At 25.6% G+C, this 72,089-nt stretch overlaps 4 protein-coding genes across 4 annotated transcripts in view; all 4 read left to right on the forward strand.

Moving 5' to 3' along the window:
• Window positions 1–10,518: 10,518 nt before the first annotated feature.
• LOC145836399 (transcription initiation factor IIA subunit 2-like) lies at window positions 10,519–11,606 on the forward strand. Its single transcript, XM_082944201.1, has 3 exons — window positions 10,519–10,656; window positions 11,254–11,296; window positions 11,473–11,606. Exons 1-3 carry the CDS (start codon window positions 10,519–10,521, stop codon window positions 11,604–11,606), a joined length of 315 nt encoding a protein of 104 aa, XP_082800327.1.
• Window positions 11,607–18,812: 7,206 nt separating this feature from the next.
• Window positions 18,813–23,479, forward strand: LOC145835987 (ras-related protein Rap-2c-like). Its single transcript, XM_082943763.1, has 4 exons — window positions 18,813–19,055; window positions 20,884–21,006; window positions 21,285–21,331; window positions 21,670–23,479. The coding sequence occupies exons 1-4, from the start codon at window positions 18,828–18,830 to the stop codon at window positions 21,815–21,817; spliced, it is 546 nt and encodes a 181-aa protein (XP_082799889.1). The 5' UTR covers window positions 18,813–18,827; the 3' UTR covers window positions 21,818–23,479.
• A 25-nt stretch (window positions 23,480–23,504) lies between these two features.
• LOC145835988 (E3 ubiquitin-protein ligase FANCL-like) lies at window positions 23,505–45,318 on the forward strand. The gene is made up of 7 exons (XM_082943764.1): window positions 23,505–23,630; window positions 26,009–26,198; window positions 28,545–28,745; window positions 32,274–32,409; window positions 36,473–36,654; window positions 39,399–39,551; window positions 45,143–45,318. Exons 1-7 carry the CDS (start codon window positions 23,512–23,514, stop codon window positions 45,293–45,295), a joined length of 1,134 nt encoding a protein of 377 aa, XP_082799890.1. The 5' UTR covers window positions 23,505–23,511; the 3' UTR covers window positions 45,296–45,318.
• Window positions 45,319–66,705: 21,387 nt separating this feature from the next.
• Window positions 66,706–72,089, forward strand: part of LOC145836401 (retinoic acid receptor alpha-A-like) — a 6,641-nt gene continuing 1,257 nt past the window's right edge. The window contains exons 1-6 of the mRNA XM_082944202.1: window positions 66,706–66,792; window positions 67,101–67,308; window positions 67,404–67,678; window positions 69,999–70,140; window positions 70,626–70,861; window positions 71,910–72,089. The exon at window positions 71,910–72,089 is cut by the window's right edge and continues 3 nt beyond it. Of these exons, the coding sequence (XP_082800328.1) occupies window positions 66,745–66,792; window positions 67,101–67,308; window positions 67,404–67,678; window positions 69,999–70,140; window positions 70,626–70,861; window positions 71,910–72,089 (1,089 nt within the window). The 5' untranslated portion in view covers window positions 66,706–66,744. The remainder of the gene's footprint in view (window positions 66,793–67,100; window positions 67,309–67,403; window positions 67,679–69,998; window positions 70,141–70,625; window positions 70,862–71,909) is intronic.

The raw sequence follows: 72,089 nt of genomic DNA on the forward strand, positions 1-72,089 counted from the left end.
TCTTCTGATGTTTTTCTACCTTTAAAAAAAGAAAAAAAAAACTAGCCTCAGTGTTTTGCAACCCTGAAATATGTGATTGTATTAAAAAAAAAATAACAATTTTATACTTTTTCTTTATAAAAATCTAACTGTATTTCACAAAGATATTTTTCACAGAAGTCTGTAATTGGTTCAATATAATTTCCTTCAATGTATATTTATTGTAATGTTTTTCTCATGTATTTTTGGGTTTATTTAATAAATTCCTTTGTTAGTGTGGGAATTATTTTAAAAATTCAACGTTCAAAATATATTTTTGTAACAAGTTTCACTGTATATAAAATTACTTTGTTCAAAAAGTAATCAATAACCTCAATTTTGGTTCTTATTTCTAAACGTGCTTAGACTAGTTTAGCTATTTAAAAAAATAGTTTTTTTTAATTAAAAAAAAAATTTAAATTATAGTTTTATTAACAAAATATAGTAGTATATCGAGTAAATCTTAAAACGATGTAATAAAACTAATGACTTTGATCCTTTATCTAAACAAATTTAATTCTAATTCATTAAGACTACAATATCTTAGAAAACTAAAGCAAATTTTTTTCTTTGTTTAAAACAAATAAGTTTTATAAATTAATTTCATTTTTAAGATTAAAAAATGTTGGTATTAATAAATAATTTAAAATCATATAAGCTACTCTTTTATCCTAGTACTTAAAAGTATTTTAACCTTTTGAAAATTTTATTATGTGCTTACTATTTTGTTAGTTATTGAGTTTTAAAAAAGTAAAATCAAAAGTTTTAAATTATTATTTACTCATATATTTCTAGTTTTTAAAAAAATAAAATCTGAATATTTGAATAGTTTATATTTCAGTTTTGTATTTTACTATTTTAGTGCATTTTAGTAGGACTTTAATCAAACACAGTATCAAAAAAAAAACTTGAAGTTTGTTACAAAAATGTTTGTTGAACGTATCTAACGCATTAATAAATTTTCATGCTGTTTAATTTACTTTTATCTTTTACAAGCTCTGTAGCTGTCGTATTCAATAAGCGGTGAAATAGTTTTTTGTATTTTTGAAATAGTTTTGCAAAAATCATAAACAATTGCTGTAATTACAATTTACTTTTCAAAGTTTTTATGATCGTAGTTTAAATAAAGTTCTTTGAAAACTTGTTACTAAGAAATTTTCGTTTGTTTTATTTTTAATTTAATAGTTGCGTTTTGTAAATTAATGAAAAAAATTTTACAAAAGGTTATTTTAGTTATTATTAAAAGACTACATTTATTCTAATTTATTGAGACAATAAATTTAGGTAAATAATGATGTTTTAATAAACAAAGTTGCTTATTAGTGCGTTAAGTATGTATTAAGTTAATAAAAAAGCATCTTTTTATCAGAAATATAAAACAACTAAGTCATAAGTGTATAACTTTTATACTTGCAATGAATCTGTTAAAATATTTTCTAATGCGTTCTTTTTTTGTCAACAAAAAAGTTGGAAAAATAATTATTTTGAAATGACAACTTTACTTTTTTCTTAACGTTTTTAGATATTGAAAAATTTATTGTAAAATTATAAATTATTTAACGATAAATTTAAAATGTTGCGTACAAATCGGTACGATTACTTTAATTATAAAACTTATCATCGTAAAAGCTTATATAAAAACGTTTTGTTTATAACTTAAAATTATTTCTTAATTAAAATAACATGTTCTCACAAACATTGCTAATATAAACAAGCTGATGTAACTCAAAATGTATACTTGAGAATCTTAAGTTGAGATCGTAACGCTTATTTTGATTAAACAATTTAGTAGTTTTTAAATGTTTTCTATATTTAAAAAATTAAGATAACATACGTTCATGGCATATTATAATACTTTTTAAAGTTTGAAAACGGACAGAGGGTTCGTCACTCAAATTTTTCTTTACCCCCTATGGTAACTCAACCTTCCATTTCGAGAACCAAATATCAGTAAAACACCCGGTTGTCTTTTTATGGGTCTCTTTTATTGGTTGCAGGAAGAAAAAAAAAACTGCTTGGTTGTTTGATTTGTATTGTGGTGTCATCGTAATTCTTTGTAAGTTTTTCATTCTCTTAATCAAAACAAAGTGATTACTACACCAACAAACCTTCTAACTCGTGAAGCGAGTACCAGTAAAGGACCTCAAAACTTATGATGCTCTACGTCAGACAAACGATGATTATAGATTTTTACTGCCTCAAGTACAATTATGACGTCAGTTGGAATTGAAGTGTGAAAATGCGACGTCACAAGTATTGTTCTGACTTTTGACTGTTGCGATTAGTTGGAAGGTGTATTGAGGTGACTTGCCGGTTGCCAGTAGCAACGTCGTATAACTTATGTACCTAGTTTATGCGGAAGAAATTAAAAATAAGTTAGATACAATTAACATTGTACAAAGAAGACGAGTTTTGTTATAAATAAAATTGAATTTATAATATTAATAATAAAATACAAAACACTTTTACATATGTAGAAACAAGTTAATATATCAATAAGTAAAACTTAATAAAATTAGTTTTAGTTTTACTTAATTATTCTTTACCTTAATCTAAAAGCGTTATTTTACATACATACTTTATTTATATCTATTTGATAAAACTAAAAATGTTATCTTGTCAAATTAAACTTGTTATGATTCTAGTTTAAAACTTTAATATCTATATCCATAAATAATTTAATAACAAAATAAAACTAGGTGCTTAATAATCTAAAATTAACTGTTTTTGGTTTTTAACTTCTCCTAATTGTCTAAATTTAGATTTAAATTACTTAAATCAAAAGTAAACAAATTATTACTTTCAATTTATTTTTGTAGCTTTTGCTAAAACTACAATAAAAAGTGTAACACTTTATTTTTAAATTAAAAATGATTAAACTTGAAGTGCTAAGATAACTGTTGAAACAAAATTTATTTAAACTAATTTACCATGTTCTAATGTTTTTTAAATTAATAATGTATATCTAATTAATATAATTTAACTAAATTAGGGACATCTTACATAAAAGTAGGCACAAAAAACTATATAAAACTTTAAAGAAAAAAACATTATATTCTTGAAACTAAACGAATAAATGTAAAATTGCATGAACTTGAGTATATAAAATTTTATTTTAAAGTTTAGTTTTGTTTTTCATCGGATGAAAAACGCCGTATTCTTCTAACCACCTTATTTTTTAAACAAGTGGGAATTTTAACGACCTCTAGTAATAAATGCAATGTATACAAATTTTCAACACCAAACTTGTGAAAATCACAATTTCAAAATGCTTCCTGTCAATAAATAATTTACATGAATAATTACACACGGTTGTAATTCACTAAGACTGCACTTAAACAGAAAAATGATGATTTTACTACAGCCAAAAAAATTATTGAGTCAATAAACGTTTAATTTTTAAAAACGTTCAAAACATTTGTTAATTTTTGTATTTTTTATTTTCTAAACTGGGACTTTTCTTAAAAGAACAGCTTAGTAAAGCAAGTTTTTTGCATTTAACTTCCTGTACAAATGTGTGGGCTGTGTATCTTGAAAACACAACAGTAGAACATTTTTTTAAAACTTTATTTTGAAACTTTAAAAGTTTGTTTCCAAATACAAGAGCTTTACTTTTTTGAATGACGGCCAATTTAAAAACTATGAAAAATATGTACAACATTTTCAAAAGTGAGCCTAACTTTCGAGCTAAAGGTTTTGAAACATTAAGATTTATTTTTCTGAATTTCCAATAATGACTATTTACAAAATATAGTTATTTAAAAAATCAGTGACTACAAAATTATCAGTAAACAGTCTGAATTACTTTATTTATTAGGTGATAATAAGTTTTAACATATGAAACTACTTATAAAATAAAAAATGTCGGTTTGATAATTTTATACCACATTTAAAAACTTAGAGCTAGCGAAAATTGTATTTTTGAATACATGAAACTTATATTTTACAAACTTGGTGTTTGACAGAAAATGTCTTTACTTAAAAGTAAAAAAACGTTTTTATGAACTAAAACTATAGCTGTAGTTATAACATTTAGTTTACAAAGTTTAAAAATTTGTGAATTTTTCAGTAACAAAGTTAGTTGTTTCGTATAAACAAATTATAAACATCTCTGTTATAAAGAAATGTTAATAAGTGAATCACATTTAAAGTTTTTGAGATTATAAAGCAGCATTGAACTAAAACTAAACTGAAAATTTATATGAAGTTGGTAGTCTTCAACTAAACTTTCAAAAGTTTAATAAAGAACATTTTTAGTTTTTTTTTATTATATACTTATCTTTTAGATCTTTTAATACAGTAATCTTCTTAACTAGTATGCACTTTTTTGGTACGCTTTACTGGTGAGTACGCACTTCTGAGTCAAAACTTTCAGTTCGAAAATAAAATTATCTGGCGCTTCTTAAGTACGAACTTTTTGTTTAATACGCAGGTTTTTGAGTTTTTGGTTTATAAAGTTCAAATTTCAATTTTCTTTACATTTTGATATCTTCTTTGAGTTTTAAGAAAGATTTAATGCTATTAATGATTGTATGATTAAATACTTTGGATGAAAAAATCTATGATGTAGTTCTTTATTTTAAAGTTATGTTGTCTACAAAATGATTCTAAATATTTTGATTAATAATTTGAAACCAAAGTTTGCAATATATAAAAGCACACTTATTTGTTGAGCTACTTAACAAAATGACAGTCAACACACAGTTTTGATTTAGATAAACAACTACATACGGTCGTATTTCATTAAGTCTGCGCTTTTATCAATACAAACAAGTTCATACTAAATTTTCTAGAAATAAAATCAGTTTAATCGATATGAAGTTTTTTAAAACGTTTAAAAACACTATAGATTTTCGATTTTTTTTTCAGAGTTGTTACTTTATTATAAAACAACAGCTGAGTAAAGCAAATGTTTTCATCTAACTTCCTTTACTAATATGTGGGCTGTTTCTTTGCGGAACACAAAAGTAAAGGTTTTATAAAACTTTATTTTTAAACTGCCAAATCTTTTAATTTTCAGAACGACAAAAAGAAACTAAACTTAAAGATTTTTGTAGAGCGATGATAACTAATTTAACTTCTGAACTAACAATAAAAAACACAAATAAAATATTATTTTGCTTCAAAATTTATTAAAAAAAAAACGTCCAACCATAAGTTACTTAATATTTTGATACAACTTTGCTTAAATTTCATAGTATTTATTCTTTTGTTTCTACTTAAATTACTTAACAATTTACAAAATAAGTAATTGATAGACGAAGCTAAATATTTATTTTAGTAGTTATTCTTATATGCAACATTCTTATACTTACTTAAAAGACTATTAAAAAAGTATATAGTTTTCCTGCAAAGTTAAAAATAGTATACATGTGTACGTTAAGAGATAAATCCTTTGAATTACAAAGACTAAGAAATTAAATGTCTGTTTTGCTAGTTTTTCTAAACTTCAGAGGCACAAGCTGGATCTGTATACTATTTTGTTAGTATATTTTTTGACTAGTAAAGTTGTGTTATAAAATAACTCTTTTTGTATTGTTTTTAAGGCTGTCTTTACATATAGTTTAATAAAAATGTATACTAATAGCAATAAATTCGAAAAAGTTTACAGTAAATAATTTGTTTAATGAAGATTACATTAATCAGGGTAAATATCTAAAATACATATGCAAGTAAAATGTCAAGGATTAAATACTGGTACTTAATTTTGTTTTTAAAACCTTATAAAAAACAAAGTAGTGTTAAACTAAATTTTAAAATCAGTTTAAATTATTTTCTATAACCTTCCATACATTGCATTTTTTACAACTTGAAATTAAAGAAAACAAAAATTAAATATGAGCAAAAACTTCAGAAGGTTTCAATCTCAGTAACAGTCAGTAGCTTCAGAAATTAATAATGTTTTTAACGGTGTGGACAATCACTTCAATAGATTTCAAGTAGTGTTTCACCTTGTGCAGTGTGCTCTTCATCTTTTCCATGTCGTTCAGCTTGCTTTCCAAGCTGCTTATCTTTTCTTCGGCGTGCCGCAAAAAGGCGTCCAGTTTGCCAACTTCCTCGGTGATTTTTTCCAGAGGCAAGGCTTTGGAGACCATATTAGAGAAAAAACTGTCGCTGAGCTGCTCCAAGTTCCCAAGGCCGTCCAGATCAACACCTGCAATAAAGATTTTTTTAACAGCAAGAGTATATTTTTAAATTAATTTTTTGTTTGTTAATTAAACATAAGTTGTTTTAAGGATAAGTTTTAAGAAGAACTAGCTTAAAATATGTTAAGGAAAAATTTATAGCGTTTCGTTTAGACGTGCTCTGTGGAAATGTATGTTGTAAACAGCACTGTTAGTTGATTTATTTTTAAATTATTTATTTACTTTGCAGAGTTATTATTTTTTTACCGGTCGCTACCAAAGTTTCAATATTTCTTTAATTTGATAAACTATCAACAAATTAAGTTTAGTTTAGTTTCCGCATAAAAACGCACTATTACACATGAGCAACAGAGTATTTCTTTAATAAACTGCAATTGTGTCAACTACATCTACATAAGTACATCACTTAAAATTATTTAAAACAAAAATTAATAACTTAGAATTTGAAATTAAAAACAAACCGTTTCCCTCCTCGAAACTAAAAGGTTCCGGTTGAGCCTTCGATAAAGAAGCGCAACAAACTAAAAGCACCAACGCAACTGTGACCCTCATGTTTCGTGAATATCAAACTGAAGCTGTGTAAATATCTATATGAAACTGACGGTGTTGAAGGTTCAACGGCAAAACTCAAATGTGTCGTTTAACTGAATGAGCTGCTGTTTTTTGAATAGAAGCTGCCCACTCCCTTGTAAAGGAAGTCGCTTGCAAAAAAAAAGTTGTTTGACACGAGGCATTGTGTAAAAAAAAAAATTTAAGCAAAAAAAATTAAACTACCTACTTTTATGCTTTTGGTTACACTGAGCAAAAAAGAAACAATGTTACTCCTGATTTTAGTGCTTAACTATTTAACGCAAAGTACTTGAAATACAACTGTTTAAGATCAAAAAATAGTTTAAATATTCATAACTGTTTTAAAATTATATGTTATACTATATTAACCCTTATACTTAAGTTTAATTACTTAATTGTTTTCTGTGCTTAAAAAAATAGCTTTTATATAAACTAAATATATAGAAGGGTTGGCAGGTTAATAAATAACAGTTCTGATTTTTCTTGAAAAAAAAAAACTTTTTTTTTCAATTAAAATGTTTAGGGCGATAGATTTTCTTTTAAAGAAAACATTAAATTCAAAAAATGTTTTTGAAAACTAAATTATATTAACTTAGTTGACACAAAATTTGGAATTTTGCCCGCGGGCCGCAGTTTACTGACCCCTGATATAATGCATGAAGAGCAAATATAAATGGCAAAAAAAGTAGCAGTAGCAAAAATAAAACTAATTAAAGATAAAGTACAAATAATATAACAACACCAAAAATGACTATTCAAACATTTTAAACAAATGAGGTATAACAAATTTTATGTAATCAAATATTGATTTTTTTCATTAAACAATTATTATTTTTTCTTTTTACCTTTAAAAAGTTTACTATATTGAAAATCAAAAGCAAATACTTTAAAAATAGAAATAATTACACTTATTAAATGAAATATTTTAAAAGCTTTTTCTACTTTTATAATAATTATTTCAAGTTAAAAAAATCTATTTTAATTTCTAATACAAATCAGAAAGGCTATAATATAGCACATAAATAACTGTCAAGTGAGAAATAAACCAAACTATTTATTTGACCTTTTCAATGTAAAAAACGGCATTAAAAATACAAAACAAAATTTAAAACAAAAGACAAAAAGTTTAAAAAAATATAGGCAAAACTACTAAATATACAAAAATTAGATAAATTAAGCTTTACTTATCAAGATGAACATAAAAATTACAAAAACGCTTAAAAAAATTAAGTTGCTATAATTGGCTTCTATGCATAATATTTTTTAAAACTGTAAGATTTTAGCTGTTTGTTATGATTGTATATTTAACATTTTTAAAAACTAGTTTGTACAAGTGTTATTCTTAAAATTATAACAGTATTTTACACTTTTATAAATAGTATTTATGAACTATTTTTAGTACTCTTTAATTTTTATGTTTTAACAATAATGATCAAAAGTTTAAAGCGAAAAATTTAACGATTACTATAGGAAGTTACAAAAAAAAATTCTTAACATTAAAATTTTCTTATCATTAATAAAAGATAAAAACCTATACTTGTGAAATTTTCAAAACACTAGCTTCCAAACATCTAATAAAAAGCTGGCTTAGTTTAGTTTCTAAATCTTGAATTTAATGCTATCATTTACTTAACGTACAAATGTTAAAAAAAAATTTAAAATTGTTTTTTGCTTACAAAAATTTAAGCATATATTTATAATTACTATATATCGAAGTTATATATATGTATATATTGAATTAACTTTTTTAACCTTTTTAATAACCAAGTTGATAAGAAACTTCGAAACAAGTTATCATAAAATACCTTTAAGTAAAGGTTGATTTCAATACACGCAATAAGGTTTGCTTTGAATTGTTCTAGTTTTTAAAACTCGTAGCCATTTATAGTATGTATTTTAATACAACGGTTTTGAAATATACTAACATTAATTTAACGTAAACGAATAATAGTGAAAAAGTTATAAAATAAACTTGAAACTACTAATGTATTAAAACAAAATTTAGTTTGATAACATCAAGCTAATTTTTTTAGTACTTTAATTACGTATCTTTATAAGTTGTTTGCAGAGCGTAAGACACTATTTTTCGGTATCGTAAAATTACTAATTTTTTTTTGTTAAATAAAGTTCTTACACTAAAGCATTGGCAACAAATTTTATGTTTTTTTACAAATCTTTGTTTCAAAACATTAGTCGACAGCCTATTATGAGGCCCAGGCCAGACTGACTGTAAACAGCTGTTTACGAGTCTCGTTGAAAATACATTTAACCCCGAGCCAAAATACTTTTGAAACTTTTATTTAAAAAAAAAGTTTTTGAAACCGTATTAGCGCTACGAAATACACAAAAGTAGACAAAAAGTATTGTATGTTTTAATTTAACTTAAATACATAAAAATATTTAATTATTTATGTTTCTAAATTAATAATTAGCTTTCTAGATAGTTTGAAATTTAACAAAATTTGTTGTTGTTATGCAAATAAAAAAGGAATAATGTAGCTTAATTATCTTTAAGCATTGCTGTGAATATTGCCTAAGAAAAACTCTGCAAATAGTTATGCTAGTAAATTATTTATGTATTAATGTTGTATATATAAAAATAGCAGTTTTATCTAAGGTATTATTTTACTTAATCATTACTATTTCGATGCACACATAAAATTAAAACAAATTTATTCCTGTTAGTATATAAACAACCTGCATAAAAATAAGAATATAGGAAAAGATATTTCACAAAAATAATTAAAGCTATAAACTAACATTGATTTTCTATACTTCAAAACTTATTCACTTTCATTTAGTTCAATATAGTTGAAGTATTAAAGTTTAAAAAATAAAAATCATTTAGGTTATATCGGGTTGGGGTCAAAAGGTTTAAAATTTAATTTTTAAAGCAAAACTGTTGTATACTTTTAAAATAGGAGGTGCGGTTTTTTGTTGTTTATACTTTTAGAACTAACCACGTTTTAAATTTAAAGAAATCATCTCATATATAAATATGTCAAATTTAGCAAATTAATTAGCTAGTTTTTAAAAATTGATTGTTATATTCTTAAACTATTTTATCTCAAACTTACGGTTTTATAGAATATCTAGTTGAAGTTACTGATTATGTAGAAGCACTTAATATTGATATATTAAACTTTATACTTAAATTAATTTTTTTGTACAACTTAATGGTAAATAGTTAGTAAAACCTTAGTTTTAGCTTCTTCTACATTGATACAGAAAAATATTAGCATAAGTTAGTAGTTGCAAAAAAAACTCATAATATTAATGTATAGAACTAAATATTTTGATAACTTGTTGTGAACAGCTAAGTTCTTATTTTCTTAATATACTTTAGTCTGAGTTTCAGTTAAACTTTTGCAACAAATATTTAGTTTGAGTTGCCAATTAAAATTTTAATGTTAATGATAATTCTAGCTTATTATTATAACCAGCTATTTTTTAAAACGTAACGCTTATTTACTTAAAAAGCTTTTGTCTAAATTTTGCTTACATCCTTTCAACACATAGTTAGCATGAGCTACCCGCTGTATAAAAAACTTAGTATTTTTATAAACTTTTGTGTACAGCTAAACAGTTAATTATTTGTAATTTTTCAACATATAGTTAGTAAGAGTCTCCAGATACATAAACACTTAATTTAGAGCTAGATAATTAAGTAAATAAAACTAAAGATTTTCTCTAAATTAAATACAAAATTCTTGTTTTGAACTTATATTTTTACAGCAAACTATCACTTATGTATGTAAAACAGCTTTTACAGCAAGTAGTTAGTATGAGTTACCAGATGTATAGAAACTCTACACTTGGTATCGGTTTGCAGGAAACTTTGGACGAAATGATTGTAAAGAAGCAAATAACACCGCAAACTGCCATCTCCATACTTCAGGAGTACGACAAAGCCATCTACAAGGTAAGAACTAAAAACTAGTAACGCCCTAGAATAGGTTTTATTTCTAAACGTTTTTTAGTTTTAACAGGCTTAAAGTAGTAGTTTTGCTAAAGTAGAGTTTGAGTTTTTAAAACTTAATACTAAAGATGTTTTTATCAATTATGAAAAATTTAAACTGCTGTTGACCATAATCGTTACTGGTGTTTTGATTATTTAAACAAATAAATCTAAAAGTATAAGCAAATCATATTAGAAAATTTAAAACTGTTAACGGGTAAAACTTGAGCTGAATCCATATAAGTTTTTGTTTAAGAAGTTTGTTTTTTTAAATATAATTAAATTGTTTCTAAGTTGTAACATGTTACTGTCAATCTAAATAAGAAATAAACATAATATTTCCTGTGATTTAGTTATTTTTATACGAAATTAAATTAAATATGAATATGTTATTTGTTTCTCAATAATCTTTAATCAAAACTTAACTTTAAGCTATTTCATTTTAAAAGTCTTTGTGTCTACACAAAATATAATTTATTAAATGATATACGTGTCCAAAATCATGAAAAGGTTTAACATTAATATATACGATAGTAATATTATATATATATACTCCTACAGACAGTAATAAGATCATCTTCAAGGGAGATCTTCACATTTACAGGTTAGTAGTAAAGTAAATAATAGTAAATTGAAATATGAAAGGTGTAATAACTTATACTTGCACACTTTGAGGTGGTTTCTTATGTTATGGCAGTTGAAAATAATTTTTTACCAACCTTTTACCTAAGTTGACCTAGGTAAACTAAAACTTAAAGTAGTTATAATATATAATGTTAGTTTACACCTGCACACCAACACACGTTTGGATCCTGTTCATAAAGAACGCAAAGTATTTAATAGGTTTTAGGGAGAGGGTTCACTGCAATAATGTATTGTTCGTTTGTTGCAACGGAAAGAATTCCAAAATATAATTGTTTAATCTCAAGGGTTTCGCATAAACTCGTTTTCATTTTTGCCTCTTTTTGCAAAAACATGTATAATAATCAACCCCTTTTATTTCATAATTTCACCCATTTACCGTTTTACCAATTTATTCTTCGACTTCTTACTAACTGTTACCCACTTTAGGCAACCCTTATTTTACTGATAAATGCACTGTCATTTACATTATAAGTTTTCGTTTCTTTTAAATTTCAATAAACGTGTGAAGAGAGAGAGCAATAGTTTTTATATGATTTTAATCGTAGTGCATTAGTTGGTGTTAAAACTTTAGCCTGAATTCCGCTTATATATTTACAGCAACTAGTGGATTTATTAGTAAGATAATTTATAATCGTTTGTCGTAAACTGATAATTCCGTATAGTTTTTTTAGGTAAATAATAGTATTGGATTGTAGGGAATAAAGTTTTGAAAACTAGTAAACCCATTGTTACTAAAGATTTAATTTATATATTGAAATTTTCTAATTACTTTTTTGGCAATGAATAGTAAAACTTAAACATATTAAAAACTATGGTATACTTTTGCATTTCACAATACAGAATTAGAGTCAAATCATAAGTTTCTAAAACTGTTTACAACACTAATAAATCAAAAAATATTGAAACTTTAAAAGCGAAAAAAATGCTAATTTCATGAAGAAGAACGGTAAGATAGCGTAAACAGGTCCTTATAACAAAAAAAGACAACAAATGTTTTAAGTTATAATATTGTAAACAGTACCCGACACATATTATAAGAAACCAAGATAAAATGCAAAAAAAAACTTGCACTTTGTTGTTAATCTACGTCTTGAAACAGGATTTGAACGCTTTCAATAGGTAACGAGTTACTAAACAAGGTTGGTAGCGGACAAGCAATGTTTATTGAACGACAAAAGTAAAAACTTTCAAAATTTTTGTCTTATTTAGTAAAAAAAAAGTATAAGTGCAACTTTTCAGTTAATTTGCATGAGTAGACAGCGCATTAATCTTAGTAGCGAAAAGCAGCATATTTGTTAGTTACTACCAAATAAATTTTTTAACTTGAATCTTCAGCAGTCAGCACTCAGCACCAGAGTTGGTAAAATGCTAATAGTTACTATGGTAATTCAGCAATGAAGCGTATAAACTTTGGTTTGTTTTAAGTTAGTAATTTCACGCTCGAGTAAACAAAGCAGAGCTTTTTAACATGTCTGCTCAGCACCATTTATAGTTTTTAAGCTAAAAAGCACGACGAAGGCTAATAAGTTTTCCTTAGCCGCAACTTACGAACCAACTTTTTTTTTATAATACTCTACTAAAATAGTAGTTTTATTGTTATACGCTAAAAAATCGCTTAAAAAAGTTTGATCTAGCTAGGACCTGGTGTACAAAAAAAAAGTTTCGACTCGCACACCAAATGGATACAGTTTAACGTTTAGCCATCACAAATTTACATATCATATACAAACTATAACATTTTAATAAAATAAACAATTTTTATAAACAAATCTTAGAAAAAATATAGTTGTTTAAAGAATCGTAAAACAAATTGATTTTTTATTATAAACAAGAAAACAAAATGAAATAATGAAAATTTATATGTTTTACATATAAAATAATGTTATTTTTAAAGGTACCTATGTACTGTGGATGTAATTAAGTTATCTTTAAAATAACTTTGGTAAATGAAATGTTGGTTTTGTACACCAAACCAAGTCCTTGTACCAAACTTTTTTAGCGCTTATTTTCTTGTTGTCCAAAAATTAATTTATCATTTTTAAAATAAATACACATAAAATACTTAGCATTAACAACAACAACAAAAAAAAAACTCATAAACAGTTATGATGGGATTAACGTTATACTATAAATACTTTTAAAAGAAATTTAAGTAAGACAAAGTTTAACTATTACTCTTTATAAAACAACAGTTTCAAAGTTTTTATAAAATAAATTTATTACAAATCTCAAAGTTAATTAAAACATGTTACTGATAAAATCAAACTTAATTTAGTTGCATTTTAGTAGTAAAATTTATTTAGTCGGTTTCTTGAAATATACAAACTCTAAAAACGCTGATTACTTAGAGTAGCTAATTTTTAGCCTTTTAAAAGTTTAGTTTTTCAACTAGTTTCTGATATAGATTATTATTTTGGTTTTTGAATTTTAGAATAACTAAAACTATTCAACCATTACAACATAAGTCTTCTTAATATCTATCCCCATATAAGCTAAGTAGAATCCTAAATTTAGAAATAGATAAACCAAAATCATACAAATTCATAAAATATTTGTAGTTGCAAAAACATAACTATCACATTTAAAAACAAATTTTACACCAATATTTGCCAAAAATAACTAAAATGTGGCATAGGAGCTTTAATGACTATACCAAAAAATGTAGTAGTTAGTGTTGTAAAACTGAAACTTACCAGACACTTTTACAAAAAAAAGTTAGCTTTGAAAAACATATTTATCTTTTCAGGAGTTTAACTGACTAAAAACTTGACCAGGTAAGCACTTGAAGTCAAACATAAACCTTTTTGATAATCTTCTTTTCAGAGTATATTTCTGGTTAGAAAACCAGAACTTTTAGTAATTACCTAAGATGATGTTGCACCAATATCAAACTGAAAATATGTTATATTCGATATCATTATCAACCTTATTTTTTGGCTAAAAACTTGTATTTTGTAAATACATTAATAAAATTAAACTCATTTACCATAAATTAAAAATCTTAATTTGATTGCTTTTATTTGACAATATAAAGCAATTATACCAATACAATAAATTACAATGATTACATTATTGATTGTAAAATAAAATAGATTAAATATTTTGGTTAATAATTATTACATTTCATTATTACTATGTATTTATATAGCTTGTTTAAAACAAAGTATCTTTTTAGATTAAACATATTAAGCTTAAAACATTGATTTTTAGTCTAAAATTATTGTTTAAAAAATCATCAAATGTAATATAGTTTTAGCTTGATATTGGTGCAACATCATCCTAGGTAATTACCTATTTTTTTTGAGCATTTTCTTAATGTTTTTAAAGAGTTTAAAAGTTCTGGTTTCATTTTAATTTACAATGGCTGATTGTGAGTTCATGCTGGTGACAGTGACCACACAATTAGATCGTTGGTGTTGCAATGTTTCAGTTAAAATAGTACTTTTTAATTTTTTGGTTAGTTTAATGTTAAGGAGGGGAAGGGTAAAATGCTTATTTTCAACTAAGTCTTATTTTTTATATCACTAGATAAGCTATTAGTTACTTTTTACTGCTAAAAAAGTTCAAAGTAATTTTTGAGATATAAGCCATCAAAGTAAGAGCATTCAATAGGTTCCTAATAGGAGACAAAAACTAAAAGGGCAAAAGTAGACTATTTCACTAAAAATCTAACTTCTCCTTCAGTTTTTGAGCAATAGTTTAAAAAAATTTTCAGAGTAATCTTTAATAAGTTTTAAACATTTTGTAGGAAACGTGTTTTATTTCAAAGTTTGTTTTAGTAAACAAAACTAATTTTTTTTAAAATTTTGATCATAGATTTTTATATGACATTTTTTCTTGATCAAACTGATCTTGATTTGCTTCCTACAACTTTTTGTAATATGGGAAAGTACAGCTCCTAAAAGTATAAATTAAATCTATAAAATTAAAGAGGAGATAAATTTTTAGTGACTTTTAAAAATTCCCAGAAAACTGCTATTGAAAATTTTCAATTCCATGCAATTGTATAGTAGTTTTTTTACAAAACTTGTTTTTATCTCAAAAGTTAATTGAATTTTTTTTCTATGAAAACTATTTTATAGTATTTACTCAAAGCTTTGTTTTAAGAGCCAATGTTGTTAAAAAAAAATGTTGGACCTCCCCCCCCCATTCCCTTAATTTTGAAGGGGCAGGTTAAATTAAAAGTGATGACTAAATGTGTGCTTGACCTTCATAAAACATTAATCATTGTCGAGGGAAGTGAAGTTATATATTTTTCTACCAAAAAAAAAATTAACTTATTTTCATACTTTGTCTTTTTATACTAATAATATTTTAATAAACTGCTATTAAAAAAGTTTGTTATAGGTTCTCACAAATTTATTTTAATTAAATTTTTTTGACTGTTTGTTTTTAAAAAATAGTATGCTTTGATAAGAATTTATAAAATTAATTATCTTATTTAAGAAATGATCTAGTAGTTTTTATTGATGTAATTGCAGTAGTGCTAGTTTTAAGCTTCAAAGTTTTTGAGATGTTTTAGTGCTCAGAATATGTTTGAGATAATTGTTTCTGTGATAAACAATCAAACTGTCTTTTTTTTATTTTAAAAATATGCTAAAATTAAGCAAGTAAGGTTTTTAATGTAAAACAGAGTTTCCCAAACTCATTTTCACAAAAGCCCCTTTTGCAGAAAATTTAAACAAAATCAATACAACATTTAATATGTTACTTACTTACCCATTTAATTTTCCATCACCTCTTTAATAAATGCCCTTTATGGCCAAAATGAACCCTGAATGAGCAATATTGCCAACTTTGAAAAACCCTGATTAAAACTTCACTTGCATCTTCAATGATTAATAATTAAGTGGTCAATAAAGTAGGGTTGCTAAAAAACCTGGAATCCTGGAAAACCTAGAATTTGACAATTTAGGCTAAAAAACCTGGAATTTGCTAAAATTTGAAAATAAAATTGAAAAAAAAATTACTAAAAACCTGGAGAAACCTGGAATTTTAAACAATTTTTACAAGTCAAGTAATACAATTACAATTTGGCACAAATATCTGTCACATAGATAATTAACATCAACAAAGAGTTATAAGAATTTGAACTGTTGCATTTCTAATAGTTGTATAGGCATTTTTGTAAATATCAGACAATTTTTTGACTTTAAGTATATTTTTCTTCAAAAGTTATAAATTTATTCAGTGCTTTATATATTATTTCAGTTTTTTTATGAATTTAGCATAATTAACATTAGTTTTTTGTTTTAGGCTCATGTTATTATTATTTTCAGTTTTCCCATAAAACTCAGACTGGCTTTTATGTCTCTAAGAGTGGTATCTTGTATGCTCTTTTTGAAAACTAAGGACTTATCTTTTAATAATTGTGGTTGTGTTACTCCCATATATTTGATACTAAAATATATGTATAAAATACTTATAGAAATGTCTAACAAAACCAGCATAAAATGACCAATAATATAATTCATAAAATAAAATTTAAGGTTAAAACAAAACAGTGCTAGCGTAATTGCAAGTTGAATAGCAAATTTTCATTCAAAAACATCAAGGTAAGTGTTTTGGTAAGGAATAGTGTTAGAGTTTCAAACTTGAAAAAAAAATTGTTACTATACTTGTCATCTTAACTGTTTGACTTAAAATGAAGCAAGAAAGAAGAAAAAGTTGTCCAAAATGAGAGAATTTAAGAAAAAATAATAGTTTTATACAGAATTAAAATTTATCATTTTGTTGTGTTGTTTTACCTACTTTTTTATTTTGAAACTAATTCTGATAATTGCTCAGGTTGTTTCAAATGTGTATACAATTTTTAAAGTTGAGTTGTTATTTGAAAGCTGTCCATTGTGTGTTATATAGAACTTGGCACTCCACAAATAAGACTAGGAAAATGATTTAGAAAATTTCGATACTCAAAATAAGGTTTAAAAAGCTAAACTTAAGTTCCTGACATAAAACAAAAGTAATACTTTTTGCTAGTTAATTGTTTATTTATCTAAAGTAAAAAGTTTTATTATTTTTGATTTTCAGATTTTCGTTTGTTTTTCCCATAAGTTTGGTGAACATTTATGCACACACATAAAACTTTTCTTTTAATTATTAAAAAGAAAAATGAACATGATGTTTAATTAATTAGCACCAGAGGCAAAAAAAAAAGAAGTATGGTTTTTTGAAAAAATACTTTTAACAAGTCCGAGTAGTTTAAGGTCACAAAGGGCAGTATTTGCAGCCCTGTTATACTAAGGGACTGATTCTATTTACTATAGCATGTTTGTTTAATAAATATCTATCTTTTTATTTATTAAACCAAATTTGATCATAGAAGAAATGTTAAAAATATAAAAAAAATTGAGTGTATAAACTATACTAATGTTTTACTTGATAAAGGTTCTACTTGGTCTTTTTACATCTCCTAGTTAGCTACTAGGTCAGTACTAGAAATTGTACTAGATGCTCTTAAAGCTTGTAAGAGATTGGATCATTTGTCAAGATATGTGGAATCCAAGCTAAATGTTTATAGATTTCTCATTTAAGATGCAAGCTAAAATATATCATTTTGAAAAATTTATTCATTCTCAGCTTTTAGGCATTGTTTTGAATATTTTCCTTAATCATTCTATTTTGAATTTAGATTGAATTTTTTATTTTGTCAAATATTTTGATTTTAACAAAATGTTTGTATATATTTTTAAATTCTAGTATATAAAAGCTTAAAGCTAAAGAAAATTTTGTAAAAGTATTAATTTTTAAATATGAAAAATATTGGTAGAAGTTATCATAAAATCTTCTAAAACATAATTCTAAATTCACAAAGCCACTGTAGTACTAATCTACTTTAAACTAAAGATAAACCAAAAGTTAGCAAAACTTATAATTACTAAGCTGCAAAATGATTAATTAATTTGAGCTATAAAGTATAAAGATTATAAAAAATTATACTTAAATAATGTAATTCATTGTTTATTGTTTTTACAAGTGTCATTGTTTTACACTATATAAAAGTTCATAGTTTACAACCAAAAATAAAAGTCTATTTTAGTAGATATATTTTGTTCTAGTTAGTTTAGAAATTTTGTTTCATTTTAAAAGAAACTCAAATATTGCATAAGAATTTGTATAGAATGACATGAAATAGTTAAAAAGTTTATCATTTCATGTACTAAAACAAATATAAAAAAAAAAGGCTGTTTATAAAAACAAAACTTAAAAAATGTATTTTAAATGAAAAAGTTTAAAAGTTCACTTTTTTTTCTGTAAACTAAAAAATATATTAATAACAATCAAAATAAAAATCACAGTAACAATATTAAAAGAAACTAATAATAAACTAACTACCGACCATTTAATATAACCAAAATATGAAAGAGTTCAAGATGGTTGTGCTTGACTTGGGTGGTGGGAGAAAATAAAGTAATAGAAAAAGAATAATTGAATAATCAAAGCATAAATTAAAGTAAGAAATTTATACAGAATATTTTGTTAAGTAAATAATGAAAGAGTTCAAGGTGGTGGTGTTAGGCAGTGGGGGCGTGGGAAAATCAGCGCTCACTGTCCAGTTTGTGACTGGAACGTTTGCAGAAAAGTACGACCCAACCATCGAGGACTTCTACAGGAAGGAGATTGAGGTTGACCAGGTGCCAAGCATTCTGGAGATACTGGACACTGCGGGAACCGAGCAGTTTGCATCAATGAGGGATCTTTATATAAAAAACGGGCAGGTTGTTAAAATTTTGTGATAAAAAATAGCTAATGAAGAAATTTGTAGTTTGTTGGTAGGAATATTTTTGTTATGAGATTGAAAAGTATTTAATAATAAATGATAAAATAAAACATAGGTACAGTGCTTCCTCGCTAATCCGGCCAAGTTGGGCAAGATTTTTTTGAAAATACGGCCGGATTTGCCTTTGGCCGGATAAGAACAACATATCTCTTTTTTTTACAAACTATCTACCTTGTCTAGCTTGTCAAAGACGCCTCCCTCTACTTTTTTTGCCGTTTTAGCAGCTCCAATTAGTCCCAGCTCCTCCTTTTCGGCTTTAAACTTTTTGAACTTTTCTTTGCCTCTCAAAATGTCATTTAAAGTTGACTTACCAATGTTAAACTGGCTCATTATAACAGCTTTAGGCACATTATTGTTTGCCATTTCGCAAACTTTTAATTTGTTTTCAATTGTTAGTTGAACGCGTATTCGTTTCTTTGCTGTCTTATCCATTTTTTAACCAGATATGTTGATTGTAGTATATTAAAGTGTAACTTGCTTAGCAAAGACAGAAAAATTGCAAATGAATAATAAACAAGTTTGTTACAACTGAGCGGGAAAAGTATGAAAAAAAACTTAAGATACATTATTATGACGTAACAATATATTGCTTGCATACTTATAAAACGTAAATTGAGTACTTTTTCGAAGTAAAATGAAATTAAACGCTAAAAACGCTAAAGTAAATAAGTCGACTTCTCGACTAAAACCGGCCGGATTAGCGAGGAACCGGATTAGCGAGGACCGGATTAGCAAGGAAGCACTGTACATATAAAAGGGCAGGATTGTTTATAAACTTGTAAGGAAAATTGTTTAAATAGCAAGAAATTAATATGTTTAAATTTACTTTCACGTTGATTATATTTATAGTATTTCGAACACTTTGATAAAAAACAAATATAGGTATGCATAAGAGTTGGGCAGCTATTCTAAAGAAAGTGGAATAGAAATATTTTGTGTCTTAAATACTTATATGTTCTTAGTTTAGGTTAAAAATAATATAATAAAATGTATAAGTATTGCCTATCTTTAATTATAGACTTGTATTAAATGTTAAATTTATTATATTATGTTTCTGAATTAATGTAATTCATTTGTTAATGAAATTTTAAAAGAAAAAACTTATTACAGTTTATGTACATTTAAAGGACACTAGTGTTTAGTAATGTAATATATAAAGTTTAAAAAAACTAAAACTTTAATTAAAAATGGTGCGCTTCTTCTTAACACTGTTAATTATGATTTTGATTAAGATTTTTTACAAAAAAACACTGGAAATAAAAAGCGGTTTAACTAATCAGATTTTTACAAAATACTTGAAAAAATTAAGTTGTGTTATAAGAAAGATTAAAAAAGTTTGATATAAGATTGATCTTTCAGAAAACTCAGATAAGTTTAAAATTTTATAAAACCTCACACAAGATCAGCTTATTCTAAACTAGTTTAAGTTTTTCAGATTTTGGCTTGTTTGAAGATTTTTTTTTTGAAATACTTGTGCTGATTTTAATTTTAATTCTTAATCTCACAGGTTGGTTTGTATGGCTTAATACTATTTTTTCTTATAAAACATGTTGATTGTATTATATAGTAATTTATTATGTTATCATTATTGTTTTATATGTATTCAAGCTTGAAGTAAAACTTTACATTTTTTTTTAGAGTTTTGATTTATACTACTCTCTTTTGTTTGTCTATATTTTTGTCACATCTATAAATATTGATCAAGTTCAAGTTTCTCTTAAACTTATATTGTCATATTGAGAAAAGCTAACAATTTTTCTACACAGGGCTTCATCCTGGTTTACTCATTGGTCAATCAGCAGTCGTTCCAAGACATACAGCCAATGAGAGAGCAGATATGCAGGTTGAAGGGAACTGATAAGGTTCCCATTGTACTGGTCGGAAACAAGGTAGTTTATTTGATTTTTTTAAATACTAGCTTCATAAAAATTTGCATACGATACTATTGCAGAAGTTATTTTTTTTTTTAAACTAACACCTTATTTTTAATAAAAATCAGTAGAATATTTATTAACTTTTTAACTACCTCTCAATAAATAGTAATTAGCATTTAGAAAAAGTAACAATCATAAAATTTGACTTTAATTTTTTGTTGTTTTATTTTATAACCATATATTATCAAGTAGTAAAATTATAAACTAAAAAGTATAAATAAACAAATAAACAGGTGGACTTGGATCAGGACAGGGAAGTGAGAAGGGAGGAAGGCTGCAGGTTGGATTTCAATTTGTTACTTATATTTGATTTTATTGATCATATTTTTTTTGTTTTATTGTTTGTTGCAGATTGACGTTTATTTAATCGGTTATTAGTATTTACCATACCTGTCAATTTATTTTCTTTTGTTATTAGTAATGTTTAACTATAATTATACAATTTTCTGCAGGTTCGATTTTAATTGATTACTAATTTTTGATTATGTTTTTAATTAATTAAATGGTTTCCGTTTATAGTTAATCATATTGCGTGTTGGAGTTTAATTTATTACTTGTATAATATTTACATAAAATTGTATTCTATTTGTTCGAGACTTATATTTAAACAAAATTAAGGTTGGCGCAGCAGTGGGGTTGCCCCTTTTTTGAAACTTCAGCCAAGCGGAAGACCAACGTCGACGAGTTGTTTGCTGAGATCGTGCGGGAAACCAACATCATGACCCTGCACCAGCACAAGAACAGCGGCTGCTGCACCGTGTTATGATTGGCTGGTGGTTGAAAATGGGGCTCTGCGATTGGTTCAAAGCTGTTTTGGAGCTTTTCGATTGGCTCTCATGCACTTGGATATCAAAACTGTTTATTCTGGGGTAGTAAAACTAGTTGTTTTTTTTGCCCCCTTTTTTACATGGAGCTCAGATTACTACAAATCTGAGCTTTTTGACTCGAACCTGCTTTGTATTTTTACACTGGATTAGAACTGTACTTTAATTTAAGAACTTTTACTTTGAAATTAATTAGTGCTGGTTCTTGAGAGATTCAACATAATTGTTACTACATGACAATTCTGAGATTAGAATTTTTTTAAAGGTTTATATTAAATCTGCACTAGTTTCATGCTAATATTAAATAGATTGAATTTGTATTATTTTAAGTCAATGCTTTAGACTAAATTTAAATATTATAATTTTTTGAAATGTTTTTTCTAATTTTCTACGGTAAAAAAACAAGTTTTTTTTTGTTTTTATGAATGTTTTTCACACATTAAAAATTAAGCCCCCTATACAGAAGTTGCACTTCAATTTTTTGCATTATTAGCAGCGTTGTATGAAAAACGTCCTCATAAAACTTTAATAAGTGCCTCTCTATTATATTATTATGGAATTTCATATGAATATTTATAAGGCTTCTTCCAAAAATTAGTGATCTTCTTGTTGTCAGCTTGCTACACACTTGTCTTCGTCGCAAACCACATTCAATTTATTTTTCATTTTAACTTTTTAAAATTGGTTTAATACCACACAAATACCACATTAAATAAAGTGAAACCTAATCAAATTTGACACAATTAGTTTCTTGGTACAGTTTTGCTGAGAAAAAAATATTGTAAGTTTTAACTATTTTGTTTTATGCTGTTTAGTTAAGTTTACATCATAGCTAAAGTGTACTAGAATTATTAAATATTATAACAACTTGAAATAGAAAAAAAATAACACATTTTCTTTTTTTCTATGGCAATTTTTTAAGTGGCTACTGAATTTTAATGCCTTTTCTTTTTACTTTTTTGCTTATCTAGTCCCTTTGATCATGTGTTGATTAAATTTAACATTATTAATTTATGCTTGGTTTAAATTTTCACAAACATTTCTGTTGATAATTTTAGTTTATCAAATAGTTTCTGAAGTTACATATAATGTTAAATGTTTTACAAAATCAAGCATAAAGTAACTTTTAAATTGAACGCTACAACACCACAAGTTATTCTTTTAATCAAAAATAACTTAGTGTTAATTTTTATTAAAATTTAAGTTCTTTTTAGATTATCTTAAGTTATAGAATAAACATTATTTAAATAAATTGAAGCACATTTTAATAATTAGTCGTTTTTGTGTAATTGCTTTGTTATTGTGTTTTTTTGTGGTGTATTAATCTTAAACTTGCCTATTACGTGGTCCGTTTGAAATTAGTTGAACATTTGACACAGCAGTACTGACTTAAAATATTGTTATTTTGAAAACTGTTGAAGTTATAACCACATGCATTTACTAAACATTGATTAGTATCTGTTGAACTTAGAGGCTTGTTATTAGTTGTAATTTTTCCAAGTCTTTTCAAGTTTAAAATTTTAATAAAAAATCTAAACATACAAAGTGCTTTCAAAGTGTTAATCTGATTATTAAATGTGCTTTTAACTTGATGTTAACGTATTGTGTTTATATAAAGGTAGTAGTATAGTAAATAATGGACATAAACATCATAACGGATCCGGACAAGGTCTCTTATGACGGGTTCGTAGGAGTCGGTTCCCAGGTATTCAGGCTGACCATGTACAAACCTGAAACACCAAGTTCCCTACCCAGGTGGGTTAGTGAAGTCTTCTGTTTAATTCTTTTGTGATATTAATTTCATATTTATATGTGCCTAAAGCTTTTATACAGTACATAACTTAGTAAAAAGTTGGTTATGTTTTGAGTTTTTAGTTGAAGTTAAGTAAATCCCTCACCAATAAAATTTTAAGGTTTAATATTTTTAGGTTCAGGATGTTTAGGTTTCTAAGGTAATGAAGTATTTATATTTTATACCTAATGTTAATTTATATATATTAAATGTGTATTTTGCTAAGTAAAAGTTTATAACAGAAAATATATTTACCAAGAAATTCAAATAAATTGTTTTAAGTAAATTCAAAAATTTCTTGTGTATTGGTAAGTTCTGTAAAAAGAAGTAACAGTAGTCTCTTACATAAAAATGTTAGTTAACCTCTGAATTTTTATTGTTTCTAAAAAAACTTATTGTTTGACAGTTACTGTCATTTTGTAACAAACCTTTTTGAAAACTACTCTAATTTGGTCTTAGTTATTGTTTTAAAATATTAGTTTAAACAACAGTGTTATTGTAGTATACTAAAAATCTCTCTATAAATAATTAGTTTGTAAAAAGTAATATAGAAATCAAATAAATTAATGTTTAAGATATAAATTAATTTTTTAGAAGTCACCTTATTTTGAAAAAAAAAAACTACACCTTGGGCAGTTGGAAAAGAAGTATACCACTATTCACATGTTTGAAAAATGTTTAACTCAAACAAACTACTCAAGAAAAAAACACGTATTTAAGTCTACTTTATGAATTTCTAAGCATAGTGACATAGTAAAAACCGCAAATCACAAGTTTATAAAAAATATTATGCTGAAAGGTTTAGACATAAATTTATTTTTATAAGTACCGATTTTTTGTAGATGGGTTTCATACACAGAAATTTAACACAAAATAAATAAACCTCAAGCCACAAGTTTAAATGATTATTTCTCATAAAACTTAATTCAAGAAACTCTGTTTTAGAGTTTACTAAACTTCTAAAAATTAGTCTATTGTGACGTATTTATAAGTTGCAGATCACGCCACTTTTACAATGTTCGAGTTTATACTGCATTTCTAAAACTTAAACCATTGTGACTTTTATAGAAAACATTATCTTAAATATAAACTCTAATAACCGCGAGTCACAAGTTTTAGAATAAACATACGCTTTTACAATTCTTTTTAAACTGAAAAAGTTCATTTTATGACGTAATAACCAGGTAGCTGACTTCTTTTGTACTATTGAAATTAATTCATAAACCGCAAGACACGAGTTTATTTTTTCATCTAGTTAACATTTTGAATACTTGTTTACGACGTATTGAAGTTGTAAGCATTGTTTTTGTTATCGTTGTCGAAAAAAACCACAAGTCACAAGCTCGAAAAGTACTGGGCTAAAAATTTACGTATTTTTACTTTTACTGGGTATTTAAGATTTCAGCAGGTGGGCTAAACCTTAAACTTTATATAAAAATATAAATAACAAATCGCAAGTCACAACTTAAGAAATAATCTCTCGTTTAAAGTTTAAAAAACTCTGTTTTAGAGTTTGTTAAACTTCTAAATATTTACTATTGTGACGTAATTATAAGTAGTAGATCACGCCACTTGAAAATGTGTACTGCTGGTTTTTAGAATTGTTCACTAATATTTTAATGAATACATTACTAATTTATCATTCAAAGAAAAAAAATATGACTAAATGAATGAATAAAACAGAGTTGAATTCAAATATCTTTATATTTAAGAGTAAATAATGTATGATACATAAAAATTAATATTTTAAGGTAAAAATATTGTTAATTCATTCTTTTATATCACAATTTATAAGAAAACCATTTTTATCAAAAAGTTTATTACAAAAAATAATATTTAGCCACATATTATATTTAGTTTAAACATAAATTCTCCATACAAAATATAGTGTTATTATATACTACCATAATTACTATAAAATGCAAATTACTTTGTAATAATTTTTATTATGTATATTAAATGTGATATAAAACGATAAATACAGGTCTTCATGTAGAAAATAGGTAAGTAGTACAACAATAATAAATGAATATTTCCGATTCCTAAATTCTAAGTTCTGATTATTCTGAGTGATTATAAGTTATCACTAATTTTATAACGGTTTGATCACATCAATTCGATCATCAGACCACAAGCTTTCTGAGACCTTGGTTTTGTACTTATTAAAACCTATCAGTCAGCCGCAACTGAAAAACCTGTTTTCACCGTATAAGAAAGTTCAGGCTTGGGCTCTGATTAATACATTTTTTCAAATTGAATATTTTTTAAGGTTCGGCATAATAACAATTTAAATTTTTATGTTACTAAATATTAGCAGCTCAACAATTAAACTTTTACATAGAATAGAGTGTGATTGGAAACTGCAGCAGCTGCTGAGACCCCACCTGGACTTTATAAGGAAGAGACTGCAGTCCAAACTGCCGGTGCAGAAGTTCGTGAGTGAGCTGAAAACTCTGCTGAAGAGCACGTCTGATTACAAGCGGGACAAGTACGATTATGACGTCACCAAAGTCGTTATGCAGCAGTTGAAGGTCAGTTAATTTTTATGTCTTTATTAAGTTGTAGCCTTAATTCAGGGTCTTCCAAACTAGTTTTTTAAATTTCACTCCTTGCAAAAGTTTTAAAAACAGTCGCCCCTTTTTCAGATAATTACTTACTTATTTTTTACTGGCTAAATAATTAATGTTTCAAAATCTCCCTGAGTGAGCGATATTGCTTATTTTCGGACCCTGCCTAGACCATTGTTTCTCATAATAAATGAATTGTTGTTGAGTATGTTAGCTTTGGAAATAACCTTATTATTCTTTCAATTTTATACTTGTCAGCTAAAATTTTAGTTGTTTGGCAGAAAAAGGTAATTCATTTGTACATGATAAATAAAAAATAAAATTAGTATAAGGTCTTGGTTTATTTTAAAGTTGGTGATATTGACCCAATAAAAGTTATTGACGTAGAAACTAAATTAGGTGAATCAAAGTTTGTGTTATTGTATTACATTAGATAAAACCTACCTTAAGAGTTACTTTAACAAATTGTTTTCTTGTTTATTTTTTATTGTTTTACTCAATAAAGTTTTGAATTTTATTCTTAAAAATTACTGGTACGACGCTTATGTAATTGAACACAGCCATCAGGCAGTTATTAAGTACGTTATCAAATTTCTTACTTTTATACCCTGCTAATATTTCGTATGGTCAAAATCTACCTCTGTTTTAGAAATATCACTTCATCTCAGTTATCCTTAAACTTTTGTTAAATTGTGATCATCAAAACTTTAATATAGTTTTTTTTGAGCAACACTGATACGGCTGAATTATTTTTCACTAGATTTAAAGTTTTATTTTTTAACAGAAATAAAGAATTAAAGTATAAAAAAAAGTATTAAGTATTAATAAGTCGTATAAATAAAACTTACTATTCCACAGAGTTCTGAAAAACACCGTTTTAATAAATTGATTCTATAAAAAGTTTCAAAAAAAAAAAAATCTTTAATGTTTGTACTAAAACCGAGAATTTAGAATAGGTGAGTAATATAGTTGAACTAGACATTATAAATACACACAACTAATTGACAACTAATTACACGTTTATTATAAGCTGCCAAGCATCATGATTTAAAATCTGGTGTTTATTTTGTTGCGGTTTACCGACATTAAAGTTACTAATAATAAATATAAAATATCGAAGTCAAAAATTTAAATGCCTTTAATTATAAAAAAATCTAACCCAAGTAGTTTGAAATTGAATTAAAAAAGGTAAACATTCCACATACTAAATAAATTTTTAAAATTTAACGTAACTTATTAAAATTTGCTTTTAAATACTTTTTCTTTTAAAAACAGAGTGAGCTTGTCAACATTGTTTTGATATTTTGATTTTAATTCGAGTTTGGTTGTTTACTCCATGCTTAAAACCCTAGAAAAAATACAGAAGAAAACTGTAAAAATATTAAAATAAGTTATACTTTTACATTCACTTGAAAGCTAGTTTTGAATCTTGTGATTTAAGCTAAACTTTTTATTAATCAAAAAGACGTTATATTTATATTTGTCAAATAGCTGTTAATTTTATTAAGTAGAAACCTAAGACATAATTGTAAAACAATGTTGTTTTAATCTTTTATGAATTCAATTAATAAAAAAAGTATTTTATTTGTTTACTACAAAATTAAGGACCGATAAAAAGTTTTCGATGAATTATTCTAAGAAAAGTTTAAAAATATTCAGACTATTACAGTCGAACTCAAGTATTCATAAACAGTTTATTTTGTCAGCATACGATAAGTGAAAGTGCTTGAGAAATATGAAAAGGCATAATAAGTATTTTCATATCTTCCTAAAACTATTCCTTTCATTATTTGAAGTGGTTAAGCTGTGTATGTAAATTTTAAGTTATTGTTTTATTAATTAGGATTCTTTGAACTAAAAATGTGCTTTTAATATATAAGTAAAACTTGATTTTAGTTTAAATTTTACTAATAAAAAGCCATCGAAAAAAGCAACTTACATTTTTTATAATAATTCTATAGAAAGCTTTTTGTGCTGTTGCAAAAACTTAACTTTTATTAATTTGAATTGAAACGTTTGATTGAAAATTATGTTTAGTAGTTTGGTTTGATTTTAAAATCGACTTACACCTATAATGTCCAATCACGTATTTTTTTAAATTTTGTCTAACTTAATTTTTTTCAAGGAACTTGGTTTTGACAATGTGTCTTATTTGAGTTCAAAGTACATAATCGCATATTGTTTTATACTTTGGTAAATATTTATACTTTTTTTTAAAGATATGTAACATATATTTTAGTTACTCAGCCCATATGAGTTGTTTTTTGTTGTGTAAATATTCCAATATATTATTTAATTATAACATTTCAGGAACTTGGGTTAGACAAGATTTCCAATATAAGTTCGGACTTCAGGGAGATCCAGCTCACGGCTCTCGACTCCCAGGGAAGACAGCATTTGATCAGCCTTCAAATACCCGACAATTTTCCAACCTGTCCTCCGATCACCAAGCTGTCCATACCGGCAGAAACGTTCGGGTTCAACTGGGCCGCGTCTTCGACAATAAGCAAGGTTAACAAGAGTTTGAAAGAATTGATTATTTATTATCAGTGCAGCTTTCAAAGATACGCGGTCACTTGTAGGATAATTAAAAAAATATTTTACATTTTTTTTTGTAGTTTACTCGGTAGGTGACGTCATGCTTTCATGCAAACATCAAATTATTTATATCTACGTTAAAGTTTCTATCCATAGTAGTAGAATAATAGACCTACAAATTGTTCCCATTAGTTTTAAAGGCACAGCCATTTGCATTAGCACCATTTTAAAGTTGCATAGTAAAAATGTCTTCATTCGAAATTTACTTATTTAGCTTCGTGATTATAAAGGGTTAAGTTAAATAACAAAAAGTTATATGCTTTTATGTGTCTGATTTTTTAAACTTTCTGAAGAAGTATTAAAATTTCACCTGGGCTACTTGTTGTTTCAATATTAGTAAAGTATATATAATGTTGTTTTATTAAACTTAGCTGTTGAAAAAGAAATACTTATGAACTATTTCTGCATAAAAAAGCACTATAAGCTATATGAATCTGTTGAGTTTTGTAAGAAAGTTGTATACATCAAATTAACACTATAATTTGACTCGAAAGTTAATTTAGTCGTCTCACTGAGACAGTGACGTAGCTTAGGGTTTTCAAGTAGTTTAAGTGAAAAAGTTTGCATAAAAACTATACCGAACATTTACAAGAATCGTTAGTGCAATATGGTAGCATATAATTTATAGTAGCTTTTCAACAGCTGCAATCATACTTTTAAATGTTTACAGACCTTTATATAGATACAGTTATATATTAAAGGTGTATTGACTGTTTAATGAAATGTTATAGTTACGTCTTATGATGAAGTAGTTCTGAATAAAAAGTATGAAGAAATATTAATCTACTTTTTATTTGTTTAATAGATAATGGTCTGTTTTAATAAAATTAGCTTGTATTCTACTTGATAAATTTCTCTTTCACATAGATTATTTTAATAATATTTTACTTGCTTTTTGTTCGAATAATACTAATAAAACATAGTATTAGTTTTAGAAAGACTTACATATTTTACCTTTTTAAATTCTAAATAAAAGGCATGGATAAATACCTTTTGTTAGTTTATTTAATAATTCTAATTTAAAAAGTGAGCATTGTAATTTTAGAAAGACTTTCAAACAACTTTATGCTTGTTTTTTGTTTTATTTAGTACATTGACAATAAAGTTGTTAACTTAAAATTTATTTGAATTTATACTTTTTTAGTAGTACCTTATAGATTTTAAACAATTAAAAATTTAAATGCAGGGTCGCCAAAAACCTGGAAATCTGAAAAAACCTGGAATTTGACAATTTAGGCTAAAAAACCTGGAATTTTTAACAATTATAACATGTTAAGTTGTAAAATTTCGATTTGACATAAATAAGCTATCATATATGTAAATTTTTTGTCAATATCAAACATTTTTTTAAACTGAAAACATATTTTAAAGTAGCTTTACAGTATCCTTTCAATGTTTTTATACTATTTTAACACAGTTTTTTGCCTTCAACTTAACTTTTAACTAAAAATAGACCCAAAAATGTGTACTTTTAAAAACCTGGAGCAAATTTTGAAAACCTGGAGAAAATTTCCAAAAATATTTGGCTACCCTGATAAATGTTGTACATTGTAAATTTAGTTTTTAAACGGTTAGCTTGTATGTTTTATATTTCGAATAGATATACTAATAGTTTTCTGAAAAACTACCGATATGTTTCTTAAAAAAAAGCAACCGTATACTGTATGCATCTGTTGAATTTCTTTACATCAAATTGTTTAGTATTATAAATTAACTCGAATATAATTTGTGCGTTTGACTGAAACAGTGACGCGACGTAGCTTTTTCAAGTAGTTCGAGAAGAATTTTTTATATTACATCATACGTTCAAAAATACTTAGATGGAGGCTCCCTTTTTTCTATTATTTCAAGTAGCCTTACAACGGCAGCATTATTACTTTTAATTAATTGACAAACCTGAATGGACTCATGAAGGTATCGTATGTATAAAATTAAAAAAAAACAATTTTGAATGAAGAGTTCTTAAAACTTAGTTTGCCAAATATACTTTTGAAAGTATGAAAAATGATAATTTTTAATATTTTCTGTTTTCAATAAATAAATGAAAATTTTGTTAGTAACTTTTGAAAACGTTTAATGATTTAAAATCTTTACACATTTAGTAAAGTTGTTAAGTTCTTTATCCTACTACAAGCTAGTGATCTCAAATTTATTTATTTTAATAAACATAACATACAAATGCTTTTTGATAAACATACATTTTTATACCATTTACTTATATACTAATTTTCTAACAAATGTAAACAAGCAGTGTTTTCAAATGTTTTTAACATAATCATTTAGTGAATTTTAGTATTTTAACTGACTATAATAAAATACTAATAATATATTAATTGTTTATTTTATTCATTATTTTTATAATTTTGTCTACCATTTAGATAGTAGTCAAATATATTTTTATATACTATTATTACTATAAGTTCATATCACACACGGATATACGGCCAGTTTGTCAAAATTATAAGTTAACTCGAAAAATGCGCACCTGACTGAGACAGTGACGTTACGTTGATTTTTCAAGTAGTTTTAGTAGAAATATTTTTTATGATATTGTACAATTTAAAATAACACTGTAAATGCTTACGTTCGATATTATTTTAGATTATTTTTTGAGCAGCTTTTCAAGAGCTGCAAAATATTCTCAGACGTTTGACCACTATTCTCGACACATGGAAATTTTGTTGTATACGAGAAATAAATATAATTTTATTAAAATAATTAACTAATTATACTATGTTCTGTTTCGTATTTGTTATTTATCTGCATGAATTATTGTGCTTGTCAAATGGCTAAGATTCTTATTAAACACATTTTTTATTTATTTCACTATTTTAGTTTTTAATTTTGTTAAAGATAACATAAAACTTATAAACATATTTACCAACTTAGTTTTACAAGGCCGACTTGTTAGCAAAAAGTCTTATTGAGCTGATAAATTAAAAAAAAACTCTTTAAAAAATTTAAAAAGCTTTTTAAAATAAAAATAATCATTGAATCATAAACCAAGTTAAGAGCACATTTAAAACGATTTTTAAAAAATTCAATTTGGTTTGATTTGACCAAGATATTTTTTTGTTGGTAAGTCACGAATGGGAGATTTTCGTGTGCAGTCCGTGCGTTGCCCACCTCTACATAAAACTAAAATATATTTAAAATATATCTGTTTTTAAATGTGGTGTTAAAATAGTATTTTATAAAAATTCCTTGTTATATAAATAGCATGAAATTATTAATTAAGTAGTCTGTTTGGTTTTTGTAAAATAAAGGTCTGCACAAATAAAAACAATTAGAACTATCACTACACAATTTATTTAAACTATTTAAGTAACTTAAATATTGCTTTTTGTATGAAGTGTACCATTTAAAAGTACTGTTGGTTTTTATGCAGCTTCAATATTTTATCATTATATTTTTTTTTACTAAATACAAATTACAACACAGATATACGAGCAGTTTTGCGAACAACTTGAAATGTACCAGGAGTATTGGAATGACGTGTCTGAAATAAAAGCGAACCTGTGCATCCTCGAACCCATGAATCCTGGCTACTCAACTACTAGTTTTACTATCGACCTCGGTTTGTTGTATTAATGTGAAATAAAATTGTAAACATATATATAATATAATTATTATATGTAATACAAATATTACAAATATGAAACATATGTAAAAAACTGTGATTTGTTGTATAGTTGGTTAAATATATATTTATATAATAGTTCCTATGAACCTTGGCTATTCAACTACAAGATTTACTGTTGACCTTACTTTGTTTTTTTTTTAATTTGTTACTGATTTCTATCTCATTATAAAAGGAAATGTAGCTAGTTTGTTAATTTTATTCTATTATTTGTCTTTATCATTTGTAGTTGATCTCTGTTGGTTGTATTTGTTCGTTAAATTTCTATTTCAGTGTACTTTTATTTTTGTTTTGTTATATTAATATTGTACTTAGTTTTATACTAGTATTATCTTGGAATTGATGTCAACTCAATGGATCATGTTCTATGTACATCAGAGTTTTAGCAAAAATGGCTTTGTGAAAAGATTTTTTTTTTCAATAACAAAAAACAGTTAGTTTAGATATATAGAGAATGAAATACTGAGTATTCATATAAGTGATAGTAATGTTTAATTAAAAATGTTATATTATAGACTGCATTGTTTACCAAAAGAATGTTTTGGTTTTGCTATTACAAAGTAATTTTGGTATCAGACATTATATAACATTTAAAAATTCACTTATAAACCTGTAAATAAATGATTTTTCATATAAATAAGTAGAAGTTCAACGTACAAACAATGCTAAAATCTAGTTTATACCATAAGTTGTTTTAAAACCTTTACTCTGTACAGTCTGTACTTAAAATGTCTAAAAATATTTTGTTTTTGTATCAGTTTGTTGTATAAGTTTGTTCGGACTCTGAACCAATACTATTTAATCTCAAAGTGAGGCTGAAAATAATTTTCATTGGCACTGTTGTACGAAGCACTCGAGTTTTATTGAGTTCAAATGAAGCAGTTTTATTGAGTTCAAATGAAGCGTTATAAAAATGTCTGTCAGCAAATTTCATAAGTGAAACAGATTCTGGTTTTATTGTTGTTTTTAATATAATTTTAAGTTAGTTTGGTTTTATTTTGAGCACAAAGTGACGGTTAACAGTTTCTTTTGATTGTTCTTTGAAATTACATAACATGCTTAACAAAATGATGTTCCCAAATAGTTATATTCAATAATATTTTGTTACAAACTTTCTATTAATGTTTCTTTTACTTGTGCTACATTAATCTGTAAATAGAACTCTGTAATAGGTGATTTGTTCAAGCTTTTATTATTTTTTTTTGAGGTACTATATGCAAGCAATTGTCTAAAGTATTAGCTCGTATTTTTTAGTTTAAGGAATCCATGACACAAACTATTTGATAAATTTTTGTTAACACCTAAAAATTGTGTTTAAACGCCGTTATTTTACTTAATACAAATTGACTGTGACACATTGAAAACTTTTTGATAGACTGTTATTAACTAGGTTTACTTTTTGTTTAAAAAATAGTATTAAGTAGTTAATAGTCTTAAAAAAAAGTTTTTTGAATTTTTGTTACAAAACTGTTTTTATATAGTTTTTTGTAATAGAACTTTTTGTAAATAACTTCTATTAAAGAATTTGGTTGACCATTTTAAAAACTCAAAAAAAATAAAAAATAAAATGTTTAACATGTGTTTAATTTCGTTTAATTCACAAACTCATGAAGTTTGTACTCAAACTTATAAAGTTATCTAATAAAAAGATTTTATAACATAAAGCGTTTGAAAAACCTTTTTAAGCGAAAAGACAAATATGCTTTGTAATATTACAAATTATTTTTTTTTTACAACTGTTGTTAAAAATAACAGTTTTGTCTGTGAGTAACGTTTGCAAAACAAATTAAATTGAGGTTACTTTATATTCAATTAGTAACATTGTTACGTCATCATAACAAGTTTCTGTAAACACAAACATGATGTCAATTACAACATTTATGCTATAAAGGGTCAGTTGTTTGTTTTATTAAAAAAATGTTAAGTTGTTTTGCAAAAAATATGAAATCGCTAAATAAAGATTTTAAGATTTAATTTTAAGTGTAGAACTATTTGCACTTAATTGAAAGAATTATTTGATGTTTATTAAAAGAAAAAAACAAACTTAAGCGCTAAAGTATATGAAAAACAATTACTCAATTTTACAAATTTATATTTCTTATATACTTAGAAGTTTCTGTAAACACAAACACGTTAATAAAAACATGCAAGCTGTCTAGGATCAAAAGTTTGTGTTTTGTTCTAAACTGTAAAGTGTTATTGCAAAAAATACAAATTTGATGAATAACAAATTTTTCAAGTTTTAGAAGTTGTTAAACTAACTGCGCTTAGAAATTGAATTTATTATTATTTTGTATAAAAATATTAGCATATGCTTCATAGTACATAAAAGTAAATTTTTGTATGTTTTCATACAAACAAATGCTACTGTTGTGTGCGCGGTCGGCAATTTGTTATTTTAACAAGAAATTTTACTTAAAAATGTTCTTACAAGGAAACGTAAAAGTTCAATTGCAGAAAATATAGGTGAAATTTAAAAGCTTAATGTTTTTCCTACTTTGTTTACAGTTTAATTTTACTATTAACTTTACAAAAATGGTTTGTTTTAATTTTTGTTATTATTTAAAGAGTTGTAAAAATTTTATCTTATACATACTATAATTAAATTAGATTTTATTACAAGGAAAAAACTACTAAAATAGTTGAATTCGAATCTTTGAAGCTTTGTACATTAGTTGAACTTAGTTCTAAGTTTATAAATATTTAAGTAAAACTTAATATAGAACTATACGTACCACAGCGTCTTTAGTTTTAATATCATGCTCTAAAAAATAAAATAAGACAAAAATGCTGCCCAACACAAATAGTTTTTATGACACTTTTATAAATAAACATTGATAAGCTCCGGTTAGTTTTTATTGTTTAAATATTTGGCAGTTTTTGTAATGTCGCGTATCAGATAACCTACCTAAACCTACTTATTCTAAGGAAAGGAACTGACTTCCATTGTTTCAAATAACATTAATGTTAGTCATCGTGATAAGGAAAACTAAACAAAAAATTTATACGTTTTGAACAAATCTAAATAAAGCAGTAGAGTAAAAAAGTTTACTATAAGCAACTGCGCTGTTAGTCTCTAACTTTTGTAAACAAATAATATGATTTTTTTAGAATTTTAATAAAAATTAATTTTTATATTAATAAAAACAGTTCGCCTCTTCTCCAGCCAAACAGAATAGCTATCTTGAATTTTAATAATTTGAATATGAACGTATTTTTTACTTTATGTGAACACCAATAAACATTTCTTTTGAAGAATTAAATATATTTCTCATGCTATACAGAAAGTATAATTGTAAACTTTATGTTTTAAAAATATTGTTTTGATAAAACATGTTAATTGTTATTATTTGTAGGTCATTAAACTTCTACTAAACATGAGTCATTATTGTACGACCAAAGTTTAAACACAAATTGCAAATCAAAATAAAAACTCAACTATAAAACAGCACCAATATGACATCACAAACTTAACTATGACATCATAACAGACTCCGGATGTTGCATATCCTGTAGTAAAATAACTATTATGATGCCAAATGGTTTTAAATATAATTTCAACTAACATAATACTACCATATTAGCATAAATAGTTTGCTAACTTAATAATTTAAAAACTTGTGTTTTGTTTAATTGTGATTACACAATTTACCTGTAAAGCATTAATAATTGCAATTAGTAGTGTTGTGATTAGGTATTAGTATTTGTAAAACATATGTATATGTTTATATTGTATCAAATGCTTAAGTTAAATTTTGACGTAAAAATATCAATTTACGTTTAAAATCAAACATACTTTGAATGTGCTGTGACTTTTAGAACTAACTTATCAAACTACTACATCATAAACCTAGGTGTTTTAAAAAAAGGTACAAAAAGTTGCAAATAATAAATAGTAAACTATAAATATTCATATCTAACATATACATATTTGTTACAGAAAACAAACAAAGTTTAATTTTTCAATTTGAAATGTATATAAACCTGCTCAATTTCTCAGGAGCCGGCTGTTCCATGCTTCTTCAACTGAACCCGCTGTATCAACCTGGAGAAAACCCCTCTTGCGATCTTAACATCCCCGAGGTAACTTTTATGGGTCCCGACCACACGGTGGCGGCGTTGAGGGAGAGGTTTTACGGGGGTTTGAAGGAAGTTTGGAGCCCCACATTGAGCACATACGATGTTTGTTTGGTTATTTTAATGTTTGGTTTCAATTTGTTTAAATTAATTGTTTCAACCAGTCATTTTAAAATCAGTCGTTTTTATCAAAACTTCTTATTTTAAAATTACTGTTTGTCTATTGCATTAAGCTAAAAATAAATTTAATTTTTATTATTAATAGATAATTATATGAATAGTTAATATACAACGTATAAAATTTTTGTAAAATTAGCTTGCTTTATAAGTTTGTAAATCATTTATAATTAATGATTATCTTACATATAAATATTGTTTATTAATTTAGGTAAATAAGTCGTTGATTGAAGTATTTATCTTAGGTTAGACAAACATTTTTTTGTTGAAATATTTGTTGAGAATATTTAAGAAAGCCAGAAATACACAATAAAATTAAACAAATACATTCTTTCTTAATAAAGGTATTATTTTTACTTTAATTTCATTAATCAACATTCCAGCTATAGGTCAATTGATTCTATGTTTTACAAACAATAAAAATTGTGTTTTTGAAAAATTTTATGTAAAATGTTTTTGAACATATTTCAACAAAAAAAAATTAACAAAAGCACACTCTTTAAAAATTTAACAAACGCGCATGTCTACTTAATCAATATAAAAGTTTGAACAAAAGTTTTGAAATAAATTCGTGTGGGTTTCAAAACAATGCGTATACTTATAACAACAATAGTGAAGATAATAAAGCATGGTTTACTCAGCAATTTATTTTAATATTTTTAAATATGATAGAGCTTTCATAGTTATTCTACATTAAAACTTGAGAAAGTTAATATGCAAAGTTTAAACAAAGCTCGAGTAAAAAAAAGGTTTGTGAAGTCAGAAATTGTTTTTTGTAGAGAGCCCATTTTTAAAATATAATAAAACAAGAAAAATACAACAACTCTTTTTCAAAACATACATCAATCAACCATAATTATTTTTTTAACTTTTAAACACCTTTGTTAAAACCTTTGTTAAGAATTTATATGAAATATGGGTTCTGTTAACAATTTTCATAAAGAAGAACTTTTATTTTTAAAAATAAACTTGTTTAAAATTCAATAAATGACTTTTTGGCAGTTTGTAGACATTTGGATTGGCTTCTAAACAATATGTAATATGTTTTATAGTTGTTATAACTATATTAAGTAACAAAAGTCTGGTTTAAACAGGTATTTTGAACTTAATTGTTTTTTAATACTAACTCAATGGTGTATTTTGAGAAAATTTTTATACGAAGTGTTCTTTACAAAAATGAATAAGCTACCATGAAAATTATAAAGGTTTTTTGAAAGTATGATTTGTTTTTTTCACTTTCACATACTTTAAAAAGTTATTTTTGAGAAAAATAAACCAAACAATAAAATGCAACAATGAATGCAATAAACACACGTCATTAATCAACATTCAAAAATTTTGAGAAAAGTTTATTTTGAACTTGACTTGCACGTAATAAGAATTCACACAAAATATTTGCCATGCTCAAATATTACTTCCGCTATTCAAACATATTGAGTATTTCTATTCATCAGCGAATACATCCATTTAGTTATTGTTAACATGGTCATTTTGTTATTTTTAGTTATTGATGTTTAAGTTATGTAAAAAATTAAATAATGAAACTTTTTACTTTTTATTTTTAGCGCAACTTCGCTACTACGTACTTCAATACTAAAAACGTTATGTTTTAATGTTTTTTTTTTAGAAATTAGTACTTTATTGGTGCTTAAAAATATTATTTATTGTTAATTTCTGATATAGTACAATCTTTAACAATAAAAAAACACAGAAATAGTATTTTAACTGGTGTTTAAACAAATAAACACTAAACAGTATTTTGAGTTTAGATTTAATAAAAGCCTTTACATACTTTTTTAATGTTAATAATTTTATTTCTCAGATTAAAACAAGTTTTTTAAATCTCTTCTTAAAAAACCATAAGTGCATCCGCTAAGGTAGGGCTTAAATTTTCAAAAAAGATTTATTTTTTGTTAAAATTTTACCACAAAACCGCTTTCTCAGACTAACTTTTAGCAATTTTATAAAACAGAATGAAATAATTTCAAGTGTTCCACTTATCAGCTAACGTAAATAAGTCGCTTTGTAAGCAGAATTGTTTAATGAGAAACCGCTTCTGTTTAGAGAAGTTAGCGTAAACAATTGCTGTTATTCTATTTTACACTGATAATAAGATTGTTATTTGTTTTGTGGTATTTCAAAATATTCAAGATTGTTTTGATTTTTGCAAAAAAAAGAAGAGTGGTTTGGTTTTAAACGGGCTTGAGGCGTTTAATGATGCTAAAATAAGTTTTAATTTAACCAAATATGGTGATTGAAAAAAATGTTTCAACTTATTCTTCCAACTTTGTAGTTTTCATTATAAAATTTTTAATTTATTTTGAAATGTATAGAAAATAGTTGTATTTTTTTTTAATACTAAAAAAATTAAATATTTTAAGAGAAACAATAAAGATATATAGGACGTTCACCGAGATAAGTAACTTCGATTGAGTTAAAAAGTGGTTTAAAATAAATTTAGTAGAATTATGTGTTAAATTAATAAAAAACCAACATTGAAAAAATTTATACATAAAGTTCAAATGCCCTGTATAAACTATAACGTACTTTTTATTTACAATTTATTACACAAAAAAAAATTATGTTAAAATAAAATGTACACATGATACTTAAAAACATTTAAAAAAAATATAAGTTTAGTAAACAAGTTTCATTTGAAATTTTTTATTTAGAATCTAGTGAACATACTTAAAGGTGACGATTTCACGCTGAAGACGAAATTCGACCATGATAGTGAGGGATCGGAAAAGGGAAATTTACCCGATATGAAACTGTTCTGTGGGATTTGCTGCACTTACACGCTGGAAGGAAAAAATCCTGATCAGGTAAATATAAGTTGTTGTTTTTTATACAATTATTTGTATTAGATTCAGGTAAAACTATGCTATATGCTTATATAGCATTTATATGTAACTGAAACAAATGTAATTAATAAAGAGTATACTCATAAATTATTCTTTAATTAAAAAATAATAATTTATTAGATAAGCACGTGCAAAGATATTGTATAATTTAATTTATAAATGTTTCATTGGAAGTATAGATTTAATTTTATATCGTTGTTTTCAATTCAAAAACGGTTCACGAAGCTGTAGTGTAAGATGCAATTTTGAATTACTTTTAATACAATTTCAATAGTCATTTTTTGGATTTATCTAGTTCATAGATTGTAAAAATATTGTATAATTAAAAAAAAAAGATTTTTAAAGACAAAAAAAAACATTTATTTAGTTTTACTTATCTTAAATATTTTTTGTTAGTTTAAAAATCAAAAATTAGATTCCCCTTATTTTTTGAGAAATATTTATTTTTTTCTTTAAACATTTATCAAATTTAAAGTAAATTATAAAAAAAAAACTTGCTTATTGTTTTCTATTATCATATCATATTGTTTAAATCAACCAAAATTTGTTCAAATTGTTATCAATTCACTAAATGAACTAACTCCTGTTTAAAGAATATTGTCGTAAGAAGTATTAACTTCAAACGCCTTATCCGCTTAGAAATTTTCTTTTTCCTATGAATACGACATTTATCCGAATAACTGCAACTTTAATGCTTTTAAAGTACAGTTCATTCTTTTATACTGTTTTAGTACTTTTGAATATTTTGTTATCAATGGTAGCATCCGGTAATAAACGATTTTACGTTTGCAGCTATCGTGGATTTTATTATGGAAAAAACATTACTTTTTATATAATAGTTCAAGTGTCTGTCTCTTACTTCTCTTTGCAAGTTTAGATTAATATTGACTGAAGTTTTATTAATACGCAGTAGTAGCTTCATTAAAAATGCAAATATTTTTACAAGAACCCTTTCTATTATTAGTTAAAGTGTATGACTTAAATAAAAACTTATTGAAATTTTTTATCATTAATCTCAAACCAGTTTATGCTAATTGGAACTAAGTAATATTATAATGTTGTACTAATTGCATTAAGTAACATTTTTTCCTTGAGATTCCCTGTTATCTTTTCAATATCACTTATCTTCAGTTTATTGATTGAGTCTCTACTAAGCGAAGCAGATAGTTAAATCAATACATTATGCGATGGAAAAATCATGATTAATTTTGTTTGGAAATTGTTTAACTTTCTGTTATACAATTTGGCAGGATCCTTTAGTTTGGTTTTAGTTGTGTTAAAGTAGTTTTTGTTTTATTTTATAGTGATCGGGTTATATATCATCAAATATAAATAGTTTTTACTAAAATTTAAAGTAATTTTGACGGTTTTATTTTTTTATCATTACATATTGAATGAAGCTTAAAAAGTTGTTTTGTACTCATTTTATTTAATAAATTAAAGTATAAGAAACTAACAAAACATGACAGAGTAGAAGCTAACTGTAATATTTTTTATATTCTTAGTTTCAAAGTCAGTTTGTCATTTTAAAGCTAGTTTTATGCTTATCAAAATAAATTGTTAACTCTATCACCACAAATCAAATGTTAATAATAAAATTATTATAGTAGTAGTAAATAATGATTAAGTTAAATACTTTTTTGGTTTGTTTTATAATAATTATGGACACTATTTCCTTCATTCAATAAATAGTTGGTAGAATAAAAAAAAAATTAAGCATTAGGAGAATTTTTAAAAGTTTTAGTTTAATATAGTTTTCAATATAGTTATAAGTGTTAAAAAATTAATAATTTAAATAAATTGTTAGTCGATTAATTATTGATTTGTAAAAGTTTTTTAGTTTGCATTAAATCATGTCGTTTTCAGCAAACTTAGATGTAAAGTGTAATCTGATTTTCATTAATTTAAACTTCAATCAAAGTTGTATGCAAAATTAAAACTCAGGTCGTTTAAGTTTGAACGCTAATTACTAAATTAGTTTTGGCATTTTTCATGTAAAATTTAAATTTAATCTGTACCTCAGTAAGTTTTGTTATACTAAGTGTATTGACGACCTAGTCAAGATTAAGTTTGTTGTTATTAAAACAATTATTTCATACTTTTTTTTAGTGTTGTCTTACTAGGTGTTTAGAAGAAATCTTTTACTTTAATTATTTGATAGTAATTACCAAAAAGTAGTAAACGCTTGCACTAGTAGAAATTAATTTAGAATTATCAACTTTATTGAAAGAAAAGTTTTATTTCAAATCTGCTCTATCTTTTACACATTTTGGGTAGATCTTATTTGTTCACTAATGTTTTGTTTTTAATGCTTTGTTTTTAATGTTAGTAAGGTTACTTCTGTAATTTTTTTATGATTTAAAAACTTAATGGATTAAAAAAAAATATTTCAGTACTTTAGTTGTCTTATGTTATTAGGTTAGTTGTAACTATTTCTATTTATCAATTTAAATGTAATAACGTAGGCTCTAATTAGTTTTCTCCTACGAGATTCTGATAAAAATGCTATTGATTGAAAAAATCCAATAGTCTCGTTAGTGTGTTTTTCCTTTAAATAGTGGCAACCCTGATAAAAATTGAATGGAATAGTTTTGACTTTTAATCATTAAATTATATTTAGTTTTGTCTAACGAAAACTAGAGTTTTTTGTGTGAGGAAATTAGAGTTCTTTGTTACATAAATAAAACTTGAGACAATTACAAATGTTCAACTTTCAAATTTTATTCAATTGTCACTAGGTTTTAGTCTTAATTAATTTTTAATTATTAATTACAAATTCTACATAAACGTTTTTTTTTATGTTCTATTGTTAGCATGATTGTATAAAATCTTTTTTGAAATTTAAATGTTTTTAAAATATAAAAACAGGGTGGCCATTCAACCTGGAATCCTGGAAAATCCTAGAATTTGACAATTTAGGCTCAAAAAACCTAGAAAAACCTTGAATTTAAAACAACTTTTATATTTTAAGTAGTAAAATTTTGATTTGACACAAAAATAATTGCATAGATAAGTTTTTTTTTTGTCTCCTCATAATTGTTTTTTCCAAAAACACATACATTTAAAGTAGCTTTACAGTATCTTTTCAATGAGGTTATTCTACATAACACTTTTTCTAACCTTAAACTTGACTTTAAACTAAAATTAGACCCAAAGACGTGTGTACCTTTAAAACCTGGTAGAAGTTTGTCAAAAACTAGTGGCCACCTTGTAAAAAAATAATCCAAATTATTTATAAATTTGTTATAACCATTGCAATAGTTATCCGTAGTTTAATGTTATTTTTTAAAGCATTTTGGAAATAGTAAATAAAATGAAATTAATCTTTTTTTTTTTTTCGTTAAGTGAATTAAACGTAAGTTTTTAGTAATCCGATTATTTTCTACCGAGTATTGATTTACGAAAATTACTTATGTTGTAATATAGCTGTGGTTTTTTACAAGAGTGTATTTTTAGTGCATTTTTTTGCAATTTTTAATTGAAATTTTTATTCAAAAAATGGTTACTATAATTAAGTTTAGGTAGTCTAGAATTTAATGTTAATGACTTAGATATTTTTATTTCGTTATGTAAGATATAAAATTAATTTGCACTTTAGTTTTCAAATACTATTATAGTTAATGTTTCCAATTCAAGTTTAATCATTTCATCAATTTCAAAATAACTATTTTATCTGTAAAATTGAAATAGCTTGTATAATGAATTTTGGAACTTGTTAAGACCTAAAACTATATCTATTTAGCTGAATTTATTTTATCTGTATAATCTAATAACCTTTCTAATAAAAAAAAAGAAATTAAATCAAAAAAAAAAGTAATAAATTTTAATTTACTTTTCTTAGCTATTATTGTCTTGCATATGTTGTAAGTTTGAAATAAAAAAAATAAAAGCAGTTATTTTTTTTACCGAAAACTTAATTTAAGACAGTTGTTATATAAATAAGACAGTTAATATATATAAATTAAATTAAAGTTTTATATAGTATTATTTTAATCGTAAAATATTAATAACACATATTTGTACGTAATGAAAGAAATTAATTTTGTTTTCAAAGAATTGCTAACCATTATAGAGTCATTCTGTTTGATCAAGTAAATGATACATTAAAATTAGTTATGTAAAAAAATGAAATTTTTATAAAGTGTTATAAAATTCTATCAATCAAAGTCTAGTAAAACTAGACAAATAGTTTTTGTATTACAGTTATGTAAAATACTACGCAAACTTATGTTAAATAAAATTTGACATGTATATTTTTCCATTTCATTTCAAATAAATAAATTTAAAAACATTGTAATTTAAAAAGCATATTTTTATAGATAACTTGTTACAGAATTAGATATGTGTTTATCATAATAGCAATTCAATATTTCATAATTTTCAATTAAAAGTTATACAAATAAGATTAACAATTTTCTTTATACTAAATACAAATAACGTAAAACCAAGTTTGTCTTTAAAATAGATTAATCTATAGATATGTCTAAGATAAGCTTATGTAAATAATCTGAATACAATATGATAAGACACAAGATAACTATAGACTGTTTGATTTAATTAATAGTAGTTATATAATAGTAACTGCATTATTTAAATTAGTATTAAACTAAAGCTATATAGTTACAAAAGAAATAAACTCGATAAAGTTGTAAAGTATTTTATTAAAAAATACTAAATTTAAAAATTCAAATAAAATCAAAAGTAAATTAAAGTTCATTAACACAAAGTAATCAAAAACGGAAATTAGAAAAAATATAAAGTTCTAGTTTGTAAAAGTATTCCACTGCAGAATTGTCAAAAACCTGAAATCCTGGAAAACCTCGAATTTGAAAAAAAACTGGAAAAATCTAGAATTTAAAAAAATATCACTGAAAAATCTTAAGTTTTTAAATTTTACAATGAAAGTGTGAAAATTTGTTAAAATATGTAAATTTATGGTATACAACATGTTTTTTTTAATTTAGAATTTTTATTATTATAAACACATCTAAGAAGCATAATACTATCTTTTTTATAATTTTTATACTATTTAATACAGTTTTTACCTTAAACATAGTTTTACACTACAAATGTAAAAGTTTAATTTTTTTTTTTTAATGTGAAAGAAATTTAGAAAACCTTATAAAAAATTTCCGAAAAACTTTTGGTTAACCTGTAATTTCTAAAAATTTATACATTCACAAGTATGATTCAAACAGTTTTACACAGTTTATATTACTTAAGTTTTTACAATGTAAAACATTGATAATAGCTAAAATAAGATGTAACGTTATAAGGCGTTAAATCCTGGAGATCCTGATAAGCTAAGCTTATCGGAATGTATATCACAGATGTTCTTGTGCTAAAACTTTATTCCGACTAACGCCGTTAGTCGGAATAAAGTTTTAGCACAAGAACATCTGTGATAATAGCTAAAATATGTTGATAAGTATCGATAATAATATAATCAGGAATTGTCATCGGACTTGAATTTTTTCAGATAAACTTAAAACAAAAAGTAGAAAGTATAATTACACTAAATAGAATAATAGTCAATAAAATATCGCTAACAGATATGCAAATCAACTAGTTGCGGCCAGTATTACCATTACAACTGCCTAGCAACGTGGTTTAATTCCCTAGCTACCACTACTTCCGACTTCGACACCATATATGGAAGTTGCCCCACTTGTTACGTTGCCATGGAAATACCTGCCGGAGTTTGATCAACAGAGGGGAATTTTGTTGGATGGCATTAAAAAAGTTCTGATTTTGAGTTGTTTTGAAAGTTAAAGAAAGATTTGAAAGTTTCGGAATGTTTTCAATATGTAAATTCCTAAAATGCAGTAATTGAAAACTAACATGTTTTTAAAGTTTTATAATATATTTACTCAAATATTATTTCAATTCAAAACAAAGCGATTTTATGTTAAAGTTTTAATATAAGTTGGCAAACTTAGTTTGCCTCTCAAGTTTTTTTTTAAGAACTCAACTCTTGTAGATCAGAACTGTTTAAATTTACTAGTCATTAAATATTTTTGAAAGTTAAGTTATAATTTTTAATCATAAACTATTTTAAAATTGTCTTGTTGTACAAAACATTGGTGCTTTTGTATTCGTTTTTTAAACTAATATCAAACAAATGCTGCTAATAGTAATACTTCTTTTGAAAAGATTAAAGAAAGTTAAAAGTAATTTGCTAAAAACATTAATGTTGATACAAAGTTAGTTTTTTAATATTATTATTTAGGTTTAATTAAAAGTTTTACTTAAGAATTTATCGAAAAATTGAACTTTATAAGCTTTATATAGTTAGCTAAATTATTAATAATAAATATAGATAAAATATCTAGGATAATTTGATAGCTTGTTATAAAATAAGTTTTAATATTCGTTGTTTTGAGTTTTCAGCTCATTATGGGAAAGTATATAATTTTTAATTCAATTATTTAACTATAATATAAGGTTAAGCTTAATTTAAGCATTTAATTAGGTAGTAACAAGTTCAATTATAGACACTCAAAAGTAATGTGTTTTAAATTAGACTTAATTAATTAGTCATAGATGTTATTTAAAATACTAGAAAAAAATATGAAACTTAAACTAAGCAAAAGTTAATTGGTATAAATTAAGATGCGGTATAAATTAAATCTGCGTCTATTTTATTTGAATTAATAAAAAAAATACTGTACTTAACTCATCCTTAATATTTTTCTAGTTAAGCAAATGAGCAATTTTTTCTGATACAAACTCTGTTATTAGTATTTACTCGTAAATAAAATTTTTATTTATTTTTGGTTTGACACAACTTTATCGGTAATTATACATTATAATTATTAATTATATATTAAAATAATTAGCTTGCAAAAGTTTCTACAGATCTTTATTTATTACAAAAAAAAACCATGAAGTTAAGTTATTTTACCAACAAATAATCTAGTTCTTAACTATAGAGTTGTATTAAAAAAATGCCTATTTTAAAACCTTTTGTCCTCAAATTTACAAAAGTTTTGTTAGTAACTAATTTCGAAAGAAACATCTTAATTTTGTTTTATCAATTCTTTGTTCAACAAATAAACATGCAAGTTGAAACAAATATGCAGTAAAAAATTGATCGGTCTTTATATTTCCATACTAGTTAGACTGGTTGGGCTTCTTTCTACGTCTCCATACTTTTACTTTGACCCAGAATCTTTTGAAGAAGCTGTCTTTACGTTTCTTGTTCTGTTAAAAGTGATAATATTTATTATTAAATTAGCTAATTGCTAAAGCAACACAAAAAAATAATTGAAAAGGTTTATTTGAAGACCTAATACATATTGTGAAACAAAACTTTTTTTCGAGTTAATGTTATATCTTTATTCATAGTAAACGTTAAATTTGATTCTGATTATAACAAAGCATTTAATTTTAACAAACGAAAAGTTTTCTCTAGATGACAAGTTTTAATATCTATACTTTTTGATAGACAATAACAACTCACACATAAAATCACGTTTTTTCTAGTGCATATTAAGCCTAACGTTTACACAAATTTTGTAGCAGTTAAGCTGATAATCTTGATGAAGTAGTACTTACTTTTATTTAGTTAAGAAGTATTTGCATTAAAGTTGTTTGATAACCACTATTACAAAATGTTAATATAGTTTTACTTAGTTTAAAATATAAAGTAGAAGTCAGAAAACAGAATTGTAAAAACCTAAAAGCAACCAAAAATTGGCTTTTAAGACAGCCTTTAAAAATTCTTGAAAAACTAATGCAAGAAGTTTAAAAAAAAAATTTTTAGAAGAAAAAAAACTAAGAAATCTTTAAACATATTTATGTTCCCTCACAAGTGTTAATAAGTAAAACTAACAGCTGGTGCTTCTTGGGGCGGCGGTGTGTTCGTTTTAGGTGCTGCCACAGGTGGTTTGGTAACTGGTTTTGCCACTGGTGGTTTGGTAACCGGTTTTGCCACTGGTGGTTTGGTAACCGGTTTTGCTGCTTGTGTTACTGGTTTCGCCACAGGGGCTTTTGCAGCGGGGGCTTGTGTGACTGGTTTTGCCACAGGTGCTTTTGCAGCAGGGGATTTTACCGGAGGCTTTGCTTCAACCTCCGGCTTCTTCATCTCCGGAGCAGGAGTTGTCTTCCTGCTCGGAGCTGCAACTTCTTTGTTCTCCGCTGCTGCTTCTGGTAATTTATCCTCGCTCTTTCTCCTTCCGTCCTCGGGCACTTTCCCTTCTTCTATCTCGGCGTACGTGTACTCGTAAGTGTAATCATCCTTGTTCTTGTCCTCCTTCTTGGAGCTCCTGCTCTTGTTGGATAGGGTCGCGCTCGCCTTGCTCAGCTTCCTGCTCACCGAGCTGAAGACCTTCTCCAGCGAGGACTGCTTCCTCTTGACCACCGTGTTGTCGCTCCTGGTGCGATCTTGCTGCGGTTGTTGAGCGACCTTTTCCCCACTCGTGTTGCCGATGACCTGTGAAAAAAATTACTGGGTTTAAAATAAAGTTTTGTTGTGGTAGGTCCGAAACATTGAAAAAATTCGTATGTGAGTAGATAGTATTATGTTGCAATAAAAGTAAAGTCAAAAATACAACTTGGTTGACTCTCTTTGACTTTGGCTTCCATTAAAATTAAAAAAAATGCAAACAAGATTGCAAAGGAAATATAAGTACGTTTCGAAACTTAACTATATTGTAATTTTATAAGTACTTATTACAGATAATTTTTAAAAGTTTAACTGTTTTTATCTACTGTAATACTATTAAAGTTATAAAAGAATTAAGCATTCTGAAGAGTCTAAAGCAGTCTCCAAAAGTATACTTGGGCCGATTGAAATTTCATCGAACTGATATATGTATATATATATACATACATTTCAATGTGTGAAACAGCTGTTTAAGTTATAGTTTTTATATAATTAGATAAATATACATAGATATAAATAAGATTAATACATATTTTATAAAAGAATTAATAAAATAATTAAGGTAGTATATAGGAGTCTATAAAAAACAAGGCATGAATAGTACCTGGGCCGACTGGAAGTTTCTCGGGCTGTTGTCAATGTTGAGTTTGTTGTCCTCATCTTTCAACTTGTTCAGCTCCTCCTGATCAATGACCACCGCTTCCATGACCTGTCCACTTGTCTGGTCTTTCACCTGCACAATTGACCCCGTGGCCACCACTTTCACTTCTTCTGTTTTAAAAAAAAGTTGAGTGTTAGTATTTAAAACATCAAAACTCTTCAAAAATGTTTCATGTTGTAAATTGTTATGTATATATTTTGTAAATATACACGTATCTGGCAACTTTATTGATAATGTATTTAACTTTTGGAACATCCGTTATAAATGTGATCATCTCAATTTATAATAATTTATGGATCTCAACTGAACATTACTTTGTAAGTAGCTTAAGCAACTTTAGTAAAAATTCTAGGTTTTATAATGCTTTTAAATTGCACGTCAAATTTAAAACGAAAAATACTGTCGACTTATAAGAAGTTTCACCGATTATCTGAACCAAAGCCTATTCCATAACTTAAAAATATAATTCTTGTGAAGCTAAGCTTTTATTTCTAGCTTATCTCCGTCTAGCTAAAAAACCTAACATATACCCCGAAGCAAACCCTATACATTAACTCTATAACCCTACATACCCTTAATCCCTATATACAACTCTATACGTAAATATAGGGATTAAAAGTTTGAAATTTATTAGCGGGAAAGTTTGAAACAAGCGATTAGAGCTTTCTGCACCATTTTACTCAGTAAATTAAAGTATATTAATTTGTATATTTTAACGTTTTACAGTTTTCGTTGCATAGTTAGAATAGAATGTTTTTGTGGTTAAAAGAAGAACAACTAGGCAAATAAAAGTTTATGAATGTAAAGTGTCGTACAGAGGCATTTAGTGCATACTATATTTGTCAATCCAGCTCTAGTAGTTCAAATAAATTGTACAGTTTTTTCTTTATTAAACATAAAATGTATAAAACTTGTTTGCCTATCAAGTACTGGTATAATTTAACTCATAACTATTTAAGAATGTCTTAACATGTTTACTTTAAAAAAATATTAGTTTAAAAATAAGGGATGCAAAGCTATTATTATTTTTTAACTGGATGATCTTAGTTGCAAAACCAAAGAGTTGATTTTTGTTACCAATATTATAATAAATAAAACACAACCTTTAAAATAATTTTTAAAGAATGGCGAACTTTAAAACACGACTGAGTATTTTATAAAAAAAATATGAACAATTAAAAAAAAAGTACTGTACAATCAACAAACTTTTGAAAACTCTTTTTAGAGATAATTTTGTTCTACAAGTTAATTATAATACAATTAAATATAAATTAGTAGTTATGAAGTCAAAAAATCTAATAGTTTTGTTTAAAGTAATTTATCAGAAAAATAATTTTTAAAAGACATGTTACTATTAAAAACAAGTATAATTAAGTAGTCTTGAGTAAACTTTCTAAATATAAGACAATATTATTATCAAATAAAAATTTGTAAGCTAATAGAAACTGTATTTAATTTCTCAAAAATTAAAAGTGGCATTTAAAAAAATAAACAGGGTATTTTATTTAAAGTGTAGCTTTTGAAACTTCAAAAACAAAAAAAAACAGCAACATTGTTTTGATTAAAGCATTGCAGTATTTTTATTTCAAAAAGCAGTTCTTGTTTGATGGTAGCTTTAGAAGCATTAAAATTATATTTCAAATTTAAAAATAGTTTATAAATATAACAAATATCCACTAAAAGTTATATATATGTATCGATTAAAAAATGCAAAAACTAATATATATAAAGTATTTAAATTTTTTAAGAAATTTTTGTAAGTTATAATTGCCAAAAGTCGCCTTACAATTACAAACATCCTTAAACTTTGCATATAACAAGTACATGGGTAACAAAGCCCTTATAATTATGGTAGCCATGATTGAAGTCAACAATTTTAGTTTAAAACTTTACTTTTTGTTTTAACTTTTGATCAGCAGAAGTACTTTACAGCCCAAATTCACCAAAATAAAGTTTTCAAAAACTTGTAATAACAGAAAATGCATCTCTTCAAGAACTACTACCTAGATTATCTTTATTACCAATTTCAACAAGTACTATTTCATTAGTTTTTTAGACTTTTTCATAAAAAAGCAATACAAAGTTAGAATTATTTTTAGCACAAATTCTTTTTTAAGACTTGGATTTATAGTGAAGATAAAAGATATGTTCATTGTAAAAGTTCGCAATACAATGTTAGAACATATTTTAAATTAAAACTAAGTTGAAAAATTAAGTGATTATCATTTTTTTCGTAAAGTGTGGATCAAGTTAGAGTAAGAAAAAAGCATGGGTATTTTGTTCGCAACTTAACTTGGTAATGTAAAATATATATAAATTATATTATGAAAATTTGAAAAATGTTGTCTATTAGCTTTTGTCAGTTAGTTTTTTTTTTCGGGTCAATTATCTAAAAGTTTATTCACAGCTTTTTCATTCAAAAGAAAACCTACAAAGCTTTCACCACCTATTACCCAAGACGACCGTAATTAAGTTTATTGTGTTAGTATCTCAGAACCAACTTAAGTGTATCTCAAAATATTTAAATCTTTTTAACAGTAATTTAGTTAAGGTTTGTATAACGTTAGAAACCGTTCTTTACAAATTAATACTTATATATAAAATACAGTAATGATAAACTTATGTTGTTCAAAAACAAAAGTACAATAACAGGTGTGCTTATAAAAAAAACCAATCGGATCTAAAAGAAAGTACAAGATTTATTTCAAAAACCTAAAACCTTAACAAGTTTCAAGTTAGAAGCTTTGATAAATCGTTTGTTTAAACTTTTACACTATACACTATATAGTCTTATAAATTGAAATAAAATATAGTTAGAACATTGTTATTCTTTGTTCCAAGTTTTAACTTTTGTAAAGTTTTTGTGCAAAAGTCAAAATTAAAACTAATTATTTTAAGTTTCACTATTTTAACTATTTATACTAACTTAAAAGTAAAAAATAAAACCACAGTGTTAACAAGTTTTTACAGTTCATGGAATGTAAACATTACAGAAACAAAAATACATTAGAAGTTAAGCTGATATAAAAATTGTAGTAAATTAATTTTTTGTTAAAATCATAGATTCGAACTATAAGTTTCCAGATTTCATAAGAATAGTTTCTAAACTTTTTGTAACATCATGACTTACTAGATAAAAAATTATAAAAAGTTTATAAAAATCATTCAAAGTCTGTCTTATACAAATTTAAACTAAAAGGATAGACATAAACATACCATCTTCATTGTTGGCATCTGCTGGGAGTTTATTGCTTTGCAAAGACGGACTAACATTTACTTCACTCATACTTGCTTTTTAAACAACAAAACAAAAGAAACTTCAACAAAACAAATTTATTGAAATTTATTCAACTTTAAAATTTGGTCTAAACTTTATTATGACGTAACTTTGTGATCCAAATTTTAATTTATGATAAAAAACATAATTTGTTAAATATTTGCATCAGTTTTTTTCACTCATATTTCACTTTGAACAAATATAAATTAAAGAGCTTTTTAATTGCAATAACAGGAGACGGCAAATTACTGCCTGCGAAGTACTTGCTAAAGAAATCTTTTTTAAAAACAAACAAAATAAAAATGTTATAGTAAATACATAAAACTAGGCTATTAGTTTGATATTAAGTGTTACTCATTGAGTAGATACTCATTATGTATTATTACTTATTTTATCAAATTTTGGTTTAAAGTTTAGTTTTATAGGTTACTACAAATATTTGCGGCTCGCAAGCAAAGTTTTCTAAAAGAATTATTAAAATAAGATATGAATTTGTGTCTTTGTAATGTTTAAATATGCTTTAAGGCATATTGAGGCTGATTAGTTTTTTTTATGGTTTTAGATAACTACTATTCTTAACAGCGTTTTAAGTTATAGTGATAAAGTTAAGAATAACCTTGTTTTAGACTATTGTATCATTCACTTTCAAAGGAATTAAACCAATCAAACGCAATTTAATTTAAATATCAAAAGCTAGCAACTTAGAAAAAATATTTTTCATTTTTATAAAATTTGTTACTTACATTTGTAAAGGTAAATTGTATTTTAATTGTTTTAAATTTTTTTAGGATGTTGAACTATTAAGTATGTTACAAAACTTTGACAAAAAAGAAACTTAACTTGTAATTTTTTTTTTATCACTGATAAAATTGAAGAATTTAACCTGCAAAAACCTTGATGCTAGAAATAACATTTACAACTTTAAACTTGCCTTTTTAGTTGCAGGTTTTGTAATGTTTATTTATTTTAATGTTGATTGATATGATATAAACAAACAAACAAACTTTTGAAATACTTTATATTAATTTCTTTAACGATTCTTTATTAGTTAGAGTTAACATGCATTTATGAAAACTTTAGTTTTTACTTGTTTTATTTTCAACTGTAATTTTTAAGCATTTATTTAACAATAACTGTATTTTAAATCGGTTTCAAATGATTTTTTTTAGTCATAGCTAGTTGTTTTCGATATTTTAGTTTGATAATTTAACAGTATAACATAATACAACTATAAATAGTAATTTATCTTATCATAAACAAGTTATATATTTAAACACAATATTAATAAAGTGTAGAAGTTTCCATTTTAAATTAAAATCTAATAACATTTTTGATTTCAGAACATCAATTTTCAGACTAACTTCTTTGTAAAATATTATGAAATTAAAAAAGAGTTTTTAAACAAAAACCGTTGTGTACCAGCGGAATTAGACTCTTTGAAGTAGAACAAAAAAGAAAACTGTTTAACTAGATTCAAAAACAATTAGTCTTTACTATAAGTTTATTATAGCAATAAAATTTGTGAAAATGAATATTTCTAAATAGCAATTTGAAAAGTAGTGGTGATTGCCTAATAGTTTTTTTAACAAACCAATCACCAAAGTAAATAAAAAAATATCGTAATCTTAGAAAAGCTTAAGTCTTATACGTAACGTTAACAGCGTTAAATGTTTCCTTCAAAAAAAAGAAAATTAAAACACTATGAACAATCTTAAATGAAAGATCAATTCTGGATCTTATTTTTACTGTTCGCAATTTCTATGATGGTTAAAATTTGAAGTAACGTTCTGGCTCCCAATAGATCAAAGTCGTAATGGCTTACAGAATGGCCGTGCGTTGCACCTGGTTCATACATCTGTTTGAAAAAACATTTTGTTTTATGATACTTGACTAGTTCAATTTTTTTCTAAACGAAACCAGGTAGTGAATAAAAATTAAACTATGCAACTAGACAGAGTCATTGATGACATAATTTAAAATCTGTACGCTCATTAATATATAAAAAAACTTTAGCTTTTAAACTAAAAGTGGTTTTAAACTAAATAGCTTTTAAACTAAAACTGTTTTTTATGAACTAATGGTCGTTTGTTTTTTAATAAACTTTAACCTAAAACCTTTATTGTTAATCCCACATGATTTCTCAGTGCTTCTGACAATTTTTCTACGCGTAGCTTTAACTCGTCTCTTCGTGACTTGGTCCAATGTTCCATATTTTATGTAAGTTTATTTAAATTATCTTAACCTACCATAAAAATGAGATTACTTTAATTGATAAAATAGTACAGCAACTTGAATATTTATAGTGTATCTTAAATCTCTGAAACCAATGGAGGTTGGTGACCCAACATCCAAAGGTTTATTTACTTTACTATTGGGTTTGGACATAATTACTAATTTAGTCTAGACTTAGTATTACTAGATATAGATAACCAGGCACAACAAATGAGTGGGTTTCTCTATTAAACGAACTTCAATGAATACAAAATCAATTGTAAAAGCCACAAGAACTGTTAAATATGTAATTTGTGTACTAAAATACTGTATAATAACTACTATAAAAAACTCAATAATATTTTAAGAAATACTTAATATTAAATGCAAAACCAAGTGTTGAAAAACACAAGAACTATAAAGTATGTCACTTATGTGAAAAATGCTTACTATTATAAACTGTGAAAAATGCTTTATGTAAATCACTTGTTGAAAATCAAAGGAGCTATAAAATGTACAGTAAGAGAATTATAAAACTTTCATTAAATAACAATCTTTAAATCTAACAAATACAATTATAAATATATATACTAAAGCTTTATTAAACAAATCTATATAATATGCAAATGTTTTTATTGTAAATAGTCTCTGCAGCTCCTGGCGGTTCAACACACTACTCAGTCTGGACTATCAGCTTGTGACTAAAAACAATAATCAAAAATTTCGTCAGTCAGTTTCATAAAAGAGAAATGCGCTCTTATTCTCTTTTATTCTTTATACGTCATAAAAGAAAAGTGCGCTCTCATTTTCTTACTTTTTGTTACATCAGACTTTTCCCGCGTAAGAATTTTAAGTGCTTTTAATTAATAACTGCAATAACTCTTAATTTTCTTTTAAAAACAAAACGGTTTTCAAGTGAAACTTGAAATATCGTTTTTATCTCTACTAAAAAAACCAAAAACACAAGCCTTAAATTAGATAAATTAACTTAATTAAATGATGCCTAGAGCTATGTATACAATACAAAGTAGGCACAACAATAATTGGTCTGCTTATTGGTAAATAACACAAAATAGTATACACAATATTTATATAAAGAACCATGCACATCATAAAAATAAATTAACTTTCCTTTAGAATGTACCTAAAATGGAATTCAAATAAATTATATCTAATGGACAATTTTTTTAGGAAGTTAATGTTGAACAAGAAATAAACTTAAAGAACTTTTATTTATAAAACAATTACAGTTATAGGTTATATTTTTCTCGATAACTAGAATTTTGCACTGCGTAAAAGATTTGTTAAAAGTGCAGAAGCGATAAATCATAACACTGAGAAATAGCAACCTAGGAAGTTGGCAGTAGGAGTTCAATGAAGAACCACGGCGATGCCCATTCGCGTAAACGGGACAGGAGTGGAGTGGTGTAAAAGTGCTTCCACGTGATCAGTTTGTAGTTTGAGCTGGTGGCTCACGAAGACTGATGCGTAGAAACAGAATATTTCCAAGGTTGCTGTCTCAACAAATATTGAAACGCAAGTTTTGAACGGTTGGCAGAAAAATCTACCCAGCTCACCCAAGGGCAATCTACGCCAGCAACATCCGGATTCTCCTGTAGAGGTTACAGAAGACTACAACGGTGCCAAAACACAGGTGATTGGCAGAGATGAGTTGAGTGAGCAGATTTCTGCCATTTCAGTCCCCAAATTTAGTAAAGTGTCACTTGACTTGCGTAGGTTACGTGATTTCAATGCACCAAGAAAGCTTGAGAGTGGAGTACTCCAAGATAAAATGAAGAGTGCTTTAAATGAGCTGGAGGGAATGTGGCATATTTGAACTGTAGATCATTTACTATATATCAGTGTTATCTTACATCATATATCGTGTGTTTATATTTACACTTATTAAAGTTTTAGATTTTTGATTGTCAATTAAGTATATAAACACAAGAGATTTTTCTTTAGGAGCGTTTATAAAAACAATTTCGAAAAGTCCTGTTATAACATGAAGTTGATCGGCGATAAATTGGTCTTATAACCAGTTGAAACGACATAGATTATTAGATAAGTTGTAGTTGTGTAGCTTATTGATAGTAAAACTTTCTAGTAAATTTTTAGTTTTCAATATAAAATTGTTTTGTAAAATGTTTATTGCTTGTTTAAAAAAAAATTACAATCCACTCAAAACAAAAAACTAAACTTTTTAACTATTTCAACTGACAAAAACTATATTGTTTCAATATTTCCAAAAAATACTGGTTTAGCCTGATTATCCTGACGCGCATAAACCCTTTAAAAACTTGTGAAAAATTTTTTTAAAGTAATTTAAAACTTAAGTTTAAAAAATGGTAATTGATTGTTTTCTGTATTTACTAAAGATATATTTTCTTCTATTGAGATTAATATGAGACTGTTTGCTGATGAAGCCTGCCTAAGCTTTTAACATAGTGGTCCTGATTGCTTGAATAAAATTATCAAAAAGGTGTTAATTAAAGTTAGTAAATGGTTGCGTGCATATACCATTTTTATTAACTATCCAAAAGCTTTTTTTTTCTTTCAGTAAAACTCGAAAAAATGTGAACAAGTGTTTAATGATTTTCTTGTTGAGCAGAGTGATAGTATGAAATACTTAGGTGTGGTTTTGGATGGTAAGCTTAAATCGAAGAAACGTTTGAGTTCTCTCAAATAAAAATCGTCGGGAGTTGTTATACTAAATCAAAACTGAGGTGTTATTTGGACAAAACTAGACTTAAAATGGCATATTATAGTTTGTTGTATCCGCACATCCAGTATTGCATATCTGCTATTTAAAACCAAATGTTTATATGCAAAAAAAAAGATTAATCAGATATGTTTTTCGTGTACCTGCCCTAACCACAACAAAATCTCCTTTTGAAAAAACTAGTGTGCTAAAATTAAGTTATGTGTATAAATTGCAAGTTTGTAAGTTGATAAGTAATGCTTCAATAAGGTTTGATGTAGAGCACAATAGAACAAAATTTGCTAGTTCTGTTCATTTACGCAACACAAGATTTCAAAGATACTAAATTTTATAACTGAAAGACATAGAACAAGGCTTGGCCTAAGCTGCAAAAGGTATTGGAGTCCAGAGTTTTGGTCCGGTGTCTTAGAAACTTTAAAAGCTTAAAAATGATAGTTTTAATTACAGTTATAAAAGCTTTTTTTAAATCACTACAAGGAGTAGATATGCACGAACGGACACTTTTGCACGAAGTGTCACTATTGCACGGCGTCAATTTTGCACGAAGGGTCACTTTTGCACAATTGGTCAAATTTGCATGAAGACACTTTTGCACGGTTCAAAAAAAAAATTTCTAACTTTCATTTTTCATTTTTTTTTACTATCACTACTACCCCTTACCCTTTCGGTCTATATTTTTTTGTTTTTTTATAGTATACTTTTTATTGATTTTATTATTTCTTTGACACTTTAGCAACAAGGGTCACTTTTGCACAGGTTAAATTTTTTTTTAACTTTATCTTTTTACTGATTTTTAACTATTACTTTTACCCCTAACCCTGGGTCAGTATTTTTTGTTTATTAGTTAATTTATTTTTTAGCAATATTTCAATTTTTTCTATTTATAATTTTTTATAAGGATTTTTATATTATTTTTTTATTTATCATTTTTTTTTATTACTGTGTTAGATTTAAAACAGTTGACTTTATTATTATTTTTATAACAAATTACAGTTAATAATTAAGCTTGTTTAAATTTCTAAGAGTTTTATGTTTAGTTACACTAACAAACTTTTATAGATCTTTATATTTTTGTAGCTCTATTTTTCATATATAATTAATATATATTTTTTTACTCACAGTATTTTTTTCCAAATATTTTATTGAACTTAATAATTTCAGTTTGTTTTTGGTTTATTTAAACTTGCAACAGTTGATAAAGAGTTCAAACTGGTGGCAGTGATCACATGATTAAAGTGTTGTTGGGTCAGCAGATATTTGATTGAGGTTTAAGAGCTTCATGATTTTCCCACACTTTGTGGTTTTCTAGTGTTGAGAATTTTATTTTGTGTGTGTTTACTACGTTTCACTAAGGATTTTTTTAGTTATAAAAAGATAGTTTTCTATACTTAGTTAGTTCAGTGTTAATTCCAAAGGGGCAGGTAGAATTACAGGTGATGACAACGTGCTTGCTTAACCTTCAAAAAATGTTTATTGTTGTAGAGGGAAGAGTAAGACTGATGCTCTTATACCAAAAATAAAAGACATCATTTCTTACATTGTTTTTCATTAATTTCAAAATCAATAAAAAATCTGTGTTTGAACAAAAGTAGTAAGTTCAAATAATATTGAAACTGGTTTTACTAAATCTCACTCTAGATCTATAAAAATTTCTTCTGAGATAAAAAAATAATGTTGAGACTATCCTGAGAAACTTATAGAAAATCAAAACTATCTTAAGACATCTCGAGTTAAAAATAAAAATCAATATATATTCTAAATCATCCTGAGATTTTTGTAGTATTTCAATATATCCTGAGTTATCCTATATACCCTGAGTGTGTAGCAACCCTGATTTATGTTAACAAAAAACTAAAAATAAATTGACCAGCAATTAATCATTAAGATTAAAAATTTTGCTAAACATACTTAAGTAGGCCATAGGTAAAACATGATAAACTCACTAAAGTATTAAAAAAACAAATTAAAGTTGAGTAGTATGTGATTAAATCAACTCCAAACAAAAGTTTTAGTTGCTCAGTCACAAGCTCACTTACATTTCAGTTTTGTTGTTGAATTAATATTTTGATAGTTTACTACATCAATTTTTTTTAAAATGTAACTAAAAAGTTTTAGATAAACTATTAATAAACAATATTAAGCATTATTTGCATGAACTCATTGAATAAATCAACATCATCTGACATAAATTTTCAATTTAAACCTTTGAAGTTTGAATAAAAAATAAGTAAGATAAAAAAATAATTGAAAATTACTATTTACTTTAGAAAAATTAAATAGAGTAAAAATATAACTAAAAGAAAACTTATATTAAAAAAAAATCTAAATTTTTATCTAAACTTTTTTTTAAAATACTTAACTAATATTTATTGACATCTATCTATACATCTAGACATGTGTTTACTAGCTAAACTTTTACTAGAATGAAAATTCATAAACTTGTAAACGTATAGTGTAACTGATACATTGAGAAAATGACTTTTGTAAAATCTGCTATAGATAGACTGCTATAACGGACTTTTTCAAAAGTTATAATAACTTTTATATAATTACAATATTTTTTTATGAATTTAGAGTATAAAAACTTAAATAATATTTATGACTAAGTGGAAAAATTTTTTTTGAAAGATCTTTAGCTAAAGTTATTTTTTTTATAAATTTAACTTCGATAAAAATTGAAAGACTGATTTTATTCTCAAAACCAAAATTTTTAAGTTTAATCTACTAGAATTATTTTCAAAAAATTTTTTTGACTATACATATAAATATCTAGCTAACAAGGATAGAACGTTAATTATTGAGCTTTTTACTGTATTAACAAAAAAAAAAAGGAAAAAAATATGTTTTTTTATTTTATACATGTTTTTAATGCAATTTTAGATTAAAAAAAACTTCTATTAAAACTTATAAAAAAAAAAACTTTAAAATAACTTTAGCAAACTTTAAAGAAACTAAATTCCACTTTTTGAATAAACATTTTAAATTCTGATTTTTCCATTGATGATTTATTTCCAACGTTAAATAAAAATCGACCTCAGCAAAAAACAACTTCAACTTATCTCGCGCCTACTGACATAATTTCCATTGGAAACCGAATTAAAAAAACATTATTTAAAGCTTTAGATGTGCTATGATCTTGGATTTTATGTATTATTTCTCAAGAAAAAAAAACTTATGCCTAGTTGCAGGTCAACTGTGTAATGAGTGTTAGTCTAGGTTAGTTGCTTTTAATCTCTTAAAAGTCTGTGTTTAGTCGATTAGTTAAGTAAAGTTCCTGTGCACAACAGTATACAAAGAAAATAGTTATCTGATGATGTTTTTAAGAGATACAGTAACATTTGTTTTTAAATTAGATGACAAGTTAAAAGGTAGTCAAAAACTTATTATTTGGTTTGATTAAACGGTAATAGTTGAAATAGCATGACATTAACATAAAATATCGTGAAACTTAATGTCCTTAAACAAGCAAAACAGTTCAAAATAATGAAGTTCACTAAAAAGCGTGCGTAAATTTGTTTTAACAAAACCGAAACTTAAAATAACCATAAACTTAAGCTAAATTACAACTAGTCATAGCCAATTCCCACACACTCAGGTCAACTCAGGACCGATTCATTTTTTTGAAAAAATCAGGCTGACTCATCATTTTATTAGTTTTTGTTTTCGCATACATACCATAACATGCCATTTTAAAAGCATAGTTTGAATAAAATTAATTAAGTAAAAGTTTGTAAATTTATTTCATTTACAAAGTTAAACTAGTTGTAAATAGTTTTAAAAATCGCTGAGTCGGTTTTGGCTTTTAATTTTGATGACCAACAAAATTTAATTAGTCTGTTTGTTAAACAATTTGGCTGGATTAATAAAAAATTATATAGCTTTCATTGCAACTTAATATATGAGATTAAACCAAGTTTTTAATTAACTCGTCGCCTAATGGTACTTGATACAAAAATACTTTTAATTTGAAATAATCTATAATACTTACTGAAGAGATTAAAAACCAACTAATTTTTTACTCTATATTGACTGAATAAGTTATAAAGTTAGTTTAATTAAATAATCAAAAGATATAACAACTGCTATTTATATACTAAATAAATCACATATCAATGCTTTCAAAAATTAGTTTTACTAATTAATTACCTTAATTAATTAACTAAATTACTGTTTCTCTGTCACTAACTCAAAGGAACAAATTTGACTAAAGCAGTATTCTGTACAAAGATTATCATATATAACACAATTCAACAAATTAATATTTTACTTTTACTCTATCAAATAATAACTTAGAATCATCTTAGCATATAATATTTTATTTGTTCTCGGCAATAAATTTAGTGCTGAACTTAAAAAAGTAAATTTAAAAAATAACCTCTTTCTTAATTGATTCAAAAAACTTAGAACAATAGTTGTTTATCATTGTCACTATTTCATGTACTCAGTTTACCGCTTTAAAATTCTAATTATACAAAATTTATAACTAAAGTCTGAATTAATAAGAGGTGAAGGTTTAGCAACTAATTACTATCGTTATAAAAACCGGAAAACTTGGCTATTCCACTGGAAGCAAATGAAATATAACTTGATTAATCAAAAAGTCTTTATCAATTAACTTTTCTTTAAAGTATCTAAATGGCTGATTTTAATATTTTAAGTTTGGCTATGTAATACTAATAAGTAGTGTATTTTGTCTTGGACAAGACGTGTTAAGGTTTCCAATGGTGTACGACTCGATAACCTAAAGGTTTTATAATACACCAGGTCCTTAGATCAACCTTTATGCGCTTTTTTTTTTCGTGCAATAAGTATCATTACTATTATAAAATGTTCAATGTACTGTACAGCACATACACACAAAATAGTTTAAATAAAAACTATGTTTCTACTGTCCAGAAATTTGTAAAGAAAATAAAACAGACGTTTAGGTACTATGCTATAGTTTATTAAACGATAAAAAAAAACTCTCAAATATTTAATCCTAGGACCTGGTGCACGAAGAACCTTTCGGTTATCGAGTCGTACACCACGGATACCTTTTAATGTCTTGTCGTTGGGTGACTTAAAGTGTATTGATATTTAAACTAGTAGCTTAAAAAAAACAAAAGATAAAAAACTTGTTTATGTTTTAGTTTTTTTAAGGATTATTATTTGTTAAGGATGTGAATCTGGTACAGCTGTAGGTATTATGTTTACGAATGTAAACAACTACAGTTTTTAGCCGTATATTGTTTAAGTTTGGTCAAATCACTTTCAAAGTTTACAAAAGTCAAATCATAGTTAATGAGCTAAAGTAAATGCGAAGCTTTTTTGAAAACTTCTTTAAAAATACCTTTCAGTTAACAAACAAAACTTGACGGACAAACAAAACAAAAAAAAAAAAAAAAAAAAATATTTTTAACATTTTAAGCAACAACTGTTATAAATTATGTGTCTATATAAATACAAACAATGTGCGATTTTTTATTCTACTTGTTTGACATAAATGTTGAAAGAATGCTTCCGTTTGATCTATTAAAAACATACTGTTTAAATTTTTTGAAGTGTTTTTCTACGTAAATCAAGTTGAGAAAACTATAAGTATTTCAATCAAGCTTGCTTAAAATAGATTATTATCTGTTCTAAAATTTTCAAGTCTAAAATACTGTTGTTTTATTTCCTATATCTTTTAAATAAACTTGATAAAGTTAAATGAAAAACAATTATGTACTATTTGTATTAATTTTCTAAACGAATTTGGAATATATCAAGACTGCACGTAAAAAATCATTTGACTAGATTAAATAAGTAGTTTTTTGTTTTGCTCAAAACTAAATAAAAAACTGTAAAAAAACTGAAAATAAAAGATTAAAATAACATTCAAAAATTTTAGATTTTCGTATAAAACGCTTTGAATTTCAAATTGCTTTCTAGTTTAAGCTTTTGGAATTATCAAAACTTAAAACTGTATAAACTTACTGTTAGATAGATAATGAGAAAGATAAGTTATCATTTATATAATAGTTATTTTACATATTAGTTTAATTTTTATATATTTTGTATAATTTAAACTAAACTGTACACAGTAATTTATTTTATCTTTTTATAAATCGCATACAGTAGTTTTTTTTTACATATTTTTCAAGTATGGAAACAAATTGTTTTAAAGTATAACATGAGCAAGTTTAATCTATACTTTTAACTTAAGTTCTACTAAGGTCAACTTGAAATTTCTACTTTCCAAAAATTTTATGTTTGTGGGAAAGTTTTTAAAATTCAATAATGTTATCGAAATTTTTATTTTCAGGTTTTATATGTTCGTATAAAACTCATAAAAGTTCAATTTTGATAGAACTATATCCATAAAATTTATATCGTTAAGATTTCATGGGAACGGAATTTAATTTTTTCATTTAATCACTATAAAGTATTTTATTTACATTTTAGTTTAAGCGAAATGACTTTAGTTTAATTTTAGTTTTTATCCTCTTGTACTTTATTTACAGTATACTGATTTTATATATTATAAAGAATTAAAAATTAAAAACAGTTGATATGTCTAGAACTATTAGTTTTTAAGTACTAGGTTAAAATATTTTACTCTTTTCATGACTACAAGACTTAATGCATTATAAGCTAATCCAATATTCAGATAAAAAATAGAAATTTGTTTTTGCAAGAACTGTTAGTTAGATTTGTAGTACTAGTTTCTTTTTTAATTGTCAATATTCGTGTCAATAAAAAGTTGTACAAAGTATTAATTAAATTATAAATTTATAAATCTTATAAAATCAGATTTTAGTTGGACAACGATTCAAATTTAATTTATATAGAGTGTATAGCATATATAACCAAGCCTAACTAGGTTAAAGGTGTTAATTAAATTGTGTGAAAAAATATGAGAGAGCGGCGGTAAAATGAGAGAGTAGTAAGAAAAAATAATCTCCTAGAAGTAGTTTACTTCGCCAGTACTTTCCAAAGCTGTGTTGACTGTCAAATGATATATTTTAAACTTTGACAAATGCAGTTTTAACAGGATATTATAGTTGTTTTGCATTTTAACACTGTTCAATAACAGCAATAGTTTGTTTACTTTGTTTAAAAAGAGTTGTTAAGTTTTTATAACATATCAGAAGCACTTATAAATTCAAAAAATATTTTTTGTTAAGATAGATAAACGGCTAATATACACTTAAAAAAATGCCATTGAGATTTCATACGAAAGACAACATACTTTAGATTTAAAAGGGAATTTTACTGACAGTTCTTGTCAATATACATCAAAATAGATACATTCTAAATTAAAGTATGTAGTAACATAACTACATATCAAAAATAATCTAATAAAGCTGCAAAAAAAACTTTTATTTTACATGAACTTTATTTGTTTGATATAGCTAAACTCTTGTTAGAGTAATAAAAAATTTATTGTACAAACTTTAATTGCTTTTCAATTAATTTAAAATATAAGTAGAGGACACAAAAGTTAATCTAAGTTACAAAGAATTTTTTTTTGAATTTTTAATTATTGCATTAGAAATATTTTATGACCTTCATTATCTTTTTGTAAATACTTTAATCTGCTTAAAACATATAAAAAAACTTATTTACTTTAAAATGGCATTTGAAACTTAAGATTAAGTATGGCGTTTAAAGGTTAATGATAACTGTTATGTAACACAAAAGTAAATTCGGTAAAGGTCAATTGTAAAGGCTAATACGCTTACATGAGGTTTTGTTTGTTTTAATAATACCTTTTAAATGTCATAAAATGTTTACCAAGTACAAAACAAACAAGTTCTCTTAAAGTTTAACGTAATGGTTTTCAGTAAAATTAATTCCTGTAGTTTTGAACTTTTAGAACATGAAATTTGTTTAAGCAAAAATAGATTTACGTTTACAATAAATAACTTTTGTTCGATGTGACTATGTATAGTAAAAGACAATATAATTATTAATAAGTTAGTTTAAGAACTTAAGCTTTATAGTTTAGTTTAATTTCTAAAGCGTTATATAATGCTTTGAACAATTTTAAAAATCATAAAATCAATGAATTTATAACATTTTAGACTGCCAGACTTTAGAGTTATTTGCTACTTTTTCTGAATATATAGTTTAAAAAAAGTTAGAATTATCAGTTTTTAGATCTGATTTTTTAGTTTAATTAAGTGTTTTCAAATTTCAAAGGCAACTGATATTGAAGATTTAAAAAACGTATTTTGTAACAAAGAAAAGCGCTTTACAATCACTTAAGTGGGCTTTAAACTGAAATGAATAGAATAATTGAAGTTTAATAGGTCATATCCGAGATAAATGTTGTATTACAAAAAAATAAGATTAATAAGGGGTAAATTAGTAACTTCCAATCATAAAAGCACGATAGGTCGTCTGCTTTTATCAATGAATTTATTTTTAGCTGATTTTCAGTACTTTTACTTAATTTTTTTTTAGCTAAGGTTTTCTGCTGTTTTAGTTTAAAGATAAAACAACCATTATTTTATTTATAAAACGATAAACAGTTACTACTTTTTTATTTTTGATACTTGCTGTAATTTTTTTAAAGAAATTACATAAATGCAGCAAAGTTAAGTTTTTTAAGTTTTAAACGTAGTTGCAGGCATTGAAACTTAAAAGTTTATCCAAATAAACTAAACTGTTAAATACAAAAAAGAATACATTATTATAAGTGTCAGTCAACATAAAGTTGTAGCTAAGTTCATAATTTTTTTTACAGAAGTAATTACTACAAAATAAAAAATACGCACTAATAACTTTTATATTTTTAATTGACTTAAAAGTTTTACACCAAGCGACTTACCTTAAAACTCGTTGGTATATACACGCAAACAAGCTCATAAGCTTATGATAAATGAAGATAAAACAATATTCCCAAATCACTTGAAATTATGAAAAATATTTTCTATTGCTCTCATAACTCAATCAAAGTTTCGGAATTTTGTAGAGTTATGTCGAAACAATTTAAATTAGTTTATACTAAAGATTATTTAAATACACTTGGGATTAAACTTTAGGGAATACAGAGTTTAAAAAAAAAACAAAACTAAATGGCTTGTTTAGTTAAGTTTTAACAATTTTAATCTAATGGGTAGACTCAAATTACTTTCGGCAAACAGAAAACTATTTTTATTTATTCTAAAATGCTGTCAATAAAAAATGGAAGTATAAACGTTTAAAGTAGAGAAAATTTTTCTGTTTTTTAATCTTGTCTTAAAAGTAAAATCAATTCTTACATATTATTTGCTGTTTTTTTTTTTTATAAAACTAAACTTATTAACTTATTTTATAACAATATCATATAATTTTAGTTCTTCGCAAATATAATATAATAACACAATTTTCTAGAACACAGTAGTAATTTGAGTAAAATCGAATTATTTCAAAGCATTTTTTGTTGTTGATTCTTATGAATTATTATGTGTTTGTTGTATTTTTTTCAAGCATAAATACTAATACGGATAAAATAAAATTACACATACATAAACATATAAGCACTTTCTTTATAGATGACATTTGATACAAGAATACAAAAGATACAGAAATTACGAATTTTTGTAACAAAGAAATGATCACAATTAATTTATAGTAGTTTAAAATTTTTTGTTTTTAAAATCTAGTTAATACATATTTAATTGTAGTAATTATATAATTTAAGAGACAAAAAAAAAGCTTAAGTAGCAATTAATTTTTCTTTAAATAATTTTTTGTTTAAAACTTAAATAAATTGAACTACTTAAAAGTTTTCAACTTTATGTTTATAGCGTAAATTACTTTAACTAATTTTTATAACTACTGTTAAATATTTACAACCAAAAAATAGTTTACCTGTAGTTATTTCTCTGATAAAACGTTTCAGATATATTTTTTATTAATATTAGATATAACTAACTTAATTTAGACATGAACGAAGTTTCAGAGAACAGAAACAAAGAAGTACATTCCCAAAAGGTTTGAAATAAAAAATATTCTAAGGCTTTCTTTAAGAAAATTTAGCCTACCTTAATTTTTAGTTTGTTTAGTGTATATATTTACTGATACGTATTAACTTAAAACAATGTATTCAAACGAAAAATGTTGTGTTATTTAGTTAAAATAAATTATTAGACGATACATACTTAAAATTTTTAAAACTTACCTTGAAAGTTTTACAAATTAAAAACAATCTTTTTGAAGTTAACGATCAGTAGCTTAAGCAATAAAAAATATATCTGGAAAAAAAGGAAAATATATCTATAAAAAAGTATTTCTTTTTATAGGCTCGAATGGCACCTACAAAACTTAGTGACGTCAATCATTTAAAAACGATGCAAAAGTTTATCTTGCTGCAATCGGCATTGCAGCATAGAAGTAGACAGGAGTTGTACAAAAGGCAAGAGATGTTTAACAGGATCAACTATATGTACGGAGGGTTTAACCTCCTCAATAACCAAGTTGCCTTGCAAACCTTCCTTGCAAACGCCAATCGTTAGTTTCCTTCAGATGTTAATACATGAAACTTTTCTTTGTTTAGTTTCTTGTAATTACTAAGGTGCGAGTTTTATTTCTCTAATTTGTCACAGTTCCACCACTTACTATTCCAAAACAACATCAAATCCACCAAATTATGTCAAGCGTTAACAAAAATCAATTAAGCGTGTCTTCCTCCTCCAAATACGTCACTCCTCACCGTATAGTGACGTCACATAATCAATCAAATATTAACCACTCAAGCGTGTCTTCTCCCTTTATTGACGTCGCTCCTCGCCATACAATGACGTCACAAAAGAGTTGTGCAGTTTGTAGTGACAAATCTTCTGGTTATCACTACGGAGTTTCCACTTGCGAGGGATGTAAGGTTTGTGACGTCATAAATTAATGTTTTGATTTTTTTTATGTAATACTACTAGTTTTTTTAACTAAATATGGTCAAATACTTATGTCAAAAATATAGATAGAACTCATTGATTCAGTTCTAGTAATGTACAAGTATATTAATATAAAAATAAAATATATTTTTGAACTAAATTAAAAAATACTTATAGTTCAAGCACAAGCACAAAAATAAACATTAAAACATTGTTATACAATATACACTTACGTTAAGCCATTCTTAAGAAAGTATGCAATGTTAAAGTGTTTATCTTTTTTTGACTAAGAACTGCTCGAACATAACTATTGAGAATTTTTCGTTGTTTTAACAATGGTTTGACGGCGAAAAACAATAATACTTTAATCAAAAATACAATTGCGAAAATTTTATCGAGAACACTAAAATAATTGATTAGATAAATATTTTTAAACTTAAATATCTACTATATGTTTTAATTTCAACTGAAATAAAAAAAGAACAGTTTATTTAATTACTATACTTTAAATTCAAGTTTTGTGATGTAAGCTTATATAAAAGATTGTAATCAAATTTCAAACATTATATTAGTGCTCTTGTTAAATATCATTCAGCTTGTGACTTAATTTAATCATGTTTTATTGCTACATAATCTTACACAACTATCCGTTTATACAAGCGATTGTTATACTAGACTATAACCACAACAAAAGTTGTGCATTTAGTCATATTCACCACAAGTTTCTATATAGTTGTTGAAACTCATGTTATACTTAAACAAAGAGGCCTTTCGGGAATAGAATGTGTTAGACTGTTGCCAATTTTAGGTTTATGGTGTATTACGTATTCATTTGCTATATGCTAATTAAGTGGTTTGTTGTAGATTTTGTGCTGGGTTTACCTTTTTTCTATTTTGAAAAGTTTGTTCAAGTCATTGTTAGATACAATGATGCACATTTCTTAGTTTGATATTAAATAACTTCCAAAGGAGTTTTTAGTGTTCTTTACAAGAAAGTTTTTCTTTAAATTTTTAACCAAAAAAGAATTATTTTATAAATCACAAGTATTAAAAACAAACTAACAATATGCTTAAGTCATTTAAGTTAAAAAGTATAAAAATAAGTAAAGATAAGTTTTATTTCTTAAAGTTAAAAAAAATATATACCTAACTTATTCTGAATTTTTTTTAACTTTACTGTTTTCAAATATCAATCACAATTAGCCTATCTTCGTACTTTCCCTATGTTTTTGTTTAGTTTCTACTCTTTTCTTTACAATGTCTGCAAAAGGTCAGTAAAGTTCTTCAACTTGTCACTTTTTGTGTTGTGTGGAAGCAACCCTTTACTTTTTATATGACGTCACTACTACACAGAAGAAAGCCGACATATGTGAAAATTAAAAATCTGCGAATCACTAGGATGACCTTTGAAAACGCAAACACTCTAAAATGATTTTTGTTTTTCTATGTGTTTTTATTCTTCTTTTTACATTTTTTTTACAATTCTTTCCATAAATTTGTTTAAGTTGGTGTTGAAAAGCTTGTTAAAATTTTTTTAATATTTAGTCATATTTTTGTATTTATTAAGCTGTTTTTAATGTTCTTAGCTTTAATAATTTTGTCCTAAACAAAACACGTTTAGTCGTTTTAAGTTTTCACCGTACAAAAACGTTATTTTGTATTAGAGTTTTAAATAAAAAAGTAAGCGTTTTAAAGTGTAGCATGAATTAAAAACAAGATAATATAAAGCACTAAAAAAAGAAAATGTTTTAAAATCATCTTTATGAAATGAGATAGCTTATGATCGTTCTCCTAGACACTATACTGTTTATTAATAAAAAAACTTTTGAAGTGTAAGCTTGTACAACCAAGGTTGATCTAACAGCAATGCTTGAAGAACTAAGACGTTTTATGATCGTAAAAAATTAACACCAAAAAAAACAAAAACAGATTAGTTGGTACACTTGAAAACTAATTCTATCAAACAAGTTAAAAACCCAAAAGATTAGAAATATTTTAGGACAGTTTGATACAAAACTACATTAAATATGAATTTGTTTAAGATAAAGGTCATTTAAGCAGCTTCATAAGAATCTTAACTAAAACATAGTATGTTAATAAACACGTTTTTAATAAATAAAAAATACTAATAGATTAGTAATTCAACAGTTATAAACTGTCGCATTTGAAAACTAAAAGTAATAAAAAAGTAAAAAAGTGAAATATTGAAATAACTGAAACTTTAAACAAAGCTGAAACAGTGATTTTAAAAGTAAAATATTTCTTAAGTGCTTGTTTGAAATTCTTTCAAAAATATCTAAGTTTCAATAGGGTTTCTTCAGAAGGTCGATACAAAAGAAAGCAAGTTATAGCTGCCACAAGAAAAATAAATGTCAAATATCCAGAGAAACTAGAAGTAGGTGCCAATACTGTAGGCTGCAAAAATGTCTTCAAGTTGGAATGCTTAAAAAATGTGTGTTTATAAAATTATCATTATATTATATTATATATACGGCTTTTTGCTAATGAATTTTTCTTGTGTTATAACAACAGAAGAAAAAAGTTATTACGATAGGTATCTTTAATTTACTAATCTGTTGCTGTGCATTATAAAGCTCATAAAAAAAATTTAAACTTGTGTACAGAAACAATAGATACTTAAAAGATTAAACTTTAAAAATTAACAATATTCTAAAAGAAAATTTTAAAGTTAAATTAAAAATGTACAACATCGAAGATTAACAACAGTTTTCTGAAATAACTTAAGTGATGTTTAGTAACTTATCCACAAAAATCAAAAAGCGCTTAAAACTGATATACTCAACAACTTTCTAAAACAAAAGGCAATGCATGGCATATAAGCTCAATAGTCTGAAAACTACTACAGCACAAAACACACAGAAAGAATTTAATGTGTAAAACTTAATAAATTACATAATTTGTTATTAATAAAAACAGCTGTTAGAAACAATAGTAACAAGAGGCGAGGTAAGGAGAAATCAACTCCAAAAACTCCTCAAGTTTCCCTCCAAAGCAAGAAGGTCTACTCCTCCGCAAAACACCTCCATCCGGCAGTCATGCGTGAAATTTTCCCGCGCAAAATCACGCCTCAAGTGGCGGGAATCGTTGACGTCATCACTGAAGCGTATCGAGCTACATCGTCCAACTTTGATCACTTTACAAATATCTGTTGTGTGAGTTTTGTATTTGTATGTAGTATACAAGTTTTTAACATATTTAGTTTTTTTTAAATAAACTGTTTCTGCAATGTCTTATACACAATTTTAGTTGTATAAACACGTATTTAAATTAATACTATTTTGTAGTAAACGACTAATAAGGCACTTAAAAAGAAAGTTAAGTTATACACCAATTGGATACATTTTAACGTCTTGTGCATGTCCGTAATGTAAATGTAACTAAACTTTTTTGACTTCTAACAAAAAAAGAAAGTATATTTAGGAAACTTACTTTGGATGAAAAATTATTTGAATAAGACACTTTTGATTTTAAAATAGTTTTAGCTTTCAACAAAAAAAGAATGTACGAATTTTAATATGTCGCAATGCTGTGTAAGAATCAATAATTTGAATTATTTTTTGTCAACAGATTTTAGTGGGTTAAAGTTCAAAGCTCTTAGCTTCTATGAATTACTATACTGTTTTTGATTGTTAAGTATTTTTAAAACACAACTTTGTATTAGAACAAACAATATGTCGTTAAAATTATCTTTTCTTCGAATTTCAACATACGATTTTAAGAGCCACTTAAAAAGTGACATCATTTTACTTTAAAGTTAAAAGAGCTTTGTACAAAAAAAAAACAATAAAAAGTTAATACATTATTTAAGTATCGTGGGTATTTTGTAAGTCAATTAAACTTGTAAGTTTACTAAACAGAAAGTTTTTTTTTATTTTCTCCCACACTAACATTATCGCTTTAATTACCTTTAAAAACAAACTGGTGTTCATTTAGCTGTTTAAATTTTATTAAATTTTAGCTAAGATTATTTATGTTGATACACTCATTTTGTTATAAGATGGTTAAAAAGTTAATAGTTGTAAATTACATAATTAGTTGTTTAAAAACATTTGTGATCAATGACTACTTTATTCTGTGCTATGTGCAACACAAAAGTTTTGGTGTTAGATAGAAGTTTTGGAATAATTTTAAATCAAAGTTTAAAATTGACACTCATTAAAAAAAGGAATCAAGTAAATTACTTCAACAAACAACCAACAGAGCTCAGGGTTCAGTGAGAATAAAAAAGTGGAGACGGACCCGAACTTCATGTGGACAGACTTCCTCGACCACCAGCCCAATATCGAGACGACAGTTTACTTCTCGCGGGAAATACCCTGCTTCGTTAGTTTGAGTGAAAACGACCAAAATATCTTGCTGAGGAGTGCCAGCATAGATGTG

Source organism: Thalia democratica, chromosome 5, assembly GCF_965202585.1.
Source record: "Thalia democratica chromosome 5, ktThaDemo2.hap1.1, whole genome shotgun sequence".
Taxonomy (NCBI): domain Eukaryota; kingdom Metazoa; phylum Chordata; class Thaliacea; order Salpida; family Salpidae; genus Thalia; species Thalia democratica.

What these genes read in the sequence shown, in the direction of transcription:
- LOC145836399 (XM_082944201.1), top strand. Translation starts at nt 10,519, where the DNA reads ATGAGTTACCAGATGTATAGAAACTCTACACTTGGTATCGGTTTGCAG. An exon ending in ACGACAAAGCCATCTACAAG is followed by an intron (nt 10,657 to 11,253) that starts GTAAGAACTAAA and finishes ATACTCCTACAG; the next exon opens with ACAGTAATAAGATCATCTTC. An exon ending in GGAGATCTTCACATTTACAG is followed by an intron (nt 11,297 to 11,472) that starts GTTAGTAGTAAA and finishes ATATAATGTTAG; the next exon opens with TTTACACCTGCACACCAACA.
- LOC145835987 (XM_082943763.1), top strand. Translation starts at nt 18,828, where the DNA reads ATGAAAGAGTTCAAGGTGGTGGTGTTAGGCAGTGGGGGCGTGGGAAAA. An exon ending in TTTATATAAAAAACGGGCAG is followed by an intron (nt 19,056 to 20,883) that starts GTTGTTAAAATT and finishes TTTTCTACACAG; the next exon opens with GGCTTCATCCTGGTTTACTC. An exon ending in AGAAGGGAGGAAGGCTGCAG is followed by an intron (nt 21,332 to 21,669) that starts GTTGGATTTCAA and finishes AACAAAATTAAG; the next exon opens with GTTGGCGCAGCAGTGGGGTT.
- LOC145835988 (XM_082943764.1), top strand. Translation starts at nt 23,512, where the DNA reads ATGGACATAAACATCATAACGGATCCGGACAAGGTCTCTTATGACGGG. An exon ending in CCACATTGAGCACATACGAT is followed by an intron (nt 36,655 to 39,398) that starts GTTTGTTTGGTT and finishes TTTTTTATTTAG; the next exon opens with AATCTAGTGAACATACTTAA. An exon ending in AAGGAAAAAATCCTGATCAG is followed by an intron (nt 39,552 to 45,142) that starts GTAAATATAAGT and finishes TATCGCTAACAG; the next exon opens with ATATGCAAATCAACTAGTTG.